This window comes from Mandrillus leucophaeus, unplaced genomic scaffold, assembly GCF_000951045.1.
Source record: "Mandrillus leucophaeus isolate KB7577 unplaced genomic scaffold, Mleu.le_1.0 Scaffold683, whole genome shotgun sequence".
Lineage (NCBI taxonomy): Eukaryota > Metazoa > Chordata > Mammalia > Primates > Cercopithecidae > Mandrillus > Mandrillus leucophaeus.
Genome location: NW_012107397.1, coordinates 588,589 through 647,557, shown reverse-complemented (window position 1 = coordinate 647,557; position 58,969 = coordinate 588,589). Strand labels below are relative to the sequence as shown.

The 58,969-nt window shown below is 36.4% G+C and overlaps 1 protein-coding gene across 3 annotated transcripts; it reads left to right on the top strand.

Moving 5' to 3' along the window:
* Positions 1-23,487: 23,487 nt before the first annotated feature.
* On the top strand, positions 23,488-51,811 carry GPRC6A (G protein-coupled receptor, class C, group 6, member A). Of its 3 annotated transcripts, none has more exons than XM_012002343.1 (6): positions 23,488-23,720; positions 34,217-34,520; positions 36,908-37,219; positions 43,366-43,578; positions 48,050-48,173; positions 50,640-51,811. In XM_012002343.1, the coding sequence occupies exons 1-6, from the start codon at positions 23,527-23,529 to the stop codon at positions 51,752-51,754; spliced, it is 2,262 nt and encodes a 753-aa protein (XP_011857733.1). In that variant the 5' UTR covers positions 23,488-23,526; the 3' UTR covers positions 51,755-51,811. The 3 variants fall into 3 exon arrangements, with proteins under 3 accessions (XP_011857733.1, XP_011857731.1, XP_011857732.1); XM_012002341.1 differs by having other exon boundaries at positions 36,908-37,744; XM_012002342.1 differs by lacking the exon at positions 43,366-43,578 and having other exon boundaries at positions 36,908-37,744.
* The last annotated feature ends 7,158 nt before the right edge of the window (positions 51,812-58,969 follow it).

Genomic DNA, 58,969 nt, shown 5'->3' with positions numbered 1-58,969 from the left:
TGGCAATGAGAAGAATCTCTGTTTTGTTGTTTTGAGATGGAGAATTCTGTAGATATCTATCAGGTCCACTTGATCCAGGGCTGAATTCAGGTCCTGAATATCTTTGTTAGTTTTCTGTCTTGATTATCTGTCTAATATTATCAATGGGGTGTTAAAGTCTCCTGCTATTCTTGCATGTGAGTCTAAGTCTTTTTGAAGGTCTCTGCAAACTTGCTTTATGAATCTGGGTGCTCCAGTACTGGGTGCATGTATATTTAGGATAGTTAGCTCTTCTTGTTGAATTGTACCCTTTGTCATTATGTAATGCCCTTCTTTGTCTTTTTTGATATTTGTTTATTTAAAGTCTGTTTTGTCAGAAACTAGGCTTGAAACCCCTGTTTTTTGCTGTTTTCCATTTGCTTGGTAAGTTTTCTTCCATCCATTTATTTCGACCCTATGTGTGTCTTTGCATATGAGATGGATCTCTTGAAGACAACATACTAGTGAGTCTTGGTTCTTTATCCAGTTTGCCATTCTGTGCCTTTTAACTGGGGCATTTTGCCCATTTACATTTAAGGTTAGTATTGTTATGTGTGGAATTTTTCCTGTCATAATGATGCTAACTTTTTATTTCAGCAATCATGTCTTACCACAGTGGAGCAGGAAAGAGAGAGCAAGGGGGGAGCTGCCACAAACTTTTAAACCATCATATCTCATGAGATCTCACCCACTATCACAAAAACAGCATAGGAGAAACTGCCCCATGATCCATTCACCTCCCACTAAGTCCCTCTCCTAACACATGGGGATTACAATTTGACATGAGAATTGGGTTGGGACACAGAGCTGAATGAACCATATCACTCAGCCCCTGGCCCCTTTCAAATCTCATGTCCTTCTCACGTTCCAAAGTAAATTATGCCTTTGCAACAATCTCCCAAAGTCTTAACTCATTCCAGCATTAACTTAAAAGTCCAAGTCCAAAGTCTCATATGAGACAAGGGAAGTCCCTTCTACCTATGAGCCTGTAAAATCAAAAACAAGTTAGTTACTTCCAAGATACAATGAGGGTACAGGCATTGGATACATTCTCTAAATGTTCCTGTTCCTGTTCCAAATGGGAGAAATTGGCCAAAACAAAGGGGCTACAGGCTCCATGCAAGTCCAAAATCCAGCAGGGCAATCATTAAGTCTCAAAGCTCTGAAATAATATGCTTTGACAGCATGTCTCACATCCAGGGCATGTTGATGCAAAGGTTGGGCTTCCAATGCCTTGGGCAGCTCCACCCCTGTAGCTCTGCAGGGTACAGCCCTCATAGCTGCTTTCATGGGCTGGCATTGAGTGCCTGCAGCTTTTCTAGGCACATGGTGCAAGCTGTTGGTGGATCTACCATTCTGGGATCTGGAAGATGGTGGCCCTTTTCTCACAGGTACAGGAGGCAGTGTCCCATTGGGGACTCTGTGTGGGGGCTCCAACCCCACATTTCTTCTCCTCATTGCCTTAGTAAAGGTTCTCCATAAGGGCTCTGCCTCTGTAGCAGACTTCTTCCTGGACATCCAGGCATTTCCATACATCTTCTAAAATCTAGGTGGAGGCTCCCAAACTCTTGCTTTTTCTGCACTTGCAGGCCCAACACCATATGAAAGTCACCAAGGCTTGGAGCTTGCACTTTCTGAAGCAACAGCCTGAGCTGTTCTTTGGCCCCTCGTAGCCACAGCTGGAGCTGGAGCAGCTGGGACACAGAGCACCGTGTCCCAAGGCTGCACAGAACAGTAGGGTCATGGACTTGGCCCACAAAACCAGTTTTTCCTCCTAAGGCCTCCAGGTCTGCGAGGGGAGGAGGTGCCATGAAGATCTCTGAAGTGTCCTGAAGACATATTCCCCACTGTCCTGGTGATTAAGTTTTGGCTCTTCTTTACTTATGCAAATTTCTGCAGCCAGCTGCTTTAATTTATTTCCAGAAAATGAGTTTTTCTATTCTACTACATGGTCAGGCTGCAAATTTTCCAGACTTTTATGCTTCCCTTTAAAACGTAAGTTCCAATTTCAGGCCTTCATTTTGTAAACCCATATTACCGTATGCTGTTGCAAACAGCCAGGTCACCCTTGAATGCTTTGCCGTTTATAGCATTTTCTTCCACCAGTATATTAGTCAGGGTTCTCCAGAGGGAGAGAATGAATAGGATGTATGTATATATGAACTAGAGTTTATTAAGGAGAATTGACACACATGATCACATAGTGAAGTCCCACAATAGGCCGTCTGCAAGGTGAGGAGCAAGGAAGCCAGTAGTGGCTCAATCTGACTCCCAAAGCCTCAAAAGTAGGGAAGCCAACCGTGCAGCCTTCAGCCACAGACTGAGAGCCCCTGGCAAACCACTGGTGTCAGCCCAAGACTCCAAAGGCCAAAGAACCTGGAATCTGATGTTTAAAGGCAGGAGACATCCAGCACAAGAGAAAGATGAAAACTGGAAGACTCAGTAAGCCAGCTTATTCCACCTTCTTCCGCCTGCTTTTTCTAGCCAAGCTGGCAGCCAATTGGATAGTGCCCACCCACACTGAGAGTGAGTCTTCCTCTCCCAGTCCACTAACCCAAATGTTAATCTCCTCTGACAACACCCTCACAGACACATTCAGAAATAATACTTTGCTTCCTTCAATCCAATCAAGTTGACACTTAATATTAACCATCACAGTCAGATACCCTAAATCATCCCTCTCAAGTTCAAAATTCCACAGATCTAGTATAGGGGCAAAATGCCACCAGTCTCTTTGCTAAAGCATAGCAAGAGTGACCTTTACTCCAGTTCCCAATAAGTTCCTCATCTCTATCTGAGGCCACCTAATCCTGGACTTCTTTGTCCATATCACTATCAGCATTTTGGTCAAAGCCATTCAACAAGTCTCTAGAAAGTTCTGAACTTCCCCACATTTTCCTGTATTCTTCTGAGCCTGCCAAACTATTCCAGCCTCTACCCATTACCCAGTTCCAGAGCTCCTTCCACATTTTCAGTTGCCTTTATAGCAGTGACCCACTTCCAGTACCAATTTTATATATTAGTCCATTATCACACTGCTATAAAGAACTACCTGAGTCTAGGTAATTTATGAAGAAAAGAGGTTTAATTGACTCAGAGTTCTGTAGGTTTAACAGGAAGCATGACTGGGAGAAATTTCTAAGCCTCAGGAAACTTACAATCATGGCAAAAGGCAAAGGGGAAGCAAGGCACATCTTACAAAGGCATAGGAGAGAGAGAGCAGGGGGGAACTACTGCACACTTTTAAACCATCAGATCTTGTAAGAACTCTCGTTCTTGTAAGATCCAATCACCTCCTATCAGGTCTCTCCCATGACATGTGGGGATTACAATTTGACATGAGACTTGGGTGTGGACACAGAGCCAAACCATATCACTTTCCAAGTCATTTTATGAAGTCAGCATAACCACCTGTCAAAAACTGACAAAGACATTACAAGAAAAGCAAATTACAGAATATCACTTATAAGCATAGATGCAAAAAATCTCAACAAAATGGATTCAACAATATATTAAAAGGATAATACATTATGCAAAGGGGGTTATTCCAGGAAAGCAAGAATACCACAATTTTCTAAAATTAATCAATATCATGTATCACATTAATACAATAAAGAAAAATCAGCACCTCAATAAACATAGAAAAGGCATTTGACATAATTCAGCACCCACTCATGTAAAAGCACTCAACAGACTAGAAAAAGAAGGAAACTTAATTGGGCTTTGTGTCAGGCTGCTCTTGCACTGCTATAAAGAAATACCAGACACAGGGTAATTTATACAGAAATGAGGTTTAATTGGCTCAAGGTTCTGCAGGCTTTACAGGAAGCATGGTACTGGCATCTGCTGAGCTTCTAAAGAGGCCTCAGGAAGCTTATAATCGTGGTGGAAGACAAAGGGGGAGCAGGAATGTCACACGGCAAAAGCAGAAGCAAGGAGAGAGAGTGGAGCAGGGGGAGGTGGCACACACTTTTAAATTACCAGATCTTGCAAGAACTCACTATCACAAAGACAGCACCAAGACATGAGAGATCCACCCCAAAGATCTAAACATCTCCCACCAGACCCTGCCTCCAGCATTGAGGATTACAATTAAGCATGAGATTTGGGTGGGGACAAATATTTAAACTATATCAGCCTCAAAAAGGAAAACTGTTACAAAATTAATGCATGAAAATAAGCTGAAATAATGCTTTGTCTATTGTCTCACTCCAAAAATTGCATTGGTGAAGTTTATTCTTGCCTTTCAGTTTGGGTTTACAAACAGTCACAAAGATGATGTTGATGACAAGGACAATAACAACAACAATGATGGTGACTGCATTTTGTTTAGAAAATTCGTTTGTTTTCAGGATTCAATGACTTGATTAGAATGTCTGGTCCAAATGAATACAGCAAAGAAGAAATTTCACATTTATAGAATTCAGGTGAGCTAAGGTTGAGCATATTTTTCTCTAAAACTGAAATAAACTTACTTCTCGAGACCCCATATCTGCTCAGGAGTGATAATGCAACCTTATTAATTCAAGGTAAATGCAGTTATTCAAATATTCAACAAATATTACTGAGCACTTAGTATCTGTCAGGCACTTGGGATTCATTGAACAAAACAAAAAATTCTGGCCTTTGGAGAGCTGATATTTTAGCCAAGACAATTAGATAACATTATGAATGAATAAATTATACAACAGTTTAAAAGGACACGAATATGGAATAAAGTCAAAATTATACAGGATAAGTGGGATCAAGAGTGCTTGGGGGTGGGAATGCTGGGAGGCCAGGATAACAGTGTTAATGAAGGTCATCAGCGTAGGCCTCGTTGAGAAGGTGACATTTGAGCAAATACTGAAGGTGAAGGGGTTCACCAAGCAGCTATGTAGAAGCACAGAGTGCTAGAAAATGGAATATATTATTTCAAGTTACCAGTAGGTGGGGATGTTGAATAATATTTTTCTCGATTTTCACAAGCCTTGTTCCTAACAAGAAAAAAATGTGGGCCTGTAAGCAAACAACTGTCCCATTATATAATCTCTTTTTTAATAGAAAATTTTTTCAAATATCATAAATAACTTTTTTAATGTTTCAAAATAACTGAAAAAAATGATTGGATTCAGCCTAGAATGTGAAATCTAGAACTTTTGGAGAGAGGTCCTCTCACCACACAGGGTCAACACTTCAACATTTTGCTTCTGAGCTGCTTAGGGGGCTTTAAATCTCATCTAAACTTTGGACCCAATGCTTTCAGAGTGAACTACAGATTATAAATGGTGGGGAAGTGCCTGACCTACACACTTCAAGTATGAGAGAGAGGCTGATTCTACTTATTCTCCTACTATTAATAAAGTTATTAACAACTGCTGATGGATGTCTGGTGCTAAAATAGGTGCTTTCCATACTAGGCCTCATTTAATCTTCATAGCAGCTCTAAGAGGTCAGCATTATCAACTATGTTTTACAGATAAGGGAACTGACACGTTATGTTACTTGACTATGTTCGTTTGACTAGTAAGTTATAAAGACAGAATTTGAGCCCGGCCTTGGCTAACTCAAGTTTTGATGCTTATCTGCCTAATATCAAAATTCATTTTCTAAGTTTTCAAGGAGGAACTAACTTAAAAATGTGTATTGCTGGTTTAGCACTTTATACTAAAGCTAAACATACCTGAATTAAGGTATCCAACTGATGGCCAGTGTATGTTTTGTCCTAGGAGTCAATTCTAACTCAGGAGCCTAGGGATTAAGTGAAACTAGCAAATATCACCCTCAGTGCCGAAACTATAGCATTTGCTCACCCCTCTCCAAATGCAGCTTCAGTCTCATTGTGAAGTTTTGCTAGCATTTATGGAAGTTTCCAGTTTAGCAACAAAAAAAACTATGTTTTCCTAACTTATCTGTGAAGTTTCACTCTTGGGCAAGTCATTCTCACCTAAAGATACGCTATTTTTCCCTGATGTTTTAGGGAATAACGATGGAGAGGAATCTGAGAAAACAAGATACAGAGTGCTAGAAAATATTTTTAATACATATCTCTAATGAAGAACTTACATCCAAAATTACAAAAGTCTCCTTTAAGTTGGTAAGAAAAAGAGACAAACTCTGTTTTTAAGGTAAAAACACTTAGAAAAGGCACTTCATGAAAAATATTTCCAAATGGCTAATCAGCATTAGAAAGTTGTTCAACACTTTGTTCACCAGTAAAATGCACATTAAACTTATGAGACACCCACTAAAATGACTAAAATGAAAAAGATGATGATACCAAGTACTAAAAAGGAAAAGAAACAGTTGGGACTCTCATACATTACTAGAGAGACTGAACATTTATACAACTATGTTGAAAACCAATTAGCACTTTCTACTAAAGCTAAACATACATTTACCTTTCGACCCATCCATTAAATTTTATTCCTCAAAAATATGTTGTAAAAATACACGTATGTTTACCAAAATATATTACAAGAATATTCATAGGAGGATTATTTTTAGTATCCCAACCTAGGAACAATCCAAATATCAGCCAATAGTATAATGGATACATTAATGTGATATATTTTTACAATGGAATTCCATATAGCACTGAAAAAAATTAATTACAGTTTATATGACAAAATGGATAAACCTCAAAGCATATTGCTAAGCAAAAGAAACCAAACACTGTATGAGTCTATTTATATGTAATTTAAATCCAGATAAAACTCTATGTGATAAAAGTCAGAAGAGTAGCTATCCTTACTGGAAGGTAATGACTGGCAGTAGGCATAGGGAGTCTTCTAGAGTGATGGCAATATTCTGTATCTTGATGTGAGTGTAGGTATACATATGCTTAATTTGTAAAAATTAATCAAGAGGTTGTGCTGTTACCTGTACATACATCACACCACAATAAAAATGGTTAAATACATCCCCAGTTCAGCATAACATAGTAAAAATGGAAAATAAGATGAATGGAAAATATGAAGTGTAACTTGAGAGAAGCACAGTTTAGCTACAAAGAAACCAGAAAGACTAATGGTCAACTTCTCTTCAATATGCAATTGATAGCTTTCAAATCAACAGAGTAAAAGTGAAAAAATAAAGAAAACTTTATCATTTCAATATGAGGCAGTAAAGGAGGGTGGCAAGCAAAGGAAAAGAAGAGATGAAAGTAATTTCAAATGTAGTGGGAATCACACTACAGTTAAATGGGTTAATTTACCTGTTAAAATCAGAGAATTTTGAAATCAGGTAGATTTTTTTAAAAAACTCTAACTGTATGTGCTTATAAGACAATCCTAAAACAAAATAGAACACAAAAGTCAAAAATTATGGAGTAATATATACCAGGTAAGTGCCAGCCAGAAGAAAGCTGGCAGTATAATTTTAGTATCAGACAAAATAGGATTTAAGACAAAACATGTCACTAGGGATAAAATGAAAAACCCACAAAGAGAATACAACTATCATAAATATGTGTATGTACACCTAGTAACGTAGCTTGAAATATGTACAGCAAAACTGGCCGAATTTCACAATGACATTAACAAATCCCCATTGGTGGATAGCTTTATTTTTAACATCATTTTTATACATATGATATACCTGCATAGACGTAAAGAAATTATAAGTGCACAGTTCAATTAATTTTCATTTATCAAATTCTGTACCTGGCATCCAGATTGAGAGACAGATCATCAGCATTCCAGAATACCTTTGTTCCCCTTCCAATTACTAGAACTCAAGGGTAAATATTATTCAAACTCTAACACTATAGGATGACTTTGATTGCTTTTTAACATTACATAAGTGGAATAATCTACTAAGCATTCTTTTGTTTAGCTTCTTTCCTTCAGCATTATGTTTGGAAGCTGTATCCAATTGTTGCATGTAGATACAGTTTGTATGGGTGAATATACCAAAATTTGTGTTTACATTCTACTGTTGATGGACATTGCAGTTGTTTCTAGTTTTGCATCTGACAAACCAAGCTACTATAAAGATTATTATAAATGCCTTTTGGTGAAGTTACATGTATATTTCTGTTAGGAGGCTTTCCTAGGAGTGAAATTCCTGGGTAATGTGTGTATGCATGTGTTTAACATTAGTACATACTGGCAAACAACTTTGTAATGTTGTAGTAATTTATATTTTCCCCAGTAGTGAATGAGAAGTCTGGTTGCTTTGAATCCTTACCCACAGTTTTTCTTTCTTTTTTATTCTTTTCCTTTTCTTCTTTATTTTTATTTTTTCTTTTTCTTTTTTTTTTTTCTTTTTGAGACAGAGTCTCCCTCTATCACCCAGGCTGGAGTGCAGTGGCGAGATCTCGGTTCACTGAAACCTCCGCCTCCCAGGTTCAAGCGATTCTCCCACCTCAGCCTCCCGAGTAGCTGGGATTACAGGTGCCCGCCACCACACCGGGCTAGTTTTTGTATTTTTAGTAAAGACGGGATTTCACCATGTCGGCCAGGCTTGTCTTGAACTCCTGACCTCAGGTGATCCACCCACCTCGACCTCCCAAAGTGCTAGGATTACAGGCGTGAGCCACCATGCCTGGCCCCAGTATGTTTTCTTTTTAACCATTCTGAAGCAAGCACTGGTATTTGTTTTAACTTTTATTTCAGTAAATGAAGTTGCACCTCTTTTCATACGTCTATTGGTTCCTTGAATATCCTCTTATGTGAAGTTTCTTTAAGGTCTTTTGTCCATTTTCCTCCTGGGTTGTCTGCTTTTTCCTTATGGATTTATAAGAGTTTTTTTACATTTTATTCTAGATATGAATACTCTGTAGGATATATCTAACTATGGGAGATTGATAGCTCAAGCAAAAGAGCAAAAACAGTAAGAATAAATAATATTTAGGAGCGTCATTATATGTATTTTTAAGCCTGACAAATAGAGAATTTGCATCCTTTTTAAGCATACATAGGCTGTTTATAAAAATTGACCATGTCACAAAGAAAGTCTTAATAATAGCTTAAAAAGCCAATATTATACAGTACTGATTTTACTCGTTATCAGCATATAACAAGATCAGATCATATTTTCTAGCTATTAAAATACAAATCAACAATAACACACCAGTTTTTTTAAAATGCTCCCTTAGTGCTGTGTAATAAATGACTGGACTTGAAGCTACTTTGGAAATTAGGGCTATAAAAGGTTTACCCATCATGATTATGGCTCTGTGAGAGGAAGCATGTGGGAAGACCAAAAGTAACTAGTGGAAAATCAGTGGCAGCACATCCATTTTCCAGGTTTGGGAAATGCTGCAGGCTATGTCTTTCTAGGCTGAATAAAGGTTGAGATGTGAGAGTGCAAGAGAAAATAAATAAATGAATAAATAATCCGATTACTGTTCTTAATTCAACCCAGTGTTTCACATTTTATTCATACATAAAAATTCTTTTATCAAACAACAACTATTAACATATTAAGCAACAGTTTGGAAAAACTAACCTAGAGATTTTAATTATTTATCTCTTCCTCTTGTAGCTCACATAAAATGCTTTATCTGATTTTCCTGGTACCCAAACCTGAAGTCATTAGAAGACTTTTGCTAGCATTCTATCATTCTTTGACTATGTAACTCATTAATGTTTTGTTTTTCTTATATCTCCTGGAGGATTTTTAAAGTAAAGTTAGGGTTTTTTTGCTTACTTTATGATCACGAGAAAATGCTTTCATCATCTGTTGTTTACTAAAGCAAAGTATAATGGTTTTAAACTATGAAAGTTAAATGTAAAAATACACTAAAAGATAGTAACAAAGTTCAAAAGTTGGAAAATGTTAATTATTACTCTTTTCCTGTTTTTTCCTTTACTGTCTTTGAAGACAAATGGGGGAAGCCTTTGATCATCTGTGTTTTCCAAACTACATATTTTCTGTTACTATTAGATAAACGCAAAAGCCGAACTATGAAGTTCAAATCAAATGTTTCAACAACACCTCATTAAAAACAATATTTACATACTTAGTAGGAGAAAAGAAAAACAATTTGCATTTTATCTTTTATCCTATTTTAGCTTAATATTCTAGGATAAATATATTAATAGTATAAAATATTGAGAAATAGTACACAGTTTTCTTGAAATTATGTCTACTTAAAGTTGCAGTGTATATAGCCAACTAATTTGACTTCCTGAATCTGCTCCAGAATCCTTATTGTATCTGTAGATGGAAATTAAGAAAGGAAAAAATATCTATAAATGTTAGAGCTGACAATTTTTGTAGTAATTTTGGCAGGATAGACACTTGATCTCAATAAAAGCAGAACTAAAGTTTTACTCCTTACCTTTGGTAAAGTGTAAATTTTATTCATCTCATAGAAAGGTTCATCCTAGTAGAAAAGTGATTTACAAATCATAAGTGCTTATTCCCAGGGAGTTAACAATTTGAAATGATTTGGACAGAATAAGTATTAAATATTGCTTTAATTATTAGAATATTATTTTTTCAAGATCAATTTGTTCTACAAGTCTTTGTGGCACATCTACTAATGGCCAGACAGGGTGTTTGGCTCTGGAGTTGTACTTGAATAAAAACTTCAAGGTATTCAAATGTAGTGGAAAACACAGGTGGATGGCAAATTGATACAACAATACGCAACAGTTATTAACACAAGGGCCTTGACTTCCACTTCTGGGAAGAAAGTGGTATAATGTTTTTCAAGTGCTGAAAGAAAAGAACTGTCAAGCCAGAATCATCTACCAGTGAAAATATTTTTCAAGAATGAAAGGAAAATCAAGACATTCAAAATTGAAGGAAAACAGAATTTATCACAGCAGGCCTATCCTAACAAAATGACTGGAAGGAAATTCTCCAAATAGAAAGGAGTGGTTTTTAAAGTGTTTTAAAGGAACCCAGGATTTGTTTTAATCAGATATGGTAAGACACACAGATACAGAAATGACTGTCATGAAGGAAGAAGTTTTTTATACTAACAGATTCCTAGAAACAGGAGGCTTGGCATGCTATGCAGGGCCACAAGAGGAAGTAATGCGGTCCATCAGTAAGCAGGGGGAGGTCGACTAGGGGTAAGCAGAACATGAGCTAGGGGTCTTTGTTCTGGATTCCAAGAGAAGGAACGGGAGAGGATAGGTAAGATGATGGGTGTAGAATTGCCTAGTTTGCAGAATTTCACTGGGCTCTAGAGAATTGCAGCTATTGCTAGCTGTCTGTTACCTGGCATTGGAATGATTAGGGAAACCGGATAATGGCCCAGAATGTGAGAGGCTGACAAAGTACGTTGTTGGGGATATGGGCTCTGGTTTGGTTGGTTTGGATGTGAACGGTGAATTTTTTGCTATCTTTAGGAATTACCTAGCCCTGGGAGGGGCAGTCTCTCCAGGGTCAACAAGGCCACAAGATATCAATGTACAAAAATCAAGATAAAAAATATATAATTAACACAAGAAGAAACCCTGAAACACTAGGAAAGAAGGACAATGGAGAGTAAACATATGGGTAAATAAAACACATCATCGTTTTTGTTTTGAGTTCCCCAAATTACAATTGACAGATGAAGCAAAAATTATAACACAGGCTGCTGTGAAGTATACAAGCCCTGTGGATGTTTTGTTATACAAGCCCCAAGCCCTGTGCATGTTTTGTTACATTTACACTAAGTACAGTCATGTATCATTTAATGACAGGGATATATTCTGAGAAATGCATCATTAGGTGATTTTGTTGTGGTGTGAATATTATAGAGTGTATTCACACAAACCTAGATGGTATAGCCTACTACACACCTAGGCTATATGGTACAGCCTATTGCTCCTGAGCTACAATGCTGCAGGCAATTGTAACACAATTGGAAGTATTTGTTTATCTAAAGATATCTAAAGATAGAAAAGGTGCAGTGAAAATAATTTATTACACTATTAGGAGACTGCCACTGTCATATATATAGTCCATTGTTGACAGAAGCATTATTCTGTGCATGACTATATTTCATTTCTTGAACACGCAAAATAAGTAGCTAAAACAGGGGACAATGTGTAAAACGGCACAGCAAGTATGAAACACATTCAATTTGGCTTCAGAATAGGGAGGCAAGGGGAGATCGTCAGGGATAAGCTGGAGGAGGATTGGGGTCTAGGTTGTGAGGAGTCATGCATGAGTCACTGAGGAACTGAAAGTTGGGAGTCTTGTGGCTGAAGATGTCCAAGCAATGGGTAATGAATCGTGCAGAAGAAATATGTGCTGAAATTTGTATTTTAGGTTTATTTTGATGGGATGATACTAATAGTTTTATATGTGGTAACAATATAAACATTATTACTATACATTATGTTTTTAGGATCTAAATTTAATAAATTTCAGAAATACTTATGTTCATTGCTTCATTCCACAAATATTTATGGAGAGCCTTCTATATGAAAGTCTGATTTAGCCACTCAGGTGACAGTGTTAGGAGGAAGAATAAAAAACGGACAAAAATTCCTGCCCTCAGGTAATTTAAATATTCGACAGTACATTCTTTTATGAATATTGGAAAAATTATAAAGGGTAGAAAATTCAAAACCTATAATCTTCTTTTCTTTCCTTTTTTCCTTCCTTTCTTCTGCTGTTCTTCCTTCCTGATTTCCTTGCTTTCTGCCTTCTTTCTTTTTCTTTGTAGAATCTGTATCCTTCTATTCTAATGTACTAGATAGAGGCATTTAATCATAAAAATGATGATTAAAAATTTTTAAATACTTCCAAATGCTTGTAAAGCTCAATATCTCAAAACTTTTGAAGACTCTTAAGCTGTTAAAACTATGATAGTTATTATGAAAAGTTCTGTGAACATTTTAGTATCGTGTATTATTTAAGAGATAGAATACAAATGTAAATCATTCCATTCTCCCACTTCTGAAAACAAAATTATATTACTTAATTGCCATTAATTTTTCTCAATGGGTATAAATAACCATGACAGTCACATTGGCTAAATGAAATAGACAAGAAAGAATCTCACCAGAGGTTGTCTGGTGTTTTTTCTTAATGCATTCCTAGGATGTATGATAAATTCACCCAGGAGCTCCATTAACTCTATTCTCTAGAAGGCCATATGGAGTCATCTAGCACAGAAGTCAATGTGACATTTATGACTTCAGTGTCTCTTGGACATTAGGAGAGGACTATGGGGTAGAAAAGATAAAAACACAGTCTCTGGATCCAGATCGATGTGGATCTGAATCCCAACTGCAGCATTTAGGGCATGCCATTCTCAGCAAGGAACAAAATTCCTTCGGCCTAGGATTTCTCTTATTTAAAATGCATTTATTTATATAACCTACCTTTTGGATTTTTAGCATAGTGATTGAAACATAATATTGTTCATTCTACATTATTGGCAAACAATTAGATTTAGATGTCCGAATAACTGAACTAAAAGGTTAGCCTTTGGAGTATTTCAAACATCACCATATTAACCTGATAAATCCACAGTGACCCAAGCATCAGTCTGAAGGTGGCCATTTAACTAACTAACTAACAAACATTTAGTTTATCCCCCACTACTTCACCAAAACTACTCTTGTCAAGGTCATCAATGTCCTTAACATTGCTAAACCCAGTGCTCAATTTTTAGTCCTCATCTTATTTCACCTAAGCAGCATTTGACAATATAGATCAACCCTCGAAACTGTTCTTTACCTCCTGAGTCTTCTCCTACCTCACTGGTCGCTTCTGCTCATTCTTCTGCCTTTTCTATCCTCGACACTGGAGTGTCTCAGGAGTCAGACTTTGGACCTCATCTCTTTAACATCTTCACTAATATTTCATGAGAAGATCTCTTCTAGTTCCATGGCCTTAACACCATATACATGATGATGATTTTTCATATTATATTTCTCACCCAAATATCACTTCTGAATATTGCACTCATATATTCTATTGCCTTGACACCTTTATTTAAATATGAATTATAAATATTTCAAACTGAAAGATCCAATGTTGAAATTCTGGTATTTCTCACTCTAAATCTGCTACTCCTGCATTCTTATTCTTCTGAAGTAATTGCAACTTGGTGCTTCCAGTTGCTCAGAATGAAAATTTGTAGTCATCCTTGACTCCTCATTTTTTTCTTATATCCCATGTGCATTATGTCAGCAAATCCTGTTGGCTCCATTTTTTAAGATATATCCAGATTTTGCCTACTTTTCACTTCCTTTACTACTACCAGCCTTATCAGAGCCAACATCATCTTGCCTGAATTATTGCAAGAGTTACCAAGTAGCCTGCAATCTATTCTCAACAGAGACAAAATGATCTTTAAAAATCTAAATCAGAATGTATCACTCTGCTAGTCAAAACCTTCCAGCGACTTCCAATTTTAGAGTAAAAAACAAAGTTCTGAAAAAGCCCTTATGATATGGCTGTCAGCTCTCTAATATTTCTCACTCTATGCTCCCCTTGCTCCCTTTACTCCAAATCACCCATCCCTGTGCTATTCTGCTGGGCTCCCTCTTCAGGTTCTTGCACTCACCTCTGCCTGGATCACTTTTACTTCCGACATCCACATGCTTCCCTCCCTGACCTTCTCTAAGTCTTTGCTTACATATCATCTTCGTAACAAGGCTTTTACTGACCAACTTGCCTGACTAAAATGTCAACCCTACTCTAGAACTTCCTATGCCCTTCACTGCTTTATTATTTTTCAAAATCTTCTTAATACCTTCTAAGATGTTACAAAATATATATTTTTGTCATTGCCTGCCTTCCCTATTAGGATGTAAACTTTATGAGTTTTTTCCATCCTATTTTGTTCACTTCTGTTTCTCCAGCACTAAGAACAATGCCTAAAAGGTAGTAGACACTCAGTAAGTATTTGATGAATAAATGAATATATCATAGGCATGGTTTAATATGCCTCTTCAACAAGAAAAGAAAGCATCTATAGGCAAATGAAAAGTAACTTTGATCAACTGCTAGGTAATTATCTGAGGCTAATTTAGATAAAGTAAGCAATTCTCACAACAGAATTGCTGATATAAATGATCCAAGTTCTCTCTATACATTCCTAAAGCATTGAATTGCTACGTAATCAGTTTACCTGTGACTGTACCACAAGAAATTTGATAATAGCACAAGTATATCTGTGATTCAACCTCATTTCTTGTTTCCAACTTGCATTTTCTACTTTACCAATTTAAAGGATTATACACATTTATTTCTACAGTATTTGAGGACAAATCGATGGATTCAGTTAAACAAAACTACTGTTGATTGAAGAATCTAATCAACCAGAATTCTATACAGCAGTCCTAGGTAAATTTGTTATCTTTTTAAATTGGTTATCTGTTACACTGTCTTTTCTAATCATAATAGAGAGGGTTTTCTACCTGTTTTTTTTTTTTTTTTTAAGAATTCTAGTATCTCGTCCTACAAGTAAGCTTTCAAAGGAAACTCTCGATGATTGCTGGTCAACTGAAGCAGCTAGATCATCAGTAATTCACCAAGCTGGTCTAACCATAGTTGTCTGCATTTGTTTAAGGGATTAAATCTGTTGGTTGTCTAAAATCTCAAGGAAGAAGACCTGATATTGTCTCTCACACAATGTCCTATTGCCCACTCAAAATTGCCAACCTCATATTTTTCCTTACATTAAGTAGAAATCTATAATGGCATGTACTCCTATTCCTGAACAATCTCTTACAGTCTTTTCACTGATAGCCTATTCCTTATGAAAGAATTTCTGAATCTGTTGTCTAATTACTTTTCATTTGAGTTGGCCTGTTTCTTGCTACTGAACAGAGCCTAAAGTGGCATGTGTAGCACATATAAAAGATTATTTATCCTTAAAACATAAACACGCCACACTCACAACATGAACTGTGAACCTGATGGATGATGGCCTATGTCTGTTGAAAACAAATAACAAGTAAGTAGTGGGAAGTCTTTTGGGCTTACAACCAGGCAGGTGCTGACTATACTGTGTCATTAAGAGAGGAGCGCAAAGAATGGATAAATAGGAAAGCAGGTGTTACCGATTCTCCCAAACAAATCCTCATTCTGACATCACAGACTGGAGAAAACCAATGTGAACTTGGAGTTTCTGCTTTTAGCTTCTGAGTGTTCCTCACCAACATTCAGCTTTCAGAGCTGTTCCAGGTATTGCAGTTTTCCTAAAGCTACATCCACCCGGCTAAGAAAAGCAGTCTAAGCTGTAATCACTCATGCCTGTGCTATTTCAATGTACTCGTTCATTCATCTGACAACTAGTTATTGAATGTCTACCATTCATAAGTCCTGTTTAAGAAGCTGGATATATTTTAGTAAATATGTGCATATAATCTCTGTCCTTACGGAGCTTTAAAATAATGGAGGAGGTAGACAATACACAAAAAACTAACAATGATAGATATTGATAAATGCTGTGAAGAAAATGAGCACGTTTTCTGAGGAAAGTCACATTGAAGCCAAAATCAAACCCAAGAAGGGTGAAAATACTCTGGTATTAACATTTGCAGGATTTATGTGCCCTCAACTTTGAGTCCAACATGGTAATCTGGGTTTCTTGCTAATTTAAGCATTTGTTGTGTGTGGAATGTTCTATCACAGATTGTGGGGATCTAGGGGCACAGTTTGTGATTCCTGAAGTTTATTTTATATATCCTATATTATTTATTTACTACATAGAAAAGACAGCTAAGTTAGTTGTTGAATTGGACTATGTGTGTATACATCAGAAAATTGAAAAGAGAAATTCAATCAGCTAATTTTTATATCAACGGCACTAAAGTAGTAATTTGGCAGATTTATTTTTCATTGAATTTATACTTTAGCTTGATATCAAAATGGTTTTTAAGCTTATGCAACTTGCTATACAAAAAGACTGAAACCTTTTGGTATTTTTTAATGACTCTACTGAAAATACAGTTGCAATATGAGTGATTCAGTCAGTACCCAAAAAGAAGATGAGGCAATGATTAAACACGAAGCTGAGTAACCGGTAGATACTTTGGGATTTGGGGGGTGGAGGGTTGCTTGTTTTACAATTAGTGCTGAGTTGGATGAAAGAAGTAATTTTTATGACTAGTAGTGTAATATCGGGGCTAAGAAAGAGGATGATGGAATACCATGTTGCCATTCTATAGGAGACAATGAAAGACAGAGCTGGATAGTATCCTAAAAGATTAGAGCTCTTCCCTGAAGTGGTGGGAACATATACATGTATATACATGTATATTAAAATCATACAGTTGACCCTTGGACAATGCAGGGGTTAGAGGTGCTGCACCTTCCCTGTACAAAGCATCCCAGAACTTAACTAGTAATAACCTGTTGTTGACCAGAAGCCTTACCAATAACCTAAGCAATCGATTAACACATATTTCTTATGTTATATGTATTATGTGCTATATTCTTACAATAAAATAAATAAAATGTTATTAAGAAAATCATAAGGAAGAAAAAATATATTTCTATTCATTAAGTGGAAATGAATCATCATAAAGGCCTTCATTCTTGTCACCTTCACTTTGAGTAGGCTGAGAAGAAGGAGGAAAAGGAGAGATTGGTCTTACTGTCTCAGGTATAGCAGAAGCAGAAGAAAATTCACGTATCCATGTAGTTCAAACCCATGTTGTCCAAGGGTGAATTGTGTATGTCTATACATATATATATGTGTATATATATATATAGACACACACACATATATATATTTATATATATGTGTGTATATATATCTTCAATTTACAACAAAGTATTTTAATAGCAATTCATTTTTTGTATGATTGTTAGAAAATAATTTTTTGTTGCAGCACTATTTACAATAGCAAAGACATGGAATCAACCCAAATGCCCATCAATGATAGATTGGATAAAGAAAATGTGATACATATACACCATGGAATACTATGTAGCCATAAAAAGGAACAAGATAATGTTATTTGTAGAGGCATGGATGGAGCTGGAAGCGGTTATCCTCAGCAAACTAACACAGGAACAGGAAACCAAACACTTCATGTTCTCACTTATAAGTGGGAGCTAAACAATGAGAACACATGGGCACAGAGAGGGGAACTACACACACTGGGGCCTATAGGGTGGATCGGGGGAGGGGAGAGCATCAGGGTAAATAGTTAATGTATGCTGGGTTTAATACCTAGGTGATGTGTTGATAGGTGCAGCAAACCACCATGGCACATGTTTACCTATGTAACAAACCTGCATGTCCTGCACATGTATCCTGGAATTTAAAATAAAATTTTTAAAAATAGAAAATAGTTTTGAAAAGTGAACACTTGACTTCTTCTGTACTAATAAAACCTTATAGATTATTACTACTGCTTAACTTCACCAGAAAATTGCCACCTTCCCTATTTCACAGTAAGGTAAGCAGATCTGGTCTTAGGGTAGTGATCTAGCTGAGTTCTACACTTGGATGAATGAGAAGGAATTTGTGGACAATAATACATTGTTAACAATCTTTTCGCTGATGGTATTAAATGGTGATGTGTATCAGGCACATGAAGTTGTTGGTGGGAGATTAGTGAGGATCATTCGAGTTACAAACAGGTAACAACAAAGGCAGGATCATTGTCTCAGAAAACATTCCTGTGTTTCCTGGAAAGCAGGCTTCAAATCTGTTCTAATAGATTTGACAGTGTTCTAATGAAACAGACAGTGGTTCTTCACATTTCTGGGGCTAAATGTCCCTTTGATAATCTGATGACAGCACTGAATGTTCTCCCTAGAAAAATCTACATATGCATATTCACTCAAAACTTTTATACAATTTCAAAAGATCCACAGACTCTCATGAAGTCCATCCATAGACCTCCTAGGGTACCCTAAGTAAGATAAAATGCTGTATGTTGCCCATTAAAGAAAATTAATTACCTAATGTTAAAACTACATATTAAATAAGAAATGCTAGGGGGGATTTCAATTACAGACCAGGTACAGCAGGAGAAGAAAATGGAGCAGGATGAAGTAGAGTGTTGCAGTGATCAGTGATAGTTCAATATTAAATAGTGCAGTGATGGAATAATAAGCCAGCTGGGCAAGTACAGGGAAACAGGGCACCTGGTGAGGGAAGATACAAGAGAACCAAAATCTGACTTGGTTATTTTATGACCTTGTTAAGGACCAATCTTTCTCTTTTTTACATATTTGAAATTCAGCTAAATGAAATAACTTTCTTAGCTATGCATCCAGTGGGGCCCAGTGGGGATTTAGGCTTTTGCTTGTAATTTTACCTCTAGAAGAGGTTTTATTGAACTCTTCATTTAAGGTGCAGTGATATCCCTCTAGCATTCAATACTTATTAAGCAATATGAATTGATATTTTTATTTTCTTGGGTAAATGATAATAGCAATAGACTGTAAAAGTTGCTGATCATATCTAGTGAGAGCTATAGCTTGGATTCATTTTCTGGGGCTCATCTATCTACTATGAGCTCATTGATGATCTGTTAAGATGAGCAAACTGATCAATATATTTGTAATGTGATTAAATGCATACATACACAAGTAAATAATAACATTATAATAAGTAACATGTAATTGCAAGACATTTAGAGTCTTTAAACTCATATATGTTTATTAAACTCTCTGGACAACCGAAGTTGTCCTAATAAAAAAGCCTGCCATTTGAACTATGAGATACACAAAGAAGTATAAAACTTTTATCTCAATCTTCAAAAAGCTTCAATCTAGTTGAAGAGGTAATAGTAAGCACGTGAAAAATTAGAAAATAATGGGAGGATTAAATAAGCTTGTAAGCTAGTAGCACAAGAGATGCCAGTTGAACGTGCCTAATTGTGGGATTCATGGCTTAGTGCTTATGGTTGTGTTTTTAAGGGCAAAATCTCTCCTGTTGTGACTTCTTGATAAGGAATTATTGAGAAAGACAGGCACACCACAAGCAGAAAAAAAATGCATTCAAATTTAATGTTGATGAAATAAAACGGAATTGGAAAATTGTGTTTTGAATACCTGCTTGTTTTGGCTAAATATATTTTTGTTCATGCTGCCTTGAAAAACAAAAGGAAACTGAAGCAGTTTGACAATATGGAATGATGGGTCAGAAGTCATTCTTAAGTTCTGTTTATTTTCCCCCTAGGCTGTAGATATTGGCATCTACCCTCATAACATTGGTGTCAGCTTCTTCCCTTCCAGAGGCCACGCTCTGACCTGTTCCATCAGGCTGACTCCATGTGCAGCAGCATAGTCAGCTGCCTGCCTAGTGTGGACTAAAGATCCCCCGTGAGCCCCTGCCACGCTCTACCTCCCTCGACCCCCTCTTGCAGACAACTGAAATGCCATTGTTCTAAATGGAGTCCTTTAATCTTGAAGACGTTTCTGTTTTAAAAATCTTATTGCAGATGCAAATAGCACTGAAAATAATTTTGTAGTGTCATTGTTAAGTTGAAACTCAATGAAGTATGAAAGACAGGTGTGCAAAATTGAGGAGGGTGAGTGGGAAGCTGGAATAACAGGAGGGAAAAATAAAATGTTAAAATAAAATAAGACGTGTGTCAAACCTCACCCTCTTGAGGTCTTTCTTGAGTGCGAATGTGGTATTCCCTGCCCCTGCTCCCAGAGTATCATTTCCAGCCTGATCCCATCTTCGTGTAGCCTTTCATCACTGGTAAGCCACCCCATCTTCAGTGCTACAATCTCACCATTTTAGAATAAAGTATCTTTAATCATTGACGGTATTTTCCTACTAGGCTTGTTCAACCAGGATAATGGTATCTTTATGATAATTACTTGGGGAGTGATACTTTCTTACTTCCCTCTAAGTTATTTTAACCAGATAGCCCTCCAGGTAAGGCTAGTTACAAAGAAATATAGACTCTTGAGATCAAAAGGAGCAATAAGCTAGTCCTGTCAGTAATTCATATCTCAAAAATTTTTAAGAGGTTTTACCCTCCAGAAATAGTTACTTAAGATAAAAATCAAAATCTTTTGGAATAGAAGTAGTTATTGTTGTCATTTATAATGATTTTTTAAATAGAAAAAATATAGTAACTGTACATTCTAAATTATGGCTAAAAGTTATATTCCCAATAATAGAAACTACAAGAGTGACGATAATGTTTCCAGTGGAATTCTAAAGTAATTAACATATTCTATATCTTCCTTCAAGTTTAACTTAACAATGGATTTGCATTCCAACGTGACAACAACCAGCTAGTAGTACTATTACAAAAGTCATTTCTACCACGCATTTAATGCTTGACAAAAATCTTTGAACAATGGTTTAGCCAGCTGTAGAAAGCACTACAAATTTGACTGGGTGCAGTGGCTCGTGCCTGTAATCCCAGCACTCTGGGAGGCCGAAGCGGGTGGATCACCTGAGGTCAGGAGTTCGAGACCAGCCCAGTCAACATGGTGAAACCCTGTCTCTACTAAAAATACAAAAAATTAGCCAGGCGTGGTGGAACACGCTTGTAATCCCAGCTACTCAGGAGGGTGAGGCAGGAAAATCGCTTGAACCCAGGAGGTGGAGTTGCAGTGAGCCGAGATCGTGCCATTACACTCCAGCCTGGGCAACAAGAGCGAAACTCCATCTCAAAAAAAAAAGAAAGAAAGAAACCTCTACAAATTTAGGAAATGATAACTTTCAGTTTAGTTTTGGCAAGGGAAAGAAGGGAAACGAACTAATTATTCAGTGCGTGCTAGAATACAGGAGCCGTGCAAATCAAACCAGCTTGTCTCACAACATATTTGTTAGATAGAGTACCTCAACTCTTTTATAGATGAGAAAATTATTTTTCAGAGAAGTTAGGTAACTCATTCAGTGTCACATAGCTAAGTAGTGGGCAGAGCAACCCAGGTCTATCTGATTCCAAAGTTTGGGCCCTTTCTGCCACGTGATACTTCATTTTACAGCGCAAAAGTCTTTTTAGATGTTTTGTTTTCCTACCTTCGGAGGCTCCTTTAAAGACATAGTTCTTCAAACTTAGATTATATTTATTAAAATTTTAAAAGTGCCTTATCTTTACATTTCATCAGATTACAAAGACCCTAAATATTGTTGAAATTGCAACCTAAAAGACATTATTGGCATAACTTTTGTCATTGATTTTTCAAAGAAATGTCATCTGAACAATGCATCTTCAGAATCACTCTGAGTTGCTTAATACTTACTATAATTTTGCTGGGAATTATCTGGATTTCTCATTTTTTAGTTTAGTTTTCCTGAAATCATTTTTGAACTTGTAATTACATAAGATCTTTGAGGTTATCCGAGCAAAATAACTAAATTCATGAAAATATAAATCCCTCCGACACCAAACACACACATACACCAATAAGTAATAAGATTAAGATGAGTAAAATGTAATTGCTAAACATTTCAAGAGTCTTCAGACTCATGTATGTTTGTTAAACTTTCTGGGCAACTGAAGTTAACTGGTTTTCATTCTAATAGAAAATCCTGCCATTAGTAAAAATGCTAAGACTTAAGAAAACATTTGAAGCTGCATGATGAGCTGTGACTTCTCCACTCCTCAGCTGGTATAACCCTACTGGACCATGGAATCTAAGCCTAATTTAGATAATGAAAAAAATGCCACAGTGGCCATTGCACTCTTTCATTTTTTTGAAATTTCTTTAAATGTATCTGCTACTCATCAAACAAACTGAATGTATTGGATTTGAAACTGCTTGCCCATGAGATATTCATTTTTAATAAAATATTTTTAAAAGACTGATTTTATTAAATAAATTTTAAAACTTTGAACTTTTTCTTCATGGTGACTACATCATTGAGGTTTCTCTATCCTCTATTAAATTCCAAAAGACACCCATCAAATTATGTTAGTTCAGATTCCTAAGTATTTAAGAATATATAGCCTGAAATTAGTCCCAAATTTATTAAAATATAGCATCCACAATAGTGGAAATGGCAATGATCTATGAACAGACCTTTCTTGTTCAAAGCAAAATACTGTATCAGACAAGTTTCATCTTGTTTTTAGTTTTACCCATCTTCACAAAAGCTATGTATTTCTAACACAGGGAAACTGGAAATGACAAATACCTAATGTGGGAGTGACAAATACCCAAATTTAACTGAATTTCATTTTTTAAATAGAGCTTTTCAGGAAAAAAGAAAAGCAGGATTTTTTTTCTAAACAGCTGATAAACTATATTGAATTATTTGTGCCTTGAATGTGATACCTTTTTGAAATGTAGAACTGTCTATTTCTAAAGTGGAAAAACTTTTCCAAACTGCTTCTTCTTGAAAGTTCTACATTCTGCTTCAAAAGAAATGCCAGTGTGACTCAGGGCCCTTGACATATCACTAGAGTGAAAAAGTACCATTACAGTTAGACTTGTGTTTATAATTCTATCAGCTTTTACATCACATGACTGCTATCACATTATCTCTAACACTGGAGTGTTAAAAAGTCTATGTTCTTATTGGTGAAATAACTGTTTTGACTATCATCAGGTATCTGAATACTGAGTGTTTCTGGCCCTTGACACTGTCCTATACCTTATAAGGTGTTTACAGGTGAAATAGGAATCTTGTTGGCACTCCATGCACTTAAGAACTCACATGAACTGAGCAAATGAGATGGAAACATGGCATTATTAATTATACTAATTACCTGCTTTATGATTATTCTTGCTACTTCACAGCCTTGCCAGACCCCTGATGACTTTGTGGCTGCCACTTCTCCGGGACATATCACAATTGGAGGTTTGTTTGCTATTCATGAAAAAATGTTGTCCTCAGAAGACTATCCCAGACGACCACAAATCCAGAAGTGTGTTGGGTGAGTAAAGTCTCAAAAAATACATTTAGATTTCAAGATTCTGTCATGAGACTAGGACATATAAACTGTTGACTTGTATTAATATCTAAATCACTTTAAGAAATAAACTCATATATATTTTTTAAGTTGCATATGGTTAATCTTGCAATCTTTCTTTAAAAGAGTACTATAACAGTCCTATATGTATAATGAAACAACTTCCAAGTGCAGAGGATATGAATGCTTTTCATTAATATATTTATTTAGATTTTGCCTTATAAAACAATGCCTGAAGTCACTTGAGAAGACATTGTGGCCTATTTTTCACTACAAGCATACATAGCCCACATGTATTTCTATCACAGAAAACATGTATTTTATTTTAAACACAGATCTATTATTTAATGCTTTGTTTAAAATAGACTGTAGCTGAATTTTTTCTTACTAACATTTCTTTTTTTTTTTTCAACACTGCATTCATTTCATTCCAGAAATAGTCTAACTGTTTCCTGATAAATTAAGACCCTCCTCAACTCAAAGTGCTCCTTCCTCCTGGATGAACACTTTGTGTCATGAGAGCTTACCTGTGAGAAAGACATTTCACTGGCACAGTGTAATGTGGAAAGGTAAAGCTGGGTGGAAGGTGTTGCAAATGGATTTTCCTTAAGGAGAAGAGGATATTCTAATTCTCATTTCAGTTTTGAGACAAGCTAATTTTGTAAACTTAGGTAGATCACTTAAACTCTGAGTTCCGGTTTCACTGTCATGTATATTTTCTCATTTGTAAAACAAAGGCCTGGATAATCTCTAAGGACACAGGCAGCATCAGCTGCTGTTGCTATGGAATGTGCTCTTCATGCCTCCTTCCAACTCTAAAATTATCATTCTACTTTTATGTTTCTGTATCTAAATTTAATCTTGTTTTTTCTCTTACCTTTCTTTCTTTAACGACGAAGTATTTCCCAAGCCCTCTAAAAATACTTTTAGATAAAATGTGATCCCCTGTCATACTAAGATTTCTTGGCATTCTCCCTAAAAGTTAGGCACTTTTAGCTATTGTCATCATAATCATTGATTAGCAGGAATACCAGAGAATAGTAAAAAACATAATAGCAATTAATGAAGATTTTCAGAGCACTACTTTGGCACACAAAGAATGGCTGCAGAGTTGAGGCCCGCAATTGCAGGCCAACAATTAAGGATGGAAAACACTGAATAGCTATTTGACCAAATAAGGAAATTTCCTATTTAAAAACATCACTGAGTTGAAAATCTCTTACCTTTTTGTCACTCATCAAGAGAAATGGTACTCACTCAACATTGCACAACTACTTATTAATTGCCTGCATTGCCTGTACCCTATTATAGGCACTGGCACACTGATGTGAATCCACCAAGGAGGTTGCAACTCTAATGGAGTTTACACGTGGTGGACTCTGAAAATATTATACAGTTTAATGTCAGACAACCTATTCGTTTACCCTTTTTCTCTTCTATGTTTCTCTTCTTTTAATTCATACATATTAGTTTACATATTTATGAGGTACATGTGGTATTCTGTTATAAGCCTAGATTGTGTAATGATCAAGTCAGGCTTTTTGAGGTGTCCATCACTTTGAGTACTGTCACTTCTATATATTGGAAACAATTCAAGTCCTCTCTTCTGGCTACGTTGAAATATACAATACATTGTTGTTAACTAGAGTAACTGGGCTGTCAAACGACTGAACTTCTATCTTTTATCTAACTATATGTTTATACCCATTAACCTACCTCTCTTTATCCCCTCTCCTTCCCATCTTTATCCACCCACCTTCCCATCCTCTAGTACCTTTATAATGTCAGCTCTCTACCTTTATGATATCAATGTTTTTATCTCCCACATACGAGTGGGAACATATGATATTCGTCTTTCTGTGCCTGAGTTATTTCTCTTCACATAATGGCCTCCAGTTTCATCCATGTTGCTGCAAATGATATGATTTTATTCTTTTTGTGGCTGAGTAGTATTCTGTTGTGTATATATAGCACATTTTCTTTATCTATTCTTCTATTGATGGACACAAGTTGATTCTATATCTTTGCTATTGCAAATAGTGTTAGTTATGGTAAGCATGTGAGTGCACGTATCCCTTTAGTATACTGATTTCCTTTTCTTTGGATACCCAATAGTAGGATTATTGGATTACATTTATCATTTTTAGATTTTTGAGAAATATCCATACTGTTTCCCATAGGAGTTGTACTAATTTACATTTTCTCCAACAGTGTAGATGAGTTCCGTCTTCCACATGTCCTTGTCAGCATCTGTTTTTGTTTTTGTTTTTGTTTTGTCTTTTTAGTAATAGCTATTCTAACTGGCGTAAGAAAATATCTCATTGTGGTTTCAATTTGCATTTCTTTGATGATTAGTGATGCTGAGCATTTTTTATATACCAGTTGGCCATTTATATGTCTTCTTTTGAGAATCATCTGTTCGTGTTCTTTGACCACTTCTTAATGAGATTTAGCTTTCTTATTGTTGAGTTGTTCAATTTCATGTATATTCTGGATATTAGTCTTTTGTTGGATGAATAGTTTGCAAATATTTTCTCCCATTCAATGGCTGTCTCTTCACTCTTGATGGTTTCCTTTCCTGTACAGAGATTTTTATTTTAATATAGTAATATTTGTCCATTTTTATTTTAGTTGTCTGTGCTTTTGAGGTCTTACCCATAAAATCTTTGCCTAGACTGATGTCCTTAAGTGCTTTCCCTGTTTTCTCCTAATAGTTTTATAATTGGGATCTTATGTTTAAGTTCTTAGTCCACCTCAAGTTGATTTTTATGTACAGTGAAGGAAAAGAGTCCAGTTTTATTCTTCTGCATATGGATATCCAATTTTTCCTGTACAATTTATTGAAGTCCTTTCCCCTGAATATGTTCTTGGCTCCTTTGTCAAAAATCAGTTAGTAATAAATATGTGGATTTATTTTTTAGTTGTCTATTCTGTTTCCCATGGTCTATGTGTCTATTTTTATACCATGCTGTTTTGGTTACTATAAATTTGTGATATAATTTTGTCAGGTAGTTTGATGCCTCCAGCTTTGTTCATTTTGCTCAGGATTGCTGTGGCTATTCTGGCTTTTTTGTTGTTGTTGTTCCATATTAATTTTAGGATTTTTTAAATATTTGTGAGAAAATGATATTGACATTTAATAGGGATTGCATTTACTGTGTATGTTGCTTTGGGCATTATGGTCATTTTAACACTATTATTTTTTCTGATCCTTGAGCATGAGATATCTCTCCATTCATTTGTGTTCTTTTCAATTACTTTCATCAGCATTCTGCAGTTTTCCTTGTAGAGATCTTTCACCTCCTTGGTTAAATTTATTCCTATGTATTTTTTTGTAGCTGTTGTAAATGGGATTGCTTTCTTGATTTTTTTTTTCAGCTATTTCACTACTGGTGTACACAAATGCTATTGATTTTTATATGTTGATATTGCATCCTGAAACTTTACTGAATTTGTTTATAAGCTCTAAGAGGTTTTTTTGTGGAGTCTTTTGGTATTTCTAAATATAAGATAATGTCAACTGCAAAGAGGGACAATTTGACTTCCTCTATTTCAATGTGTGTGCCATTTGTTTCTTCTCTTGCCTGATTGCTTTGGCCAGGACTTCCAATACTATGTTGAATAAGACTGCTGAAGGTGGGCATCCTTGTCTTGCTCTACTTCTTAGAGAAAAGGCTTTCCACTTTACCCAGTCGGTATGATGTTAACTATGGGTTTGTCATATATGGACTTTATTAATTTGAAGTATGTTCCGTCTGTGCCTAGTTTGTTGAGAGGTTTTATCGTGAAAGGTGTTGTATTTTATCAAATACTTTTTCTACATCTATTGAGACGATCACATAGTTTCTGTCCTTCATCCTGTTGATGTAATGTATTACTTTTACTGATTTGTATATGTTAAACTACCCTTGCATGGTTGATATTACACTTAATCATGGCGTATTATCTTTGTGATACACTGTTGAATTCTATTTGCTAGTATTTTTTGAGGATTTTTGCGTGTATGTTCATCAGAGATATTGGTCTATGGTTTTCTGTTTTTATTGTGTCCTTATCTGGTTTTGGCATTAGGGTAATGCTGGCCTCATAAAATAAGTTGGAGAGAATTCCGTCCTCTTGAATTTTTTGGAGTAGTTTGAGGAAGATTACTAATATTTCTTCTTTATATGTTTGGTAGAATTCAGCAGCAATCCATCTGGTTCTGAGCTATTATTTACTGGGGGCTTTTTATTACTGATGATTTAATCTTGCTATTTGTTATTGGTCTGCTCAGGTTTGCTATTTCTTCCTGATTTAATCTTGGTAGACTGTATGTTTCCAGGAATTTTCACATTTCCTCTAGGTTTTTCCATTTGTTAGCATGTAATTGTTCCTAATAGTTTCCGATAATCTTTCGTATTTCTGTGGTATCAGTTGTAATGTCTCCTTTTTCATCTCTGTTTTTGTTTATTTGGGTCTTCTCTCTTCTTTTTTCAGTTAGTCTAGTCTAGTGATTTATAAATTTTGAAGAATCAACTTTTCATTTTATTGATCCTTTGTGTTTTTTTTTTGAGTCTGCATTTCATTTAGTTCTGCTTAATCTTTATTATTGCTTTCCTTCTACTAATTTTGGGTTTCATGTGTTTTTGCTTTTCTAGTTTCTTAAGGTACATTCTTAGGTTATTTGAAATCTTTCCACTTTTTTGTTGTAGATGTTCATTGCTATTTCCTTCCTTCTTAGTACTGCTTTTGCTGTATCCCACTGGCTTTGGTATGTTGTTGATATGGTTTGGATCTGTGTCTTTGCCCAAATCTCATATCAAATTATAATCCCCAGTGTTGGAGGTGGGACCTGGTAGGAGGTAATTGGATCATGGGAGCAGTTTCTTATGAATGGCTTAGTGCCATTCCCCTAGTGCTGTTCTTATGATACAGTTCTCATAAGATCTGGTTGTTTAAAAGTGTGTAGCATATCCCCTCTCTCTCTTTCTTCCTCCTAATCTTCCTCCTAGATGCCAGCTCCCCCTTTGCCTTCTGCCATGATTATAAGTTTCCTGAGGCCTCCCAAGTCCCAAGTTGCTAAGCAGATGCCAGCGTCATGCTTCCTGTACAGTCAACAGAACCATGAGCCAATTAAACCTCTTTTCTTTATAAATTACTCATTCTCTGGTATATTTTATTCAATGCAAGAATGGGCTAATACAGAAAATTGATACCAGAGAGGTGGTGCATTGCTATAAAGATACCTGAAAATGTGGAAGCAGCTCTGGAACTGGGTAATGGATAGTGGTTGGAACAGTTTGGAGGGCTCCAAAGAAGATAGGAAGATGAAGAAAAGTTTGGAGCTTCCTAGAGACTTGTTAAATTGTTGTGACCAAAATGATAATGGTGATATATATAGACAATGAAGTTCAGGCTGAAGAGGTCTCAAATGGACATGAGGAACTTATTAGGAACTGGAGTAAAGGTTATCTTTGCTATGCGTTAGCAAAGAACCTGGTGGCATTGTGCCCCTGCCCAGGTATCTGTGGATCTTTGAACTTGAGAGTGATGATTTAGGGTATCTGGCAGAAGAAATTTCTAAGCAGCAAAGCAGTCAAGAAGTTGCCTGGCTGCTTTTAATAGCCTAGTTCATATGTGTGAGCAAGGAAATAATGTAAAACTGGAACTTATATTTAAAAGGGAAACAGAATGTAAAAGTTTGGAGAATTTGCAGCCCAACCACGTGTTAGAAAAAACAAAACAAACAAACAAATAAAAATTTCTGGGGGAGGAACTGAAGCTGGCTGCAGAAATTTGCATAAGCAAAGAGAAGCTGAATGTTAATAGCCAAGACAATGAGAAGACTTCAAAGGAATTTCAGAGACCTCCATAGCAGCCCCTCCCATCACAGACCCAGAGGCCTAGGAGGGCAGAATGGTTTCTTGAGCTGAGACCAGGGCCCTGCTGCTTCTTATGTCCCAGCCACTCCAGCTCCAGCTTATACCAGTGTCCCCTGGGTATGAGACATGGAGTTAAAAGAGATTATTTTGGAGCTTTAAGATGTAATGATTGCCTTGCTGGGTTTTGGATTTGCATGGGACCTGTAGGCCTTTTCTTTTAGCCAATTTCTCTCTTTTCAAATAGGAGTATTTACCAAATGCCTGTACTCCCATTGTGTCTTAGAAGTAACTAACTAATTTTTTATTTTGCAGGCTCATAGGCAGAAGGGACTACTCAGATGAGACTTTGGACTTTTGACTTTTGAGATAATGCTAGAATTAGTTAAGACTTTGGGAGACTAGTGAGAAGGAATGATTTTATTTTGCAATATGAGAAGGACATGAGATTTGGGAGGAGCCAGGGATAGAATATAAAAGTGTGTTACATCTTCCCTCTCTCTTTCTTCCTTTTGCTCTGGCCATGTGAGGTGCCAAGGCCCCCCTTTGCCTTCCACCTTGATTGTATATGTCCTGAGACCACCCAAGAAGCTGAGCAGATGTCAGCACTATACTTCTGGTATAGCCTGCAGGACAATGAGCCAATTAAACCTCTTTTCTTTATAAATTACCCAGTCTCAGCTATTGCCTTATAGCAATGTGAGAAGGAACTAATACATTCATGTTTCCATTTTCATTTGTTTTAATAAGATTTCTGATTTCCATCTTAATTTCTTCATTAACCCAATGGTTATTCAGAAGCATGTGGTTTCTGCTGATTTGTATAGTTTCCAAAGTTCCTCTTGTTATTATTTCTAATTCTAGTCCATTGCAGCCTGAGAATATATTTGATATAATTTTTATTTTTGTAAATTTGTTAAGACTTGTTTTATGGCCTAATATATGGCCTGATCTGGAGAATGTTCCATGCACTGATGAGAAGAATGTGTATTCTACAGCTATTGGACCAAAAGTTCTGTAAATGTCTGTTAGGTCCACCTGGTCTAAAGTTCAATTTAAGTCCTTTTCTTGAGATGAAGTCTCACTCTGTTGCCCAGGCTGGAGTGCAGGGTGCAATCTTGGCTCACTGCAACCTCCACTTACTGGGTTCAAGTGATCCTTCCACCTTAGCCTCCCAAGTAGCTGGCATTACAGGTGTGTACCACCATGACTAGCTATTTTTGTATTTTTAGTAGAGATGGTGTTTCATCATGTTGGCCAGGCTGCTCTTGAACTCCTGACCTCAAGTGATTCATCCTCCTCAGCCTCCCAAAGTGCTGGGATTACAGGGGTGAACCTGGTCGTAAGTTTGTTATATTTTTGCCAATTTTCTGTCTAGATGATCTGCCTAATGCTGAATAGGGTGTTAAAGTTTCCCACAATTATTGTATTGCAGTTTCTTTCTCTTTAGATCTAGTAATTTTTGCTTTAAGAATCTGGGTGCTTCAGTGTTGCTTGCATATACATTTTAAATTATTTCCTCTTCCTGGATTGACTCCTTATCATTATATAATGACCTTATTTTACTTTTTCTACTATGTTTGGTTTACAGTGTGTTTTATCTGATATAAATATAGTTACTTCTGCTCAATTTTGGTTTTTGTTTGCATGGGATATCTTTTTCTATCCCTTAACTTTCACTCTATATGTGCTTTTATATGTAAAGTGCATTTCTTGTAAGTTGCATATAATTGGATCATGCTTTTTTTTTATTTATACAGCCAGTCTATATCTCTTTTTTTCTTTTATTTATTTACTTATTTTTATTATACTTTAAGTTCTAGGGTACATGTGCACAACGTGCAGGTTTCATACATAGGTATACATGTGTCATGTTGGTTTACTGCACCCATCAACTCATCATTTACATTAGGTATTTCTCCTAATGCTATCCCTCCCCAAGTCCCCCACTCCCCTACAGGACCCAGTGTATGATATTCCCCTCCCAGTGTCCAAGTGATCTCATTGTTCAATTCCCACCTATGAATGAGAACATGCAGCATTTGGCTTTCTGTCTTTGTGACAGTTTGCTGAGAATGATGGTTTCCAGCTTCATTCAAGTCCCTGAAAAGGACATGAACTCATCCTTCAATGGCTGCATGGTATTCCACGGTGTATATGTGCCACATTTTTTATCCAGTCTATTATTGATGGACATTTGGGTTGGTTCCAAGTCTTTGCTATTGTGAATAGTGCCATGATGAACATACATGTGCATGTGTCTTTATAGTAGCATGATTTATAATCCTTTGGGTATATACCCAGTAATGGGATTAATCAAATGGTAATTTTAGTTCTAGATCCTTGAGGAATCGCCACACTGTCTTCCACAATGGTTGAACTAATTTACACTCCCAACAGCAGTGTAAAAGTGTTCCTATTTCTCCACATCCTCTCCTGCATCAGTTGTTTCCTGACTTTTTAATGATCTCCATTCCAGCTGGTGTGAGATGGTATCTCATTGTGTTTTGATTTGCATTTCTCTGATGGCTGGTGATGATGAGCATTTTTTCATGTGTCTGTTGGCTGCATAAATGTCTTCTTCTGAGAAATGTCTGTTCATATCCTTTGCCCACTTTTTGATGGGGTTGTTTGTTTCTTTCTTGTAAATTTGAGCTCTTTGTGGATTCTAGATATTAGTCCTTTGTCAGATGGGTAGATTGCAATAATTTTCTCCCATTCTGTAAGTTGCCTGTTCACTCTGATGGTAGTTACTTTTGCCGTGCAGAAGCTCTTCAGTTTAATTAGATCCCATGTGTCTATTTTGGCTCTTATTGCCATTGCTTTTGGTGTTTTAGTCATGAAGTCCTTGCCCATGCCTGTGTCCTGATTGATATTGCCTGGGTTTTCTTCTAGGGTTTTTATGGTTTTAGGTCTAACATTTAAGTCTTTAACCCATCTTGAATTAATTTTTGTATAAGGTGTAAGGAAGGGATCCAGTTTTAGCTTTCTATATATGGCTAGCCAGTTTTCCCAGCACCATTTATTAAATAGGGAATCCTTTCCCCATTTCTTGTTTTTGTCAGGTTTGTCAAAGATCAGATGGTTGTATATGTGTGATATTATTTCTGAGGGCTCTGTTCTGTTCCGTTGGTCTATATATCTGTTTTGGTACCAGTACTATGCTGTTTTAGTTATTGTAGCCTTGTAGTATAGTTTGAAGTCAGGTAGCGTGATGCCTCCAGCTTTGTTCTTTTGGTTTAGGACTGTCTTGGCAATGTGGGCTCTTTTTTGGTTCCACATGAACTTTAAAGTAGTTTTTCCAATTCTGTGAAGAAAGTCATTGGTAGCTTAATGGGGATGGTATTGAATCTATAAATTACCTTCGGCAGTATGGCCATTTTCACGATATTGATTCTTCCTATCCATGAGCATGGAATGTTCTTCCATTTGTTTGTGTCCTCTTTTATTTCATTGAGCAGTGGTTTGTAGTTCTCCTTGAAGAGGTCCTTCACATGAAGAGGGATATTATTATTCAAGGTTTTGATATTACAGTTTCTTTTTAGTTCATTACATTTTGCTAAATTAAGCTATTTGAATATTACTATTTGTCATTGCAAACCATGGTTCACAATGACAAATAGTAATCTTCAAATACTTTAACTTATTAATATATTTTTATTATTACTTACTTTATTATTTTAGGGAGGGGAGAAGAGTATCTGGCCAAGGAGCAAGAAGTGCAAAGTTGGAATGTCCAAAGAATAGCAAAAAGTTTAATCTGGCTATATCAGTGAAGCAGAAGAAAACATAGCAAGAGATGCATTTGTAGAGATAGAACCATCTAAACATGGTTCACAATGACAAAAAGTAATATTCCAATAGTTTAATTATCAAAACTTAATTCACTAAAAAGAAACTAGAATATCAAACCCTGAACAATAATATCCCCCTTTATTCATTTTTAAAAAGTGTATTGAACCCTTATTATATATTAGGCACTATTTGTAATATTTTGTATACAGTGGTGGATGAAATAAACTTAACAGTAAATCAGTAATCAGACAAACTCAGTGCTCTGAAATAATCAAAGATCAAGATGTATAAAAAATATCCTCTGAATGTGGAAGTAGCTATGCCTCAGAACTAAAATAAGGCACTTTATCTGGGAGCAGACTGTTAGGCTTTAACCAAAGCTGTCTAAATGTAATTCTTAAGAGTCTTATTTATCTGGTTTCCAATACCACAGATTAGAATCAGAAACTAAAAGACAGTCTTATGAGTCTAGAAAGCAAGCATTTTGACAGCAATAAAATGCTGATCTCTAACAACAAAAAGGAACAAAAATCAAACATATCTTCATATTGATTTGTTCAAAATGATCAAAAAATCATCAAGAAAAGTTAATCCTGTAGCATAGACTCCTTTTAAGAAACTGTGGGTTCTTATATTACCCTTCATAAATATTTTCATGAAAAAATGTTTTTAAATAAAATTTAGATCCTTTAAGACATAAGATTCACTAATCCAGAAATTTTTATGAGGAGATATAGGCAAAATGAGATATGGGCATGTCCATAGAAGAGTTATGTTCTGATTTCAAAAAAACTTGTTTCCCAACAGCTTTGAAATATCAGTCTTTCTTCAAACTCTTGCCATGATACACAGCATTGAGATGATCAACAATTCAACACTATTATCTGGAGTCAAACTGGGGTATGAAATCTATGACACTTGTACAGAAGTCACAGTGGCAATGGCAGCCACTCTGAGGTTTCTTTCTAAATTCAACTGCTCCAAAGAAACTGTGGAGTTTAAGTGTGACTATTCCAGCTACATGCCAAGAGTTAAGGCTGTCATAGGTTCTGGGTATTCAGAAATAACAATGGCTGTCTCCAGGATGTTGAATTTACAGCTCATGCCACAGGTAGGTTTTGTGCTACCTCCATACATTGATTTTGATCACATTTGTTATGAAAGGATCAGGGAAACCTGAGGAAACTAGTTAGGGAGTCACTTTTACTTTAACCTTTCTTTCTCTTTAGTTAAAGAAAGGATGCATACCATTACAGAGGGTATAGTGGAAAAGTACTAAGGGAGTAATTACCCCTCAATCTATCAGGTCTAGTTTCTGACTGTTTTCAGCTTGATTTGTATAAGACACAAACATCTTTGGGCCTAAACTGCCTTGTTTCTAAAATAACATCAGTCACATGCTATGAAGAAACTAAAGAGACTCAGGAGTAAGGAGACAGAGAGGTCAAAAGAAGACTTCTTGAGGAAGTGACATTTAGTCTCAAGCTTGAGTGAGGAGTGTGAAGGGAGGATGAGGGAGGGGAGAAAGAGTATCTGAGAAAGTAGCAAGTGCAAAGTTGGAATGCCTGAAGAATAGCAAAGAGGCCAATCTGGCTAGATCAGTCGAAGCAAAAGGAAACAGAGTAAGAGATGCTTATGTAGAGATAGGCAAAGCCTGGGTCATGTAGCATCTTGTAAGCCCTGGGACAGTTTGCATGTTGTTCTGAATATGATGGGAAGGCATTGAGCAAAGACTATAGAGCTATTTCTTTCCCTGGAATGCAAGCCAATAACCAGAAAGTAAGCAAAAAGTTCTCTGAAAAAAACAAATCAGATATCAGAGCACTGTGTACTAAGTTCTTGAACATTGCTCAGAGTCAATTAAGTCTCTTTAGCTTTCATTGTGAAATCACACTACTTTGTAACTCTCTACATCACTGATTTCTAATCTTAAGGAAGAAGAGAAGCCAAAAGTTAGAAAAGAAAAAGGTTTATATTCAGATTATTAAGAAATGACCATCTGACAGAAGTGAGCAGACAGAAAATATATATATATATGTAACATAATGAAAATGTGTATAAGAATTCAAAATACATAACTTTTTGGAGGTAGAGTAAATAAATGGATATACATACAAAGACTATTAGAGTTCCATTATATCATAATGACGTGGGTAATAAAAAAAATGTAATCCAAAATGATTAAACAAAAAGAACTATTTATCAAACACATCAAAGATAAGGCTTTGGCTTAAAAGTTCTAGACTATGTATGATACTAGTTAGGTGATAAGTAAGGAAAGCAGACTTAACAACAACTGGCTAATGCAAAAATGCAATTTCTGTAATAGACAGCAGAAAAGGTAAGGGGACGTTCCATGGGTAACACTAATTTTAAGAAAGTTCAGCTCTTAATGTGGCTGAGCATAGCAACATCAGGTACTTGGAAGGTAACTTAGGTTTACTGAAAGTGTGCTCTTATCTATTTAAATTTTCTCCTTTAATCTTAGCAAGAATCTTATAACTTTACAGTAAAGAAATATTAAATAACATTCCCAAATTTATTGGAGTTGGGATTCTAACAGTTTATCTTGTTCCCAAGCCTATTGTCTTTCCACCACACCACATGGCAGCTGCAAGTAGGTAAAAAAAAAAGAAAAAGAAAAGGAAAGAAAAAAAAAAGAAGGAAAGAAAGAAAAAAAAAAAGAAAAGCTGAACAAGTGACATGTTGCTATTGCATCTATAGAAGGTAATAATTCACCAAAGCTATGAATCAGGCAAAACTTTGTGTAGATTAAGTAGGTCTTCCAAAAATGCTGATACTTATTTGACTAGATCAGGAGTCAGAAAACTACAGCCTGTGGACCAAATGTGGCTCTCATGCTCTTGAGCTTCCAAGCTAAAAATAGTTTTTACATTTCTAAAAGGTTGTAACAAAAAAAAAAAAAAGATATGACAGAGACTATACATGACCAAAAAAGCTTAAAATATTTTATATCTGGTTCTCTACAGGAAAATTTTGCTGATCCCTGGACAAGATGATTATTTGACTGATTGACTTTACCTAGAATAAAATCACCCAAATTATGCATTAGACAAGATTTTGAACACACTGATGTTCCAAACAGCATTTTGCTTATGTGATGGACTGCATTTTTCCTGTATTTACCTCTAAGTATTTGAATAATATCCACTCTTGGCCCCCTGCCAGAGATACAGGATAGATATAGAGGGATATAGAGGTGTAAATGGAAAATGAGATAGAGCCTGAATTCTCAGAAGGCCTGTACTAAATACAGTATGAAATAATTAGAAAGTCGTGATTCTAAACCATCATCAGGGCTAAGTATCATGATTTAAGCTGTTTGTAAAGTAGTAATTCATAGAAGAAGGATGAAAAACGCTAGAGAATTTAAGGAAAGTCGTGAAAACTTACAGCAATCAAAGAGAGGAACACCTACTGTGAACAGTCACCTGGAGTTCATCAACACCATAACTAAAATATTCTGTCTATTTCCAGGTGGGTTATGAATCAACTGCAGAAATCCTGAGTGACAAAATTCGCTTTCCTTCATTTTTACGGACTGTGCCCAGTGACTTCCATCAAATTAAAGCAATGGCTCACCTGATTCAGAAATCTGGTTGGAACTGGATTGGCATCATAACCACAGATGATGACTATGGACGATTGGCTCTTAACACTTTTATAATTCAGGCTGAAGCAAATAACGTGTGCATAGCCTTCAAAGAGGTTCTTCCAGCCTTTCTTTCAGATAATACCATTGAAGTCAGAATCAATCAGACACTGAAGAAAATCATTTTAGAAGCCCAGGTTAATGTCATTGTGGTATTTCTGAGGCAATTCCATGTTTTCGATCTCTTCAATAAAGCCATTGAAATGAATATAAATAAGATGTGGATTGCTAGTGATAATTGGTCAACTGCCACCAAGATTACCACCATTCCTAATGTTAAAAAGATTGGCAAAGTTGTGGGGTTTACCTTTAGAAGAGGGAATATATCCGCTTTCCATTCCTTTCTTCAAAATCTGCACTTGCTTCCCAGTGACAGTAACAAACTCTTACATGAATATGCCATGCATTTATCTGCCTGCACATATGTCAAGGACACTGATTTGAGTCAATGCATTTTCAATCATTCTCAAAGGACTTTGGCCTACAAGGCTAACAAGGCTATAGAAAGGAACTTCTTCATGAGAAATGACTTCCTCCGGGACTATGCTGAGCCAGGACTCATTCATAGTATTCAACTTGCAGTGTTTGCCCTTGGTTATGCCATTCGGGATCTGTGTCAAGCTCGTGACTGTCAGAACCCCAACGCTTTTCAACCATGGGAGGTACTAACTCACACATCCAAGAAAAACTCTCCTACCATCATTTTCCGCATTTCCTTCCCTGTTTTAATTTGCAAAGATTTATATTCATTGCTCCTAATCCTATTCCTTTTATAAATAGACACTTTCAGTGTTTAAATAACCTGCATTTCTATCATAGTGCCTTACTCTTGAGGATAATAGAGTTGTATTTTATCTTCACTTCCTACTCTGACCTACCAAAGTTGTATTCTTTTATTTCCCACGAAAATTATTTTGATGATGCTATTTTCCTTGAGTCATATAAATTATCACTTTTAAATGCTCTTAAAAAAACACAAGAGTTAGAGCTGACATGTTTAATAATCCTTTTGTTTTTTACTAAATATGATGGATGAGGAAACTAAAGCTAGGAAGTACCAGAAATACAACTGCAGTCTAGGTCTTCTGACTCCACCTTTCTTGCTTTTCACTGTCTTTGGTGGTTTATAATCCCAACATTTATAGTTAAGACTCTCAATTAGGATGGAGGTAGAGTAAATAAATACATATACACATAAGACCATTAGAGTCTTTATGTGTATATGTATATACGTAAAGGACTTGGACTCCAGTATTCGTCAAAGGAATGTTGTTAGGTCAGTTATGATATTCCAGGTTTAAAGAAACCAGCAATTGTGTGTAAAAGAACTTTTTCCCTTTCTTCTCTTTGATTAGTTTGGGGAAACTTAAAATTTAACATGGCTTCATTTAGTGAAAAATTTCCATTGTGCTTTCTCAAATGCCCTTGAACAAGGCATTGAAAACTACATTGCTTCCTTTAATAATGATGTTTTACTTATTAGAAACAAATTTCTCAATAACGTGTATTCAAAGACAAACTTGTGTGTCCTGAGGCAGAATCATGTTACAAAATATATATTTTTTCAATTTGTAAGAGAAAAGAAGGTAAAAGAAATAAGACAATTCTTCTGATCATACAAGTGGATATCTAGAACAAGTTTTTTCTACTTTTGTCATTTTTTTTTTTACTTTAAACACCCAAAAATACCATCTCTGAGGTCTGGTATGACAAGTTAACATTTGGGAGGATCATGCAATGGTGGGAGGGTATTTTAAATTGCTCACTTTTAAACTACTTTTTACCTTATAAATACAAAGCCAAAAATCTATTAAAGAGGTAAAACTAGAGATTAGGACCTTTTCTCAAGTGCAAACACTCTTAAAATATATATATATCTATATATAAAAAATATATATATAGTTATGTCTGATGACTTTAAGACACCTATATGAAAGCATTCCCTTTGTAATATAAAACTTTAATGATGGTGGTAAAAGCCATAAATTATCTTTTTTAGATCATCATTCTTCACTATATTCCAAGGTCAGTACAAAGTTTTCTAATATATTCCAAGGCTTTTGGCCTGGTGCACTGCAGAAAAACAGTTTTAATTTTTAAAATTAGACTACAATAATAATACCACCACATAGAATTTTAGAAATAAGAGATTGAGAAAGAGACATAGAGAACAGTCATAGAGACAGATGACATAAAGTGGAGCGGAGGGGCGGTTATATGAAGAACCTCATAAGGACAAAGAAATGCAAATAGCAAGAGTTATTCACCACCTGAAGATATGGGGAAAAATAGAGAAAGTATTTTAAATTAGGAATAAGTCTCAAACATGTCGATGATAAGATTTGAGAAGAAATCATCTAAGCAGAGTCTCCTAAAATGTTTTATTTAAACATGAGGAACCTGGAGTCATTCTTTTTGCCCCCAGAACCTGTTAATCTAGAAACAAACAGAAACAGATTGGAAAGGAAGAACAGGGGGATGACTTGCTCCTTTGATCATGACATGAGTGAGCCATATCAAGTCAGTGCAAGAGTCAGTAAGACAAATAATACAAAGAGTTATCCTTTTATAAAGAAATCTCTGTAGACTTAAATTTTAAAGATCAGCAACATTTAGGGTCCCTAGTCAATGATACATTCTTAAGGATTACTTTGTACCCTAGCAAAATTCACTAATATTTAAAGAGTACATTCTAAATGATTTTAGATTCAAATAATTTTAAAGGGGTTAAGTTTTCCCAGTGTTTGAGGATAGTACTTACTTTGACCCTATATGTGGTAATATTTGTGAGCCATACTCAGGGACAGCACAGTCATGCTTGTTTCACTTCAGCAGATTTTTGATGTTCCTCAGATGTGTGTGGAGGATACCACTTCCTTGCTGTGACCAGTGATTTTGGTTTTCTTTTTGGTTTTCCTTTACTTCTGATGATATATAAGCTAGTAAGTGATGTGCAAGAGATGAAAGAATGTCTAATAGTTAAACTTCTATTCATATACTTATTTAGCAAATGTTTGGTGTCTCAATGTTTCAGGCAGTGTGTTGGGTGGTGAATATATTATGGAGAACAGGACAGAATTCCTTCCCTAAAGGAATTATCTGTCCAGTGATGTGTACAATCAAACAATTAAGGAGCTGATTACAATGTAGGATGGTGCATTATAGTGTTTCATATAAACACAAGATGGCGGAGAAGTACTTAAGTGAGACAGCTAATCCAGTATTACCAATTCAGAGAATATTCTCCAAAAAACATGACCTCTGTGTGAATGCAAGGAAGAGTAGCAGTTAGCCAGAACAGAAATATTCCAGCAAAGTCCCAGAAAATAGAGAAAAGAAAGCACAGCATCTTCAGGAAGCAGGAAATCATGCTATATGACTGGAGTCTTGCAAGAGAACTGCAATGAGTTAGTGAAGGACTAACTGAATGAGTTAGTGAAAGATATCTTATTAGAGCCTTGTCCATCAGGGCATCTCAAACTTTGATGTGCAGTTGACTTTCTTGGGAATCTTATTATCTGTTAATTCAGTAGTTCCACAGTGGGATTGAAAAGTCTACATTTTTAACAATGTCCCAGAGGATGCTGATACTGCTAGTATAGGGACACCCCCTTAAATGGAAAGGCTGCAAATTATGTTCAAAGGTTTGAACTTGACAGAGGATAGGGCAGCTAATTAAAGACATTCTCAGGCAGGAGAGTGATATGATACTTTTTCCATCCAAGGTGAATTGATTAGAGAGACACAAGACTGAAGGGAGAAAGACCAACTTGGTAAATCAGACATAAGATAAGAATGCCTACAGGTAAGACAATAAGGATGAAAAGATGTATATGTGGATATTGAAGAGGGAGGATGAAGAGCATTTGAAGGTCGATTGGATGTAAATGATGACAGAGAACACGAAAAGTGCTGCAGATGATTCCAATATGGGACAACTGGTGTCATTTGTCAAGCTGGAAACGTAGAGAAAAGTGGAGGTCTGGTGGGAGTAAGAAATATTAAGCATTCCATTTTGGAGATGTTGAATTTGATGAATTTATGAAACATGTATTAGTAAGTGCAGCAAGGTAGTTGCATATTAGTCCAGAAGTGAGAGACATGAGAGTAATTTTGGCATGGTAAGATAATAATAACTAATAATTTTTAAAACATATGGTTCTAGATACTGATATACACCACCTCTAATCTTTATAAAATATGGTAGGCCGACAGGACTCATCCTCTTTACATTGCATCTTGAAGAAGTGGTAAGGAGAAGTGTTTCTAGTGACCAAGACTTGTCAGAGTTTAGAGATGGAAGAAACCTTAACAGTAAAGATCTGTCCCATGGTGATTCACATAGTTAGCAATGAAACTGCTGCCCCAGCCTTAGATCAGTGTATTTTCTCCTACACAATGGAAAACTTCACAAAAGAAGGCATAGTCTGGGCATCAGGACACAGATGCAAGGCTGTTTCCTCTGCTCTTCTCTAACTTAGCCATGAAGATATCTCTTTCCACAGTAACCTTACTTAGGGAGGTAGAGCAGACATCAGCACAGTTAGAACAATGGAAAGCAATATCAACCATATCACCTTAATTGGTGTGATTCCTGGCCATGTGTGCTTAAAAACTGGGCATTATCATACACAGGTGAATAAGATGATAATTGAAATGCAAATCCCATTCTCTAAATTTGTAGTGTCAATTAATGGTGAATTTCAGAGTCTCCATGAAAAAGGTTTTTAAATGCTGTGAAAAAGCATTTAACAGCTTAATAACAGCTTAAGATTTACCTTACTTCATAGCAAATGTTTTATTATATTTAATGAGTAATGAAAATACTGTTGTATTTGCTTCCACCCTGTTTCCTGTAAGAAGAAGCATAAAATTGTGGAAGTTTATTTACATTATACAATTTTATGATTATTTACAGAACAAATATGTGTCAGAACTTTAGCCTATAAAGCCTAATTAAGCACAGGAAAAAAAGAGGTAGAAATTATAGTTCAAACACTTGTGTGGAAGAGGATATGCTCCCTAAAGAACTGAGTCACTGGGGTTTACATGTATATATTGCTTAAGGAAAGAATAGAAGAAACAAACCAGTCAACAGATAGAAGTGAGAACATTGGAGGAAGGCTCTTGCATGTTCTTTCATTTTTGTTCTCTCCTTTTTTTTTTCTTCCAGGCAATTGCTAGAATAAAATTTTGTTAGTGAATTCCACCATGTTCGATCTGACATCCTGCTTCTTTAAAGTAACACTAATTAATTGATATCCATTAAAAGAGCTAAGAAATCTGTGGAGAAATAAAATAAATACACACATGTAGAGATTCTGCTAAAGAAACATTTCTCATTGACGTTATTATCATAGCTAATCTATTTACTTGAAAATGTAACTTATTTTTTATATTCTATTGACAAAAAATTGAAACACTCATAAAAAGTTAACTCAAAAGAAAGAGAATAGAATAATTGTCTTCAAATAGAATAATTTCTGCCTTATTCTATAGATTTTATACCCAACAAAAGCCACATAAAACCATAGATTTAGGTAATAAATGGGCCATTATGAAAGCATTCGGAGAGGATATTTATTTGGCTTACTTATATATTAAGTTAATGTTGAAGCCAGAACAGCAGCCTGTTTCCCTACCTTCTAGTCTATTGTTCTTCCACTACAGCACAACCTCAATATGGCTACCCCATTTGTAAGCAAAATATTTTTTGTCCTAACTCTGTAGTATACAAGTTCTCACTGTACAAACTGGGTAGCAAGACAGGCAACTTATCCTTATATTTCTTTCCTCTCAAGTTAAAAAATAAATCATTTTGTGAATTAACTTAGAAATATAATTTAAAGATCACTTTACTACATACTCAATCATTGAAACAAACTTAAGAACCATTGGAGATAATAAGATAGAAAGTAATTGTACCTGTCAAGATTTCACTGATGAGAGATGGAACCACAGTTAGATCCCAGGTGTCTATACCAGGGGACCTATTCTAAAATTCTGTAGGATAAACGCAGATACTTAGAAACAACCATTCATAGAAATTAACTTGCTTTTCCAAATTTATACGGCAAAAGTTAGGCAGAAATGAGGCTAGAACCCAAGTGAAATTCATTCTCAATTTGTTGCCAGATAGTTAAGAATTCTCGAACCAGTGGTTTGTACTCTTTTTTCTCTCATTTTTAAGTGATATACGTTATAAGGCAGTGTTATCATTAGAATAACGAACATACTTGCAACATTTATTTAAAGCACTTATTTCTGTTTTTATTTTTTGTAGTTACTTGGTGTGCTAAAAAATGTGACATTCACTGATGGAGGGAATTCATTTCATTTTGATGCTCATGGCGATTTAAATACTGGATATGATGTTGTGCTCTGGAAGGAGATCAATGGACACATGACTGTCACCAAGATGGCAGAATATGACCTACAGAATGATGTCTTCATCATCCCAGATCAGGAAACAAAAAATGAGTTCAGGAATCTTAAGGTAATCATGTTGTGGGCTGCTTTGTAGCACTCAAAGCAATTGGTACCTCAACTGCAAAAGTCCTTGCCCCACCAAGACCTCCAGTGACCCTCTTGCCTGTTTACTGTCCCCACCTTTCCTCCTCAAATTCCATGGTCAACTATTTAACTCCCTCTTGTACACCCTCAATTCCCCTGCCCCTCTCTTCATCATACTCATCTGGCCAAGCACAATCCCTGTTAATCAAGTTTCTGCCTAATCAATGTAGCTCCTATTTAGCTGAAGTTGGCAAAAGAGGGAAGGAAGGAAGGAAGGAAGGAAGGAAGGAAGGAAGGAAGGAAGGGAGGGAGAAAGAAAGAAAGAGAAAAAGAAAGAAAGAAAGAAAGAAAAAGAGAAAGAGAGAGAGAGAAAGAAAGAGAGAAAGAAAAAGATAAAGAAAGAAGAAAAGAGAAGAGAAAGGAAAGGAAAGGAAGGAAAGGAAAAGAAAAGAGAGAAGAGAAGAGAAAAGAGAAGAATAGAAGAGAGATAGGGAGGGAGGGAGGGGAGGGGAAGGGAGGGGAGGTTGCTGACTAGTCTCGTTTTAAATTCATGATCTCTAGCTTCCAGTGGGCTCTTAATGCTGCAGGACAATCAGATTATTGCCCTAGTTCATGAACTCACTCACCTTCCTAGATGGCTATGTTATGCCTTCTCTTCTATCCTCTGAGATCAGTACTTCTTTCCCGTTCTCACTTCAGTTAACTCTATTTTCTGTTCTAACAAAACTGAAACATCAGAAGAGAATTCCAGTGGCCCCTGCCACCACATCAGGGATACAGAAGGCCACTACCCCTGCCTTCCATCTGGCACTATAGATGGACTGTCTGTGCTTCTAGCCAAGGTCAGCTCCTCCACTTCACCTCTGGGTTCCAACCTCTTTCACTTATTCAAAGACATTACATTAATTTTATACTCTCTCTCCTTTATTCTCAATCATTCCTTCTCCATTATCCACTTAATGAAATAAATAGGTCATTATTTCTCTCATCTCAACAAACAAAGAACCTCTGTTGTTCCCCCAAGTTTTTCTTTGTATACTCTATTTCTCTTCAGTAAAACTCCCTGAAACAGTTGAATGCATTTAACGGCCCCAGTTTCTCTCCTCCCATACTCTTTTGAATCCTCTTCAATCTATCGAAATTGTTTCTGTCTAGCTCACCAAAGTTAATAAAGCCGAATATTATCATATATGTCACTTACCAGCTAATTATTCTCCCCCCAATGACATCTTTTCCTTGTTTGCTTCCATCATACTACATTCCCTTGATTTTCTTCCTGTGTATCTGGCCACTAATTCTCTGTCTCCTTTGCTAGTTCCTCATCATTCACACTACCTCTAATCATTCAGGTGCCCAGGGCTCAGAACTGCACCTCTTTTTGTCTACCCCTTTCCTTAGTGATCTCATCCAGGTTTGGGGCTTTAAATGATACTACACGGGAGACTGATGACTACTAGATTTTTATCTTCTGACTTCTAACCCAAATAAATATACAACTGCCTAATTGACATCTCTACCTGGACGTGTAGCAGTCAACCTAAATCTCCAAAACAGAGCTGATATTCTCTCCCAACCTACTCGCCTCTCAATAAACAGCAACCCCCTTCCCCTAGTTGCTCATGAGAAAACCTGCTGGGATTCTTGTCACCTCTCTTTCAGTCACACTCCATAACCAATGAGTTTTACTTTCAAAATGTGTCCAGAACCTGACCACTTTTTACTACCTACTCCAGTGCTGTTGCAATCACTTCTCACCCAGATTATTGCAGAAGGTTTTCTGCCTCCTCTCTTAACCCTTTGGTCTATTTCCCTTTTTTTTTTTTTTCCCCCCCGAGATGGATTCTTGCTCTGTCTTCCAGGCTGGTATGCAGTGGCGCGATCTCAGCTCACTGCAACTTCCGCCTCCCAGGTTCAAGCAATTCTCTGGCCTCAGCCTCCTGAGTACCTGGGATTACAGGCGTGCGCCACCATGCCCGGCTAATTTTTGTATTTTTAACAGAGATGGGGTTTAACCATGTTGGCCAGGCTAGTCTTGAACTCCTGACCTCGTGATCTGCCTGCCTTGGCCTCCCAAAGTGCTGGAATTACAGGCGTAAGCCACTGCGCCGGCCCCCTTCAGTCTGTTTTCAAAACAGAGATACAAGTGGTCCTGTAAAACATAGTGCTCTGCTCAGAATCCTTTGATGGCATCCTATTTCTCTGAGGGTAAAAGCCAATGTCTTTAAAACTTCTACACAATCCACCTCCAGTACCACCCTGACCTTATCTCCCACCCTCCCCTTACTGTACAGTCCTCCTGCAATCCCCACAGGCTTTTTGGTCTTCTATGCGTGTCTTCCCTTCTCATAGCCCAAGCACTTTGCCCTTGCTATTTCCTTTGCCTATAATAATTTTCTCTGATGTTCATGTGGTTAATTTTCTTATTTCTTTCTGTCTTTTCTAAAATGTCACCACCTCAGTGAGGCCTTCTCTGGACACCTTATTTAAAAATTGCAACATCAACCTAGTAGTTCTTATTCACTGTCCTATCCTTATTTTTCTCCTTAGCACTTACAACTTTCTGTCATTCTGTACATTTTGCTTATTTTAACTCTGTCACTCTTGTCAACTAGAACTTAAGTTCTATGAGCTAAATATTTATGTTTCATTCCCCACTGTGGCTTCAACAATTAGAACAGTGCCTAACATAGATAGACACCAATATTTGGTGAATGAAAGAATGAACATAGCAATGCTGTAAACCATTTTCCTTAATCAGATTTCCCCTGGCTGTAAAAGTTTTAGTAAAGCAAGACACTTTTTCCTTGAAAGACATAAATGTAGCCATTCTTCTGTGTTCTCAAACTTTCGCTGTCATCATCTTCATTTTTCTTACCATTATCCTCACAACTACATTACGAACCCAGCACTCTGCTAAACACCGTAACTCACACTGAAACTTTTAAAACATGCTCTGATTCATTTTCTTTTTGAATACAGAGATGGCTATTATTTTTGCAAGAAACACTGTTAATTGCTATCAATACTTATCTCCAGACTCTGTAGGGAATTCACTTAATGAAGAGAAGGTGATAGAATGACAGGTAATTATGTGAGGCTCTTAGTGACTAAATGGAAGGGGCTGACCACTATGAACAGAGAGACAAGTCTTCCCTTCTGATGGAGACACCTATAATTATTTCAAGGATACACTAAAAACCAACAGTATCTGAAATCGTTTAGGTCAGATTCCTGGATTTGTCAATTTGCAGGCTAGTTGGGGTATTGACATTTCTGGTAAGTCACAAGAACTCATAGTACAAAACATCAGATAATCCTAAATCAATTGAAGCCTAAAGTAATCAGTACAAGATTTTAGACTGTCTTTGCTCTTGATGCGGAGGGAGAGAAGGGACCCTAACAAGGTCCGGCTTTATCTCGTAGTTAAATCCTTTTGTGTCCTCTGAGCACCCTCCAGGAGAGTGGATACTTTAAAAGTTTACCCTGGGGAATTCTCAAGGCATATATACTACCTGGTGAAAACCCAGGTCAGCAATAAGTGGACAGAAGAAGAAAACCAGTGCTTGCAGACCCAGGGCCTGCTGAATCTTTTCTTTTCTATCTCAGACAGATCATTTGTATCTTCCAGAGAAAGACTGTTAGCTTAGTACTTCAATTGTGTTCCAGAGTAGGAAATAATGGATAACAGAATCTTGAGAAAGACTCATTTAACCATTCTGCCCTGCTCCGACGGTAAAAGTGACAAGACAAAGCAAATTTCTCTCACAAGATATGCCATGAAAAAGGGACTATGAATAGAGAATAATAACATAGCTGAAATGCAAAGAATTACTAGCTAGGGTTCCATAAAAGTAGAACACTGCATATAATTCAAATTGTGACATGCAAATTATAACTTGAATTCTCAAGATTATTTAAATATTATATATTTAGGGCTGTCTTTTAAATCTAATATTCTAATATTAGAGTATTAAATTTTAAATTTTATTTTAAACTCAATTTTTTTTTTTAGTTTTTAGAGTTAGATAGGACATGATCCTTGCCAGCATGATAAGAACTTTCTTTTAAAGAATACAAAAATCTAGCCATGTGCTATTTTCTTATCTAGTGGAACCCCTCATTCAACATGGGATTGAAACTTCCCAACCATCATTATTTTCTTTAGTTCTAGCATTACACATTTCTGCCTCTACTAGGGACTTTCTGAAAGGGCTAATTTCCATAATTTGCTTACAGAAGTTTTTAATGCGACAAAAACTGTGTTCTTCTTAAAGCAGCTTCTCCATCTTAAAAGCTTGTTTACATTTCCCAAGATGGAAAAAGAGTCCATAATCCTATGAAAACAGACCAAAATAGTATTTAGTAAATATATCTTAAATTAAGCCGAGGATAATTGATTAGGATAATTCTTTTTACAAATTTACTTGTGATTTTTTTTTTCACCTTTAATATAGCAAATTCAATCTAAATGCTCCAAGGAATGCAGTCCTGGGCAAATGAAGAAAACTACAAGAAGTCAACACATCTGTTGCTATGAATGTGAGAACTGTCCTGAAAATCACTACAGTAATCAGACAGGTAATTACAGTCACTCCACATGGACAGTGATACATCTGAATCATTCCTCTTAGGTGTTTTTTTTATTTGCATGAATTTGATTTTGGTTTGTTTTTTCATTTGAAAAAATTTAAAAAGCTTCCCATGCTCCTGTGAAATTAAATTCCAGTGAAGTTTCATTTTATCTTGGAATTTGCACAGCCAATAAACAATAGAGATGTAAAAGTTACTTTACTTCCAAGGGAAAATGTCATCCCTTCACTCATATTTTCTAAAGTATGCAACTCTTAAAGGGATGCAACTTCTCCGTCAATTTTGTCCATGTATCCCTATACAGATGTGCTTGGCTTGTAACTGAGGTACGAAAAAATACAAATAAGTAACCGTTGAATTAACTAAACGTAATAGAAACCCAGAGGCACCTGGAGTTGAGAAACAGGTGTGCACATCCTGGCGATCTCATTATGTCTACCAAGAACAAAAGTTAAACCTGAAAGCAACTTCTTCTGTGAGACAAGGGACCAACTATTGACAGGGATGAGATGCTGGTAACTGACTGTTTGCCAACCCTATCTTTAAAAATTTCACAAGATGAAAGCAAAATACACAAATTAAAGTACGAGAGTGAGGTCAGCAGCCTTAGGAGCCTAAAAAGAAACTATGAGCACTTTCCCTGGAGTTCAGCCTAATTTAAAAGCATCAGATTTCCTTGTTTATTAGAGCATTCCCATTCATCTTGTAGAAAAGCTGAGAACTCCAGAACTGGAATAGTCCCCAGATACCTATTCTTTTTGCTTATTGGCTTCAAGGAGAAAAGTATACCAATGAAAATATTCCAAGATTCATGTTCTGTTATTGTGTCACACAAAAAAATGTCATTTATTCCAACCTGAGAGTATCAGAACTTTATATGTATCTGCATTTTATTATCTCACATTTAAAATTTTCCCATTCCTTGGTATGTTTAATAATGTTTATATTAGTGGAAGTGAGCATTTAAATGATGAATAAATAAAAATGCTATACCACCACCTAAAAAATTAGATAATTAGGGAGGGAGTTTTTCAGGCAACATGGTAACTAGCAACTACCTTCCAAGTGACAGAAATAAAAACACCAAGGAGTATGTAACATTTATTTTCCATAAAGATGTACGGGACTCTTTAAAGGCTGTATCTGGGTTTTCTTTTGGTAACCAGGGTAAGTCGCTTCCAAGAACAAATGTAGAAATGTAGAAGACTGAAGACAACTTGGAGGATAAGCTAGGAGTTAGGAAAGCCTAAACGGATACCATCTGCTGTTCCTTTCTATGTCTCTAACACACAGCTCTCATACCTAGATGAGGCCAGTAAATGTCCACTGGACGAATGAAATGACAGACACTAGCAACTGTGGTTATGGGGCAAACAGAAAAGAACAGGTATTTTCAGGGGAATAGAGATCAGAAAGAGGAGGAGGCTGGAAGGGTCGTGAAGTTTATAAACAGAAATACAACCTTACTTTGAGGTTAATAAAGAAGAGAACACAAAATTTTAAAGAGTTGTACAGACACTGTGGGGTGTAATCTGATGAATGCCCTGACAGAGGCCCTTTGGTTGCAGCTGGGACTCACCAACTTTGGGTGGCTGGAATGGGGACCAAATGTAATATCACTTCTAGAGATACAACTCTAACCTCAACTGTTTGTGCTGCCCTGCAGCCAGAATCAGCATAAATACTTTTCAAAGTTATCACTTCCAGTGCGAGAGGCTCCGATTTACCCACTACTTGGAAAAAAAATAAACTTTAATTCTTCAATTGCCATTGACTGCAATTTTGCATTATCTCACTTTTAGAAAGAGACTTCAAGTTTTTAGAGTAACCTAGCCATATTGCCTCTTCTTTTAAAAGAATTGCACCCTTATTCATGATAGCAGCTCCCATACATTGAGGGTCTACTATGTGTAATGGTCTGTGTGAAGCATTTTACATTTATTATCTCATTGAGTACGGCATCCCAATAAGGCAGAGTCTTTTCATTTTATTATTTTTTGAGATATGGGAGATTCTGAAACAGGCTCAGAAAGTTCCGTTAGTTTGTTCAAGTTTACAGGAATTACAAGTGGAAGAGATAAGAAAAGCTATGTCTGATTCCAAAGCCTTATTCTTAAGAGTGCTAGAGCCATCATCTATAATAGCAAATGCATAAGAAGCTAGCATGTATTCTGAGTATATTCATCTCCTAAACATTCACAATCCAGCTGGCTTTTTTTTCTCTCTCTCTTTTTTCTCTTTCTTCTCCTTTCTCCTAACTTTTACCTTTTCTCTCTCACTTTCTCTAAGTTTGAGCATGCTTTATTTTAATAAGTAACCAACGTGACAATCATCTATATCTGTTCTCTAGTCAGAACTATTACAGAAGGCGAATCTCATTTGTAGTATTGTGGACTATCACCTAGTTTAAATGTTGACAATGTAACTGTGTCTCCTCTGTCTTCTGTCTTTTAGATATGCCTCACTGCCTTTTATGCAACAATGAAACTCACTGGGCCCCTGTTAGGAGCACTGTGTGCTTTGAAAAGGAAGTGGAATATCTCAACTGGAATGACTCCTTGGCCATCCTGCTCTTGATCCTCTCCCTACTGGGAATCATATTTGTTCTGGTTGTTGGCATAATATTTACAAGAAACCTGAACACACCTGTTGTGAAATCATCCGGGGGATTAAGAATTTGCTATGTGATCCTTCTCTGTCATTTCCTCAATTTTGCCAGCACGAGCTTTTTCATTGGAGAACCGCAAGACTTCACATGTAAAACCAGGCAGACACTGTTTGGAGTGAGCTTTACTCTCTGCATCTCCTGCATTTTGACGAAGTCCCTGAAAATTTTGCTAGCCTTCAGCTTTGATCCCAAATTACAGAAATTTCTGAAGTGCCTCTATAAACCAATCCTTATTATCTTCACTTGCACGAGTATCCAGGTTGTCATTTGCACACTCTGGCTAATCTTTGCAGCACCTACGGTAGAGGTGAATGTCTCCTTGCCCAGAGTCATCATACTGGAGTGTGAGGAGGGATCCATACTTGCATTTGGCACCATGCTGGGCTACATTGCCATCCTGGCCTTCATTTGCTTCATATTTGCTTTCAAAGGCAGGAAATTACCTGAGAATTACAATGAAGCCAAATTCATAACATTTGGCATGCTCATTTACTTCATAGCTTGGATCACATTCATCCCTATCTATGCTACCACATTTGGCAAATATGTACCAGCTGTGGAGATTATTGTCATACTAATATCTAACTATGGAATCCTGTGTTGCACATTCTTCCCCAAATGCTATGTTATTATTTGTAAGCAAGATATTAACACCAAGTCTGCCTTTCTTAAGATGATCTACAGTTATTCTTCCCATAGCGTGAGCAGCATTGCCATGAGTCATGCTTCACTGGACTCCATGAACGGCAATGTCACAATGACCAATCTCAGTTCTAGTGGCAAGTCTGCAACCTGGCAGAAAAGCAAAGATCTTCAGGCACAAGCATTTGCACACACATGCAGAGAAAATGCCACAAGTGTATCTAAAACTTTGCCTCGAAAAAGAATTTCAAGTATATGAATAAGCCTTAGGAGATGCCACATTCCAGAATAAAATGTTTCCAGGGTCTTTGCATCTAAGATATGCATTTACTTTCCCAGCAAATATGTCATATATATTCCCTTGCCACCATCTTTACCAAGTTTTAGTTGAACAGTCACTCTGTTCAATCGCCTATTGAATTGAGCCTTCAACCTGAAACTCCCTTCATTTCCTACCTCTTTCATTGGTCTCCATCTTTACCTGCTTCCTCTTAGGCACATCGTTAAAGACTTCTCTTCTATTCAAAGTTGTCCCATAATGTGTCATCCTTACTGCATTCCCAACCACTTCTTTTCAAATCTCTTTGGATTCTCCTCTGTTGAGCATTTTTACTTTTCTTCCACTGTTCAGTGTAGTTGAACAAGCATTTGAGCAATTACTATGAACCAGGTGATATGCTAAATAACAAGGTACAAAAGCAGCAAGGTGTCTTTGCTGATCTCAAGGAGCTCAAAATCCAAGAAGAAATAGGCACATATCAACATCTTCAATCAGTGTGAGGAAGTCTATGATTATAATGTATATAGAGTGTTACAGCGGTATAGAGAAATGGCTCAACCACACTGGGAGAGGATGGGAGGGCTTAAGAGAAGACTTTAAATAAAGAGTATGATGGTTAGGTGAAACCCTGAAAGATGAGTAGGAGTTAGCTAATTAGAAAAAGCACAGAAAGGTATTCTAGATAAAGGAGGAAAGTGGGAGCAACAACAGAAAGTGTGACAAGAAGGTGCATTCAGGGAACTACCATCATTTTGGTATTACTGGAGAGGAGCACTCTTTGGTATATAGAGGTTAGATCATGAGAGAATTCCACCCATTGGAGTTTCTTGCTAAGGAGCATGGGTCTTTGTCCTGTGGGCAATGGGTAGCCATTAAAGTGTCTGGCACAGAAGGGACAAGTAGCTCAAAGTCCCCAGAATGATCACTCTGATACAAGGTGGAGGATGGAGTCTAGTTAAGCGAGGATTAGGATCTATACCAGGGAATAGAAAGGGGGATATGTATGTGAATTCAAGCTATATAGAAGGTGGTAATTTATTTGAAGTGGTTGGTGAAGAATGAGTTATAGGCTTCTAGTCTGGTTAATTGAAAGGTGGTATGTAATATAGGAAGAAGAAGTAACTTAGAGTAGAAGATGGAATGTTGAATTTGAGATGCCTGGAAGAATTTTAAGATATATCAAATATTCACATAAACAAAAGACCATGAGCTCAGGGGATAAGGATTTATCCCCTTATAAGGATTTATCACCAGGGGTCAGGGCTGGTGATAAGGATTTGGATGCCATGTTCACATTGCTCCCATCTGTATAAACCATAAATATACAAAATAACACTGTGCCCAATCTTTACTTTTTCTTTAGCTGTCACCCTCTTTCTTCCTCCATCTCACAATAGACTGTTTAGAGGAAGATTGTTATTATTGACTTGTGACCTATTAGTTCTCAGTTCATTTAAAATCTGGCTTCTAGTTCACCTCTGATGAAATAGTTCATGGAAAGTTTACCTGTTACTCTTTATCTCTCAAACTTGATGATTATTTTTAAGTGTTTATCTCCCTTGAATCTTAATTATATTTCTGATCTAACTCTTCCTCATTGAAATTCCCATTCTTGGTTCCCTCTGTAATTTATAAAGCCTTCTATGAGTCAAACTCTTAAGTCTGATGCAAAGGCTCTTCTGGTTCTACTCTGATACCCAGGCCATTGCATTTTAGTCTCCTTGGCAGATTTGTCTTCCTCCACTTGACTATTAAATGTATTTCCCAGAGTTTCATCCTCAACCTACATCTGTTTTCCTGTAACACACTCTCTTGCTACAAAATTACCCAGCTCTCTGTCTTAACTTTGACCCAAATGACTCCCCAAACCATATCTCTGGCCCAGGTCACTCTCCAACCAACCTGGTTGCTTGTGCCCCCTCATACTTCAAAGTCAATATTCATAAAATTGAACTCATATTTTCCTTCTCCTTACTCCTCCTCCTCCTGTTTTTCATTTCTCAGTATGTAATAGTAGCACCTTTGGGTTAGTGGGCCCCTGGGATGCATCCTTGACTCTACTGCCTGCTTCACTGTCCTATACCTTTAATTCATCACCTGTATTTATTTTCTAACACCTACATTTTCTCAAAACCTTGCCATAATCTGTATCCCTGTCATCACTTCCTTAATCCAGGTCTTCATCACTTCTTTTATAGATTGTTGCAATAGCCTTCTCATTTGACTCTGACCTCAAATGTTTTACTCTAAATATAGAGGAGGTATTGCTAAACCTTCTCTTCACTTCCACTAGATCTCTTCTGTAGTAAAAGCCTCTTCATGTTACTAAATTATTTAAAAATCTATAATAAGTCAAAAGTCCTTACCTTGATACCGAGGCTCTTCAAGTCCAGCACCAACTTCTACTCCTTCCTGCTTAGTGAAGCATGCTTCAGAATTGGCAAACTGCTGGTGATTGTTGGTGATTGTTCATCCTTATACCATGCTGTTTCAGGTCTTGGAGCCCGGGCTCTTCCCTCTGCCTTGATATCCTCTCCACTTCTTGTCTTTCTGAAACACTCTAGCTAAATCCACTAGACACAATTCAAGTATCTCCTCTTCTATGAAGCCTTTTTTTCTGCTCCTGTTATAGCACATATTACATTTTATTGCATTTACTTGCTTTTATCTTAATTTAACACTTACTGAGTTCCAATGCATACCAGACATAATTCTATACACAGGGATTATGAAAAAGTTAAAAAAAAAAAAAAAGGCAAAGTCTCTGCTCTCAAAGAGTTTACATTCCAGTGTTTTCACCATTTTGCAGTGAAGAGTCAATTCTTTAGTAATAATTCTCTCAACTGCCCTTTCCTCTCTAGGACTACTACTGTCACCACAACTAATATCACCCCAATTCAGGCTCTTACAACTTCACATCTTTGCTGTTGAAATATCCCAAACTAGTTACCTACCTTAGGATTTGCAGTCTAATACGTAGAATACATCATTACAGAATCAATCTTTCTCAAATTCATTCCAATACTATCAAACTCCTCTTCAGAAAAAATTAATAACTTCCCATTGTCCTTAGAATTAAGTTGAATTTTCCTGCCTTGCTAAGCAAGACTTTCTGCAGCCTTGCTTCAACACAAATTGAATGTTTTTTTAAAAAAAAAGATACTAATTTTAGTTTTCTGCTTATCCTACATTTATTCATATACAATATAGTGATAATGTCCCATAAAAATTGTTAAGGAGAGAAAATATTCTGATGTACATGAAAATGTTAAGAAATTATTATTCTGTTTGTGATTTCATTGACTTACTGGTCTGTTGATATGAAAACAATTTCTCCTATTGACATGAGAGCAAAGTTGTAGGAGAGTTTTCATATTCTTAAGTGTTGTCTCCCAAAACAAAAATCGCAGCACTGTTGTGCCAATAGAACAATAAAAGAAATATTGTTTCATAAGAGTTGTGAGTTTTACTGCAATTACATAGCTTTCAACAATTATTCTGGAGGAAAAATACCCTACTTAACCTAAGAAATTAAGTTTTAAATTCCTTGACGCCAAAACTACATCCTTATCATCATTTGAAAAACACAAGTAAGAGAATGACTATTTTACTTTATCTTTTTTTTTTTTTTCCTCTGAGACAAAGTCTTGCTCTTGTTGCCCAGGCTGGAGTGCAATGGCACAATCTCAGCTCACTGCAACCTCTGCCTCCCAAGTTCAAGCGATTCTCCTGCCTCAGCCTCCCAAGTAGCTGGGATTACAGGTGCCTGCCACCATGGCTGGCTAATTTTTTGTGTATTTAGTAGAGACAGGGTTTCACCATGTTGGCCAGGCTGGTCTCAAACTCCCGACCTCAGATGATCCGCCCACCTTGGCCTCCCAAGGTGCTGGGATTACAAGCATGAGCCACCGTGCCCAGCCTTTCTTTTAACTTTTGAGGCCCTTAAATTCAATTGGGTGTAAATTGAATAATTTCTAACTCTTTTTGGAATAAAGGGTTTCCTCCCCTTTTATTATAAAGGCTATACTTAAATATTATTTTTAAAATAAGAAAAATAAAAGTGAAAAAAGTACCTATCCATTCCAACTAAACAGCAATCCTTCACTATATAAGTATTCAACTCTTTAAAATTTGTCTTGATAAGTCCAAATTGTTATTTAGATAGAAACTTTTCCATAGTCAAGACAAACTAATCTGGGGCAGGGCAGGGGTAAGGTATTTAGAATGCAGTGTCAGATTCACTCATATAGTTATCCCCTACCCTGCCCACAGGGACACACATAGTAAAACATTTTATTGCTAAAATGGAGAATGAGGGAATAACACACATTGCACCATAGCTTTTATTGGCAGGATGAAATGAGAAGCAGGTCAACTCGGATTGTGATGATCTCAAGAGCAAGATCCACCTATAATTGTTATGATGTGTCTGGATTTTGTACAAGGCCACACCAAAACTGGTACTCAATAAATATTGAATGAGTAACTTTTAACATTCTCATGAATATTCTTGAAATCTTGTTCAAAATAGTAACTCAGTGACTTTTCCCGACCTTCCCTCTGATATTAGAATCTCCACATCTCTTAAACTGTCTTTAATCTAAACCCTCAAATAGGCCCCTACTGCCATTATCAGCAAAATAAGACTTACGGAAAGTTAGAGTGGAAAACAATTAATGCGTAATCCTCAAAACTTGGGTGAAGGGAAGATGGAGAATAAGCTTGTAGACAACTAAACACAGGAGTGAAAAGTGGAACTTCCTTTGTGACATAAAAAGGAAAGGAGTATCTCCACGCCATACTTTTTTTCACCTTCTTGCCAGTCGCTATGCAAAAGTAGAGCAGCCATCTTGGACCATGAGATGAAATCTGCAAGGTGAAAAGGACAGAGCAACAAGATGAAAGAGGACTTGATCCCCAACACTGTGGGGCTGCTCTTGCAGCACTGCACCCCTTACGCTTAGAGCATATGGAACAAGAACAGCCTGATAAATTCACGTGTGGGCTTTCTGTCTATTTTAATGAGTGACCAAGCACAAAAACAATATGAAGAATGGGAGAATCAACATAGTATGTAGATGCACTCACATTCAAGAGTCTCTTGTAGGAAAATCTCAAGTGATTGAAATTTCTTACATTTATAACTTCTCTTAATTTTTCTAGTAACCTGGAAGTACATTTGCAGACAAAATTAGATTACCAGAAAATGAAATTTTCAGACCTAAAAACAAATGAATCAAATAAATTCACAGTTTTACATATAGCCATTGTTTCACATCTGTAAATATGTGGACTTGATCTGTGTTTTAGCTTGTTAGACATAGAAGGGCATGACTAAAAGTATAGAATCTTAAATAAAGTATAATATCCAGTCTGTAAATATTTTTAACTTTATTTTTAACTGACAAATAGAACTTATATATATTTATGGGGTACAATGTGTTGTTTTGATGTATGTTTACAATGTGGAACGTTTAAGTCAGACTAATTAACAAACACACATACTTATCATTATTGTGGTGAAAACCTTCAAAATCTATGCTTCAAGTAATTTCAAAATATACGATGTATTATTATTTATTTTAGTCACCATTCTGTGCAATAAATTATTAAAGCTTATCTTCCTGTTAATGGAAACTTTCTACCCTTTGATCAGTATCTCCTCTTCCCCATTTACCCTTCCCCTCTCTAGCCTCTGAGAACCACCATTCTACTGTCTACTTCTGTAAGGTCGCCTTTTTTAGATACCACATGTAAATGAGATCATGCAGTATTCCTGTGCCTGTTTATTTCACTTAGCATAATGTCCTCCAGGTTCATCTATGTTGTCACAAACAACATGGTTTCCCCATTTGTAAGGCTGAATAGTATTCCTCTGTTCCCCAATTAACCAGTGAGTCTGTGGTAGTATATTTCTCATCTAAAGGGCTATGCATTGTAAATACTCTGACAGAAAACATGAGAGCAAAATTCTGGGAGTTGCCGGTGTAAAACCAATGAAATTAGAAGAATTGCTATGTCCTTTCATAAGACTAAATAGAAATGAGAGCAGCTAGTAAGACCCCTATGATGGTAAACAGAAAAGAAAAAGTGAAGTGTTGACAGGGTTAATTTGTTACATTTGCAGCCACTTATTTCCAAAATAGATTGAAATTAATTTTACAACAAGAAAACATATTTATTAAGGTTCTTAAAGATGTTTACAATTAAACACATAACAGAACAAGGCCAATAATAATCATTGAAATCTAGGCTGACTATAGTGGTTTCTCTTGTACAAAATTTGGCAGTGGACATCACAGCAGACAATAGAAGTGGACACCACAGCCCTCAACAGGTACAGCCTGCAATGATATTGGAAATTTTATAGTCTAGGAGGCTTGTTTTCTGTTCTCAGCTCCTTCCATATCTGCTGTGTAATTCTGTAAGTTCCCCACCCTCTTCACAATTCTTTTAGGAATCTTCCCACTCTATGTGCGACTGGAAACGCTGTAAAACCAGAATGATGGAAAAGTGGCTCAGACTGAGCCATAAGAGTTGTTGTGGGTCCTTTCTGGCCTTGGAGGGAAACAGAAAAACTCCTTCTGATTTAGGTTTGTGAATGATAGGATTTCTGACAATCGTCTTTCCTGCAAATGAAGGAAACCTGTTTGAGGCAGGAGATAATGAGGTAAAATGAACAGTGAAGCCGAGTAAAGTGATAGAGAGAAAGAGAGAGAATTACATGACCACGTTGATTTAGCTGTGCCTAAAGCTGAACTATCCTTAGACCTTTTAGCTATGAGAGCCAATACATATTCCCTTTTATATTCAGCTCATTTTACTTGGATTTCTATGATTTGAAACTAAAGCATCATAACTAAAACCCTTGTGCTTCACATCAATAGTTAACCTTTTCCCACCTGTAAAATGAAAAGCATGAACCAAATTATCTCAGATTTCCTTCTGAATCTAAAATTTTACAGCTCTAAATTAATTGTGCATTGCTCTAGGACAGGGCTATTATCTTACCTGTTTTGATAGCCAGAATTTCTGGCAGTTAGTAGGGTCTGAGTAATTATCTCTTGTATTAAATTTTTTAAATGGTCTGTCCACTCTTTAAACCTAGCCTTTTGTAAAGCAGTTACCTCTGTTATTTTTGCTTTCTTATGTCCCCTCTGTATCTCTAATAAAATACAGCGTCAAGCACATGTT

What these genes read in the sequence shown, in the direction of transcription:
- GPRC6A (XM_012002341.1), top strand. Translation starts at nt 23,527, where the DNA reads ATGGCATTATTAATTATACTAATTACCTGCTTTATGATTATTCTTGCT. An exon ending in CAAATCCAGAAGTGTGTTGG is followed by an intron (nt 23,721 to 34,216) that starts GTGAGTAAAGTC and finishes GTTTCCCAACAG; the next exon opens with CTTTGAAATATCAGTCTTTC. An exon ending in ATGAGTTCAGGAATCTTAAG is followed by an intron (nt 43,579 to 48,049) that starts GTAATCATGTTG and finishes CCTTTAATATAG; the next exon opens with CAAATTCAATCTAAATGCTC.